This window comes from Pagrus major, chromosome 7, assembly GCF_040436345.1.
Source record: "Pagrus major chromosome 7, Pma_NU_1.0".
In the NCBI taxonomy this organism is placed as follows: Eukaryota; Metazoa; Chordata; class Actinopteri; order Spariformes; family Sparidae; genus Pagrus; species Pagrus major.
In genome coordinates this window covers 31,950,699-32,022,787 of record NC_133221.1, presented here as the reverse complement: position 1 = coordinate 32,022,787, position 72,089 = coordinate 31,950,699, and the positions used below count along the sequence as shown (strand labels likewise).

General features: G+C 41.0%; 3 protein-coding genes across 3 annotated transcripts; all 3 read right to left on the bottom strand.

Moving 5' to 3' along the window:
• Positions 1–390: 390 nt before the first annotated feature.
• mrpl49 (mitochondrial ribosomal protein L49) lies at positions 391–1,211 on the bottom strand. Its single transcript, XM_073470395.1, has one exon. It carries the CDS (start codon positions 1,209–1,211, stop codon positions 678–680), a length of 534 nt encoding a protein of 177 aa, XP_073326496.1. The 3' UTR covers positions 391–677.
• Positions 1,212–7,504: 6,293 nt separating this feature from the next.
• On the bottom strand, positions 7,505–11,758 carry tnnc1b (troponin C type 1b (slow)). Its single transcript, XM_073470580.1, has 6 exons — positions 11,735–11,758; positions 10,352–10,382; positions 8,738–8,884; positions 8,439–8,553; positions 8,009–8,145; positions 7,505–7,536 (listed from the first exon to the last, which is right to left on the bottom strand). Exons 1-6 carry the CDS (start codon positions 11,756–11,758, stop codon positions 7,505–7,507), a joined length of 486 nt encoding a protein of 161 aa, XP_073326681.1.
• Positions 11,759–19,864: 8,106 nt separating this feature from the next.
• On the bottom strand, positions 19,865–57,711 carry LOC140999728 (protein FAM107B). Its single transcript, XM_073470247.1, has 5 exons — positions 57,662–57,711; positions 56,960–57,030; positions 54,138–54,240; positions 45,243–45,384; positions 19,865–20,020 (listed from the first exon to the last, which is right to left on the bottom strand). The coding sequence occupies exons 1-5, from the start codon at positions 57,709–57,711 to the stop codon at positions 19,865–19,867; spliced, it is 522 nt and encodes a 173-aa protein (XP_073326348.1).
• Positions 57,712–72,089: the final 14,378 nt, after the last annotated feature.

Genomic DNA, 72,089 nt, shown 5'->3' with positions numbered 1-72,089 from the left:
ATTTTGATAAGCAATCGATTGTTTTAAGTAGTTATTCCCTAAGAGCAGCTTTGGACAAAATGGGAAAGAAAGGCTGTCTTGCAGACTGATCGTCAGTCAACTGACAGTCCAACAGTATATGGTATATATTGTCTGATACGTGCTGATATAAAAAGATTTTTTTTGATTATAATGCAGAAGATGCATGGGGTAATTTATTATTAATTAATTGATGTAATTATTAAAAATCATAGTGAGGTGCACTGGAGTCATGGCACAGGTGTTTGATGATATATCTATAGGAATCTTTTACTCCCTTCAGTTAGTATAGGTGTCATCCCCACAAGGCAACTATCAGTCGGGCTCGAGCATATAGCAGACATAATTTCCATATTTAACACACAACAGGCGGTGAGTTATGCTTTTTTTAATGTTGCATTCATAACATACAGTTGTGTACGTTGTTTGACAACCTGTGATCCCAATGCTTCAAGAGTTCTCTGGTATAAAACCTCAACATAATCTGCCTTTCCATATGGATTGACTAGGTTTTGAAGTATTGTAGGACAATATTTCAAGGTTTGGACATGCCAGCAGATCCCAGTGAGGGCTGACATGTAGTCCTCTCCGTGTCCATCTGTCCCCTGAGCAGAATGCTGTGACTGTCCTGGAAGCTCAGTCCCCCCTCATCACTTCAGTCAGAAGCCTTTGCTGACCAGCCATTCCTTCAGCTCGGCATCGAAATGACCTTTGACCCTCAGGGTCATGGTGACCTCATTGACCTGTGTGGGTAACTCTTTCCCCGTCACCTCCTTCAGGTACTGTTTCACGTCCTTCTCCAAAGCCCAAATGTCCCCCTCCACTTTCCGTACGAGCGTTGTCCTTTTGCTGCCGTTGGTCAGCTCGGTGTAAACCGGGATGTTGTGCATGCGGGAACGTCGGATCATGTACGGAAGAGGCGGCGGTGAATCTGTCGGAGGAGTCCAGCCAGACGGGGTTGGACCGGCGTGTTTAGGCGGAAAGGGGACCCGCGTCGGTGGAATGAGCCGCTCTACGAACTTGTATTCCTCCGCTGACTCTAATATCGCCGTCTTTTTTTCTCCTGGAGCAGCGTGATGAAGACATCTGAACCCGACAGCAGCGGCAGGAGGTCCCGGTGTCCGGCTGGGCAGGCTGAGGGCTAGCAGCGCCCTGCGGACTGCAGAGGACTGAAGTACGAAACGGGCCGCCATGTTGGTCAGTAATGTAAGCAGCTGACCCGGAAATAGTCAAGAACTTCCTGTAGACTGATGAAGTCACGCCCCTTCCGTTGAACCTCATTGCGACCCTATTTCAGAATAAATGTGTCTGGTAGTGAATGGAGAGAGACAAGTCATTTATTGACCCCGCTTGAATTGCGTCATAAATCACACATATGATGTTTGTGAATTTAGAAGATCATTTTTCATCATCAGAAAGTCTCAATTTGTCATCAAACCAATGAAATATCCGACTGTGAAAATACATCATTATAAAGACTACACAGCCAACAGTGGCGTTAGTGACGTCTGGATGAACACTCACCAAAACCCCTAATTTAAACATTGCAGAGCTGCTCCTGTATATTAGCAGCTCACAGAAGTAACAAACTACCCTTTCACATACAGTACCTGCAGTTGTCAATATGGTGAGATTTATTCTGATTTTCACCTTTGTTGATACTTTTTCTGTGTCGAGTTGGTGGCCATGTTGGTGTTGATGATCAGTGTTGAGTGAGACAATGTAGTTCACTCAGCGGTTTAACACAAACTAGATGATATTTTACATTATTTACGAATAAATGCAACTTTATTTTTTTTCGAATTAAGGACCCACGGGCATGACTTCAGCTCTCTATTTCATCGCCCTGGTTCCCTGGTCAAAAAGCTTATGGGATCTGTCCACTGGATTTATGAATATTGCCAAAAATAATCTCTGTGACAAACACAAGCTTATGATACCTACACGTTTGTAACTAAAGTGGGCCTGTAAACACGGACTAGTGAGTAGTTGAGTCTCTGTGTTTGCTGTGAGGACGTTTAATGTCCCTGACAACCTCTGTAGTCTCATTTAGACACTTGTTAGCAACCGCCATTTTTAACACACCGAAGAGCTTTATAATTAAATTGTGGGACATTTAATGATGTCTTTTATGTCTTGGAACAAAATGTGTAAATATCTTCAGCCTGTGGTAACCACACACCTTATTTCAGACATTTAACTGAAAATCTACCTAGTTTTTCATTTTTCAAGTCAAGTCAAAGTCACAGTTTCTCGTAAAGATAGTAAAATACCAACTAGTTTTGTTTTAAACCGCTCAGTGATCTACATTGTCTCACTCAATATAAGTCACCAATTCCAACATGGCTGCTGCCTCGGCAGACACGCCAGAGTGAAGCACATCATCACGTCAGAGAGGACGACAGGAGGGCAACCAGCAGTGTCCGAGGAAGTGGAGGGAGAGGCCGTGGACGTGGGAGGGCGACAGGTCAAGGAGCAGATGTTCATACGTTGAGTAGAAGATCTTCAGGCTCAAAGGACTGCACATGAGCAGGTCAGCGTCTTAAGTAGAACATTACTGGTGCTTTTTCCTGATAAACACCACCTACAACTTAACTATTTGTGTTTGTACAGTATATTGACCAGGCATGTGACTTGGACACACAAGTGCCCTAATCAGAATCACATTTTTTGCCAAGCAGTTTTTCAGCATTTGAATTTGTGTTTTGGTGTATAACAATAAACACAGTAAGAAGAAACATGTAAAGAAAGATAAAGGGCTGGTACTTCAAGTCAAAAGCATGAATAGATAAAATGAAAAAAATGTCATATAAACTGGGACATCTGTACAGTTTTGTCCAGGAATCATGTTGCTCATCTGTTGCTTTACAGACCAGAATTCAAGGACTACATTTGGAGCAATCTCATCAAGTGCTGAACTTTACCTGACACCTTATTATTTGTCACTCTGTATTTACTCCTTGTTTTGCATTATCTCTAACGTTTGAATAAAGTCTTTAAATATGATAAGTGCCTTTTCTTTACACTTCCAGCATAAACAACCATCCCATTACAGTTCTTACACTTTACATGATGCACTAATAATAACAACTGAATTAGGTAAGACTCTGGTTTATTCCATTTTTTGGAACACATGTAAATAAATAACACAACAAAAATAGTTGACCTTTTATCATTTAGACAATATACAGCACAATTAGCATTAACAACTATATACAGGAAGGACGTCCAGAAGTTTCTTGACTGATTATAAACACAGATCAGTGTTGGCCAACAGGTTAGGCTGTTGATGTCGGTGCGGTCTCAATCCTGTACGGTTTTGGCAGTGATTGTCCTGTAGAAAGAATAACACAATTAACCTTAACCCTAGGGGGGGAGTTATTTACATGGTTTCACGTTTTTATTATTTTTACTATGCATTTTGGCAGTAGTGTGTACAAGCTCTACTTACTACTCTAGCTCTGGACTTTTTGTTGTACCTGGCCTGAGAGAAGGGAGTTCCATCATCTCTGCAAAAATGATAATAATTACAGAAAACTAGATAAGGATGGAGAACTAAATGTATTCACAGGACATAAAGTTACATCTGAATGTGTTTATGGGGCATAAAAATATTGATTCTCTCAAAGACAACACAGGACTGTTGCTATGTAAAAAAAAAAAGTAACAATAGAAGTCTGTGGGTGATAGGAAGCTTATGTGATGGGTGGCAAGCGATTATTTATAGGGATTGTTAGGTGTATTGTGTGTTTCCCACACTCTACTGTGGTTGGCTGACGGTCAGATCATGAATTGAAATGCAAAGTCTATTTTGTTAAAAAAAAAATCTTACTAATATGTAATAATCTCAAGTGTTAGGCTAACATGTGACTGCTAGGACCAGTACTTGAAGCATTTTCCTGGTGCAGCTAATGAAATGATGCCGTTCCTTTTTGTATTGTATCCCTGCTAAGGAGCACATTCATGCACATAAAGCAAACCAGCTTGATGTCCGTAAACAATGAGCTCACTCTGCCACAGCTCCAGCAGTGCGCTGCGCAGACTCCGGTCAAGTGCAATGAGTGATGGGCGGAGTCAGCGCAGGGTGGGCAGGGAAGGTCAGATTGATGGACAGGTAGACTGTCCATACAATAGCTGTGTCCAAATTCAGGGGCTGCACCTTTTTTCAAAAATAATTAAGGGCCGGCATTCCGAAACATGAAAGTGAACGTTCGGAATGTCAGCCCTTCGGAATACCGCCCTGGACCCCGTTAAATTGGACGGTCTAGCCTTCGGAGTATTTCCTGGTTGCGTCACCAGATGTTCCCGCCCTTACCCTTACGTCACGATTTCTGCCACCCAGGACCACGAAAGAGAGTTGTAGTGATGGTATACTCGATTCCTTTTACTGACTTGAGTTTGTATGAGTCACTCACTAAAGTGAATCGGGTTTTCGAGTCACTTGAGTCACTTGAGTCAGTCACCCAGAGTGTGCGCCACGGAATGCGAGTTTCTCAGGTAAGGGAGGGGCTCTACGAGCTGGGAGGGAGAGCGAGTGAGCTGTGAGCTACGAGTTGCAGCTACCGAGTCCTGAACGGTGCGGAGCAACGAGTTTCACGGGTAAGGGAGGGGCTCCACGAGCTGGGAGGGAGAGCGAGTGAGCTGTGAGCTAGCTTGATACATTTACGCAATTGCAGTTAGAATAACAGTTGTGTGGCATGTCTCCTCTTTGCAGTTAGCTGGCGGTAGCAGCGGTGAGTCAGTGAACGAGTTAATGGAGACAATGACTCGTAACTCCCGAGTCAGTAAAAAGAATCTCAAGTTTTGAACGATTCGTTCATGACTCGCACATCACTAGAGAGTTGACTGAATGGATTTTATGGTTTTCTGAACGTCTAACATTTAAAGGCTTTTAAGGCTTTACTTCACCGGCATAATGCTAATTTATGCCGTATGCTAATGCACTACCAGCGTCACGTATTTTAACTGAAAGTTAAAATTTGGAGGTTTTAAGGTCCCCTGAAGTTTAACATATCTGGCGTTGGATGTTCAAATGAGTAAAAACCGAGTATAAACCCAATACTTACATTTAAATGTCAAGTCTGCGCCACTTGATGTCGCCATTTTTCTTGCTTTCCCTCTTCTTTTTCGGGACTGAGCAGCGGCTCGCAAAGAATCTTGGGATATGGGAGGCCACAAAGGATAGTAGCGGTGCGTCCTCCGAAAAGAGGGAAAAGAAGGCTGCATTTGTGGGCTGCATTTGAAGGAGCCTTCGAATTTGGACAGCCTTCACGCAGCGTTGTGACGTAATTGGCCTTCAAATGTGCCCTTCAAAGGATGCAGCCCTGAATTTGGACACAGCTAATATCTGTGGGCTGCTAAAATTGATTGGATGAAGTTATTACAACCCTGTCGCTGCCGCAGATCATGGATTTTTGTCCTTTTTTTCCCCAACGCATATATTATTTTGATTGTTGTTTGGATGTTAAAAGATATTATAAAAATATAATAAAAAATGCTTCTGAACAGAACTACCAACCCCAGCTTTAGCTAATGTGCTGTCACAGGTTAGATTGTCAAAATTAGAAAAATAACTGCTTAAATCCCTGAAGAGCTACATTAACATTAGCGATGGTTGCGTCCACAAGTATGTAGTTACCTATAGTTCCCTCAAACAATGCAACGAAGATGTGCATCAGAGGGGGTTTAGAAGTGGGTATACACAATGCCGACTGTATATGGCGTGTACCTGCACCACTGGTTAAAGTTATATCACAAGTTAATCTGGGTATACCGCACTCAGGTATGCCACAGCTAATTAACAGCATCTCCACACTGCCTTCGAGCTGGCCGTAAACATATACCTTAGACTGTATGTTTCACTTATGCAAGTACAAACAGTAACTTAACGTTACACATCTTTAGTTTATTTAACTTAGTTCACAGAAGAGCTGTTAAAGTTAAACATCAGATGAAGCAGTCATGTTAACATAGCGTTAGACTACATACATTTCCTGTGGAGTCAACCAGTCGAAATACAGACAGTGCCACTCTGCCATTGCTGAGCACATTGTGGTCAAATAGGGTATAAAGTAAAATCCTGTCATCAGGATTTTACTGTCATCATCAGGATTCAAGCACTCTGCTGCCACCTGTGTCCCAGGGCTTCATGTCCCCAAGGTCTACAAATATTCCTGTTCTTGTAATTCAACAGGGTGCCCACATTGAGCAGAGACCAGCTCAGTTGATCTCGCTGTCTGTGTCTGGTTTGTCTCCCCCACTTCACTGCAAGTGGTGGAATCCCACCAATGTCCCCATCATCCTTGACAGCCTTGAGGATGTCCCTGGCTGTGAGGCAGAGGTGGCTCATCCTCCACTGGAGCTGGAGAAGGAAGAGGACTCTGCACAGCCTGGCAGAAGTAGTGGCACCACCACACAGGTGCCTGTCCTCCAACCAAAAGACGCAGAGCCTCCAGGGGGCAATAATAGCCTTCTTCAAGGGGTAGGCCGAAAAGGATACTGATATTAAAGAAATACTGATGCTTTGGGGTGGTGACTGTCCTGACCTACCATCCCAAAGCATTGTGACGAGTTTGGAAACCCAAAGCATCAGCATTTGACAAATTCGAAATGAACAAGGACCTTTAATGCCTATGTATATATATATATATATATATATATACATATATATATATACATAGGCATATATATATATATATATATATATATGTATATTTCCTCAGGTTCTTATACCATCTGCTGGTGGGTGCATTCAACTACATGTACAGTACCACCAACAGGCCAAAACTCCACTGTGCATGAAGATAATTCATGCAGTCTGCAGTTTGTCTTATTTGAAAGGCTCTGTTCAGAAAACCATTCATTCAGTACAGAGAACATAGATTATTTATCTCTTTCTCAATCCTGAGTATTTCATAATCCAGTGCTTCTCAGCTGGTGGGTATTCCCCAAATGGACCACTTTGAGATGATAGCAAAACAAGTGAGACAAGTGAGACTGGATGATATTCTAATCCTAGCATATCATTCTTATTAAAAATCATATTTTGGCAAATGTTTCACTTTAGCAAAATCTGATGCATGTTACATCTATTTAACATCTGTGTAACACCTACTGGAAAGTCTTCAGGTTTCTGTCTTACTTAAATTTAATTAGCTCATTACATCACATATTATGACAGACAAACGATGAAATTATGAAAATCTTTTTAATGAAAATAGTCATTTATATTTCACACTTTGATTTATCAGCACTATCAGAAACAAAGATTTTTGCAGTCAGTGAGATCTCTCAGTGAAGCTTTCAAGGCCTCAGTGGGGTTGTTTGAGAATTACTGACAGGACAGGAGCCTGTTGAGGACAGGTGTGTTGTTTGTATTGTTAAAAGCAGACATAGGTGGCAGCATGTCTTTGGGGGAGGGCTTTGGACGGTGATTCAGTCAATGGAAACTGAAGATGCTGCAGAGTGAGCCCTCCAGCTGAGTCCTTTATTCAACACCTTTCATGAACTCCAGGAACTCTGTCAGAGAGGGGAAACACAAAGTCAGTGTATGTAACTAATACAGCTCCTCCCCCGATTCTCAGTCTGTAGAAGGGCTGTTTGAGGGCCTTTGTGGACTGGATGAAATGTGAGTTTGGACAGCCTTCAAGACTCACGGACTTCCCGTCTGTGAGTGTGCAAGTGCGGTGAAGTCCAGACAATTGGATGCAGCCTTTGACTTGTCCAAGCAGAAAAAGCACAGGTGTGACCAATAACGTTAACAATGGCTGCATTTTATTAAGTCATGTCAGTGAGTCAGAATGCACAATACCAGAGCCCTAGAATTATCCCATCAAAATGGAATGCAGCCATGTGCTTTTCCTGCCTTGACAAGTCAAAAGTCTGCAGTGAAAAGGGTCTATTGTCTATATGTGAACAGTTTTTTGTTTGTAGGATATTCAGCATACAGTTGGTGTCTGTTGGTGTGCTACTAATGGGTTAGCTCACTTACCATCATAATCAATTTTTCCATCGTTGTTTTTGTCTCCATCCTTCATCAGCTCCTCAATGTCATCTTCTGTGATGGACTCTCCAGTGGAAATCAGCATGGCCTTTAGCTCTTCTAAGTCTATGTAGCCGTCTCCATTTCTTAAGCAAAGATAAAAGAATCAGTTCTCTCATCTGGGATTTCTGCTGAGTTGAAATCTAACACTACAGTCTGTGTGTGCTGTGCTGACTTCTCTCTCTCTCACTCTGTCACTGTAAGACGGTCCATTTCAGTGAAGTTTTGGGTATTGATCTTCTGCTTTGTTTGTCTTTCGTGATACTTCCAACATAAGTGTCAGTGGGAATCTGCACTGTGTTTCTGATATTAATTATGATATTAACTTTCTGATGCTCCTTCTGAAGGGGCACTGTGGCGTGTGTGAACAGAAACTTACTTGTCAAACATGCGAAACAGTTCAGCCAACTCCTCCTCTGATTTTCCTTTGCTCTCCTCCTTCATGCAGCGGACCATCATAACCAAGAACTCATCAAAATCTACTGTGCCACTGCCTGTGAACATACACCATAAAGACTCCATATATCTATATCATGTTTGCAGTTATTTTACCTCCAAAAACTCTCCTTACATTTACACTGAAGTTGCTTTCATGTCATTTTGTTTCACTCCATGAAACAAACATGCACTTGATGTCTACAGTACAGTTATGTGACTGGCTTAATGATGCTGACATACCATCCTCATCCACCTCATCAATCATCTCCTGTAACTCTTCAGGGGTGGGATTCTGTCCCAGCATCCTCATCACCTTTCCCAACTCTTTGGTGCTGATGCAGCCATCCTCTGCATCCTGGATGAAGATGTCAAATGCAGCCTTGAACTCTGAAAGGGACACGCAGCAGCTGTTACTATCTGACAACCAGATAGATGTTAAAGTTACTCGGAACTACAAACAGAGAAATCCATGTCAAAACACCAAGAAACATAAAAAACACGTATAAATGTTATATGACATAAAAACCATTACAAAACAATTCAAAGCAGAATCAGCCAAATCCTTCCAGGGCCCTGCAAAAACTGAATTAATTGGTCTGTAATTTCCTAATAATTTGGAAAGTTGTCGAAAGAATTGTATATATAATTTCATTCTCATTAGGGCTGTCATGATATCAAATTTTCACTGCATGATTATTGTGGCCAAACAAATTCACATGACAAACTGACATGATAATTAGTAGTACGTTAATATGTGATTCTGAACACAGCCTATGGCTCCGGGGACGAGATGACACAGCAGGTGAGGACGGGAGAGAGGGGATGTGGCACTTAGAGCTGAACATTTTTCACATTTACTCTGTGAATTGAGAATTTATTTTGACCAAACCAGAGGTGATGGTGGAAAGACAAACCAAGAATGTTTTGGTGAGTTTTATTTCAATTTGAATGAAGTGTGTTTCACAATTAGTTGACTAGGCATTTAAGCTTGTCTTAGTTCAGTAAAAGAGAGAAACTTGAAACTCACAAGGTGGGGAGTTGTATTTTTGTGTTTAGTAAGGAAAACAGGACATAAAGATGTTTTCTCTCTTGATTTTGAGTTTATTTTGTTTACTCATTAGACTCAATAGTGAGCTTGCTGCTTTTACATCTCCAAGCTGAAACTACAGGCTATCTCCTCTTGAGGTACAAAGCACTTTTACGAGGGCGGGCCAGGGCTAGCTGGTTACCATGCCACGTTCAATTGACATCTCTGCAACACAGTATAAAGACATCTCTGACACTAATGTCGAGCGGGGAACTGAGGGGAACTGAGATCTGATCAAAGGTGGTCTCTGGAGATGCTAGGTGTGAACTGATGGACACTACTTCCATTCCCCTGACAAATGTCATGAAGGGCCCACACACATTTTTACCAAAGAATATATTCATTATTAGAATTGCTATTTTCAGTATAAATACTCAGTTGCACACAAGAAAATATTAGTTAATGTTGTTAAAAAATGACACTAGCACACTAAAACAAAGTAGATTCAATATCAAGTTATATGGAAATGGCTAGTTTTCAATTTAAAAAATAGACAATGAGACTCTTAAACTTAAGTAGATCACATACTAAAAAAGAATTGTAGAAATGCTAAAATTAAGCTACCTTTACTTGGACATTATTTTTTTTACTTGACTTTACCTACCAAAAAATGGAGTAGGTTATACAGACTAGTCTTGTACCAGTGTTGATAGTAGTAGTATTCATACTCGTAATGTTAAGTACTATCAGTTGTAGAAGTAGAAATACATATAAACAAAAAAATACAGATGATGGTAGTAATAATAACTTTAAGTAGTTTTTCTCACCATTTTTCTGCTCCTCAGTCAAGTTCTCAACCTTAAGGGAAACAAAATCAGGATTAATATTGCATTTATATTGTGTTTGTATATATATATATACATACGTGTGTGTGTGTGTGTGTGCTTATTGATTGTTTTCTTCCCTATCACTGTACCAGCCCAGTGGCCAGGAGAAAATGTGTCATAGGCTGTGTACCATAATGGCATTTCTAAACTATGTCATATCATGTTCACATGTTTATGACCTGACTGTCAAATCAGGAGGTGCAGGGGATGGTGGTTGAGTCACAGACGAAGGCTGCCAAGCCAGGTCCTTACAAGACTGCGTTTCAACATTTGTAGCATGGCACCAGTTGACAAGACCTTGGGACAATTTCCAGCCATGCAACAGAAACCAGATATTTTGGACGAGAACTCAGGCCATCTCCAGCGGTGTTTGTGGCATCCAAAGCAGGTGTTTTACATCAAAATATGATCTTGTCCTAACCCTAACTAAGTGTTTTTGTGTCTATACCGAACCACACAATAAGTACAGCACTATTACACCATAAAATAGAAAATGAACTGAAAGAAACATGAAGTTGCAACATAAAGAAGTGTAAGGTTTAGTATATTTGTGGTTTGCAGAATCAAACAGTACATTGGCAACATTAATTCTGTGAATTGGGTTACTGTTAAGTCAGAGTAGGACTTCAGCTCAGCAACTACAGTGTACTGTTAATCTCTGCAATGACAGCAATGTCACACTGCCTTCTTCGCTTACTATTCTTGTTTTGTGGGTACAATAGGTGGGGTGGGGGTTTGTTTTAATAGCCATCAGCTGTCCCAGTGTCCCTGTCACTCTGTGCTCTGTCTGGCCTTAATGCTTCCATTGTTTCAGTGTCAGACATTTATTTATTCATTTACTTTTTATAAAAATGCTGTTTCATTGTATTTTCTTTAATGATGTTTCAAAGTTGTCTACACACTGATGATTTAACACTGTAATAGATAAATACTTAACAAATACTTTTTTTATCAACAATTTAACACCCCATTGTTTTAAAGCACTCATATCCACCACACAAAAAACAAAGGACATGACAAGACCACAAAATCATGTTGTATTGCATTTACTCCAGTGACTTTGGAATTCAGGAGCTGTTAACAGCGATCACACAGGCTTCTAAACTTTATCAAACACATGGGTGCCTACAGAGACCACCCTTATAATTTCATGCAACACAATGTGTTTGTTGAGTGTTTCTATCTTTTAATTGTTGTTGAAGCACAACAAACAGGGACATGATCTATTCCAGGATTTTCTATTACTTGCTTTACAAGTCAAAGTGAATTTCTTCAGACAGAGAAATACAACAGCATATCATATTTGGTCATATCTGTACTCACCGCGGCTTTATATACATCATCCATGGCTACTGTTCCTTCCCTTCCTCTGACACACCACTGCACTCACTGCTGCCCTCAGACACAGGACAAATACAGCCAGCAATGACTGCCTTGGTCTATATTGTTGGAGGAGTGTGATACTAAAAAAGTCTCTTGACCCATCCCCCAAAATACAGAGGAGATAGAAGGAGGAGTGACAGAGAGAGATCTCTATAAATAGGAAACAGCAGAAGCCATCCAACAATAGTGGATGACTGACAGCAGCACCCTAAGTGGAGATGCTCTCTTTAGGGCTACATGCTGTCTGTGATCAGCTCAGCTCATATTAATGAAACATATTTTATACTTTTATTGTCAGAATTCACCTCTACTGCCCTACACTCCCCAAACATAGTATTTACACATTTGGCCAAAAAACACAAATGTAATTTTGTGACATCTGTATCATCATATTTAGAATAATTATGGTTTATAGGTTTCCTGAAGAGCCAGAATGAAGCTCAATGTGGGTGGTACTGGCCTTCCCCATCTTGGCAGTACCTGACTCCACCTAACTCCAGGCTAATTAAAAAAAAGAGGTGGAGTGTGGGTGGAGCTGAAGCGAGCCTGCTTAGTTAAACAAGGCCGCCTAGCTTTAAGCTGCCAGGCTAACAAGCTATCTGTGTTCATATATAAAGAGAAGCGAATTGCACCTCACATCAATCACATAAGGTTTATTTGCCCCAAACAGACAGACTTACTGTACATTTGCCACAAGATAGCTAGCAACAACCGGCACCGAGGTTGTGTGTGTCTGTGTTTGTGTTCAGTTTTATGTCAACACTCACCAGATACTGTTTCTTATTGTTATCCTGCTGTCTTTTCTTTTCCCATCACCTCTCTGTATGTTCATAAAGTACATTTCCAATCAACTCAGCAGTCAAAATACAAACAAGTACAGCACACTGCAGTGGATTAGAGCATTTCTGGGGCTTGTTGCTGCAGACACATTGAAAAAAGAGAGTAAAGCTAAATCAACTTTTTATTCCCAAAAGTTTAAAAAAACAACCTCTGTTCTCGCCTCAACTCCGGGTGTTTATTTCTCCAGTAGCTCCTTGCTTTTCCCACAACCGTCTCCTCCAGAGCTCCCCAGCTCCAGCAGCTGTCTGCCAGATAACACTAAAAGGGTCACTCCCCAATCCATAACCCCACCTCTATCCCTCCGCTACAGTCTGTTAGTCCAATTACCTGCACAGCAAATCATATTTCTCTGATATTTGCATTCAAAATTATGCTAAAGTCATCAACACCACAAACATGGCCGAAAGGTGAATATCAGTGACTGGAATTTGCTGAGGTGAAGCCGAGCTTGTGACTAATGTCACACAAAGGAGCCACAGCCTTAATTATGCAAAACTTTAAGCCTTAATGTAATTTGAATGAGTGAGTTATAAATAAATTCAACCGCCCCTACAGTTGTCATAAGCAGTGAAATAAGCTATAGACACCAAACCGTTTTTGTACCAGGTTGTAAACATGTTTATTATGGCTGTAAAGTTTGGTGTTTTGACATGGGGTCCTACGTGGGATTTACTCACCTTTGGAACCAGCCTCAAGTGGCCATTTTAAGAACTGCAACATTATTACTGCAGCAAAGGAGGAAGTGAGGAGAAGAAGGGTAAAGAAAAACAAATGCTGCATATGAAGGAGGTAGGGGATGGATGGTTGGGTCAAACAAGCACAGGACCTTCACCCAGGAGACTGCTGTTTGGTTCCAGTGTGAAAGCAAAAGTCAACAGTGAGCTATTTTACCTTCATTACTTAGTTACCATATGTCACATAATGTAACTGAAGTTACAAACATTCCTTAAGTATGTTCGTAACTGAAGGCAGGTAGTTATTTTACTCTAAACCGTGATGTTTTCCTTAACCTAACCAAATAGTTCTGTTGTCTAAACTTAAGCAGCTGTCACTGGTATGCTGCAATGGTGTTGTTTTGGGAACTAATATACTGTATGTCTTTTTGAGAGTCACTGGCAATCAACTTATTCAGTCATTTAGGTATAAGGATGTGTTGGGTTATTGAAGCACATTTTCAGACAGTCTCTCCTGAAAACACTGGTAGTGTTAACCTCTTCGAAGTGCTGTCACTTACATCTGAAGGAGAAAAATCATTCCTTTGAGGACAACAGTGTAAACATCTTGGCCAGAGAAGACAGATGGTTTGAAAGAGGAGTAAAGGAATCCATCTATGTCAAACTGGAACGACTGTCTTTGAACAGAGGAGGTGGACTAAGGCATTACTTATCACCCACATACAATGCAGTACTGAGTTCCCTCCCAGACAGCTTAACAACCATTCACACCTGAGCTCACCTAACCCCAACAACCCACATGAAGGCTGGTTGGGTCAACGACCCACAAGTGGCCCTAACGACTCTGAAACTCAGAGCTCACACGTGTCCTTAACAACTCCTTAAGGACACTCCCACACAGAGTTTAAAAGCCTGCAACTCTCCTCCAGTTAGTTAGGGCGGCTATGGCTCAGGGGTAGAGCCAGCGTCTTGTTATTGGAAGGTTGCTGGTCCGATTCCCCTGGTCTGCATGCCGAAGTGTCCTTGGGCAAGATACTGAACCCCAAACTGCTCCTGATGTGCTGCTCGGCACCTTGCATGGCTGCCACTGCCATCAGTGTATGAATGTATGAATTACTGTAAGTTGCTTTGGACAAAAATGACTTACAGTAATTGTAAATGTAGTTAGGTTTCCGAAGCTATTTGACTATACTATATAGGCACCTCTACAGCATTCTCTGCCAACAGAGACCGCCAACTGTACAGCTAGAGCAAGACAGCATTGTGTGTTTAAATCTAGCAGGTATGATGGCCATAACTGGCCTTAGATACAACTGAACTTAAGTAGACATTTCCTTACCAGTCTCCTGTAATTGGAAACAAACAAACAAAAAAAAGATTTCATGAGACATTACAGTAGTTTGTTAAAGGCTACTACATAAGAAATGAAGCTGCAATATCCAGTATCATGAAATGTTTCTTCTTTGGCTACATTTAAATGACAAATTCAAGTTGAGTAGTTGAAATTGAGGAAGGAAAGGTTTATTTTAAAAAAGATTTTTGCAGACACTGAACTTCCCTGCACAATTTTGTACGACAAGTGGCACGTTTATCTACGTTTTTAGTCCTTATCTGTGACAACAATGTTTGGGATAAAATGTTTGGAATAAAATGATGGAATTAAAGGGATACAATTTTAAATTTAATAAAATGTATCTGTCTGTTACATAGTTGTACATACACATATATAGTAAATATATGTGGCAATATAATACAATATGTAGAATAAAAAAAAGTCAAAAGTGAACAAAACATGAAACAAAATAATAGTCAGTCTGAAACGTCACTTCTTTGATATTTGGGCCCTGCATTGTGTGACTGATTTTTAAGGCCAATACAAATGTCGCTATTTAGGGTTTAAAAATTGAAAGAAGAAAATATCTGCCATATTAGTTTTTTAAACATGAACAAATAAACACATTAAGAATATTGACACAGATACAGCACGTTCTGAGCATGACATTTACAGTGTAAAAATAACCTTACCACTGCTCCACTGACTACGTAATGGCAACACTCTCTTTATATTTTCTTCTGTCATAATCTGTCATCTTCTGTACTGACATTTATTTTTCACCTGATGACAGTCATATACTGAAACAAACATATCTGCAATATGCTAATATCAGCCTATGTCTATTCATCAGGAAGGCTAAGTGGTATTCACAGGGCAAAGTGAAGGATCTGTTGGAAATCCCTGCCAACAATTGGGATGGCATCACATTGCATGCTTGTTAGGTCACTCATATCAATTTCACCATAAACACGTGAGCTCTCCATATTTAAACATTTTGAAGGGCAGCAATTCTGGTGATATTGAAGGAAATTAAAGGTTTAGTTTTCATAACTACATATAATTGTCCTTATTTACCATGCCCCAAGTATAGAGTGGAGTCAGATGTCTACATGACAATACATACACGGATAGGGCTATTTTGATCGTGTGTCCTTGACTAGAAATAGTAGTCCTCTACCAGTGGGAAGGGTGACAGAGGGACTATAGTAATAAATCTGTTGTAAGGCTAACACTATGGAGGACAGACAGAAAGCACCTGCCACTGTGCAGCAGCTGTAGAGTTAACACAGAGGTCAGAGGTCAGGCCTCCTACTTTAGCACTGTCTCTATGAAGGGACAGTGATAATTTTACTAATCTATTGTCAAAATGTATTGACAAAAATGACAAGTAAGAAGGGAGCTACAAATAGCATCAATAAATACTAATAGATAAATGGCAATGTTGGTCTCACCACCATGAAGTTTACATTTTGTTTTAATCCTATTACTATTATTCCATTACCCCCCAAGTCTGCCAATATTTACGTTTGTTGTTAGGCAACAACGTCTAGTGGTTGTAATTAATAAGGCAGCAAAGAGGAAGTTGAAGATGAGGTAGTTAAAGAGTAAATATTCCACAAAGGTAAGGAGGATGGGGACTGATGGTTGGGTCAAACAAACAAAGGACTTTTACTCAGCAGGCCGCTATTTTGTGTCCAGTGTAACAGCAAAAGTCAACAGTGTGTTATTTTAACTTACATTACCTACATTTAATGTTCTGCACATTCACACAGATTAAAATGAACAAGTTAGAAGTTCAGTTAAGTTCACTTTTAAATGAGCTGCTCCGTGCTATTCTTTGTCATTAGAAACTCTTTCCCATCCATCCCCTGCCCCCAATAGTGTTGGCATTTTAACACATGCATTCCTGCGAAATTATTACTTTTGTAATATCAAAAAATGTTTTACCACCCGACCTCGTGGTCGACGTCATATAAAATATGTTATATATGGCATACTTGATATCTCTGGAAAGCTTTATCATGTGACAGACTTACTTTGTTGCCACACTGTTGGTCAAATAATGAAGCCTCTGGTGCAATCGTATCCCCTTCAGCAGCTTTGTAATCCAGCCTTGCAGCGTCTTCTTGGAGACTTCACTGTTCATTGTGTGCAAAATATGAGCATATTTTTCGCATGTTCATGCACAACACTGCCAACATAATGTAATGTGGGTGCATTAGTAGCTGAAGTTAAATAAGTAATGTAGTTATTTTAAGCCAAACTACAATATTATTCTAAATGTAATCAAGTAGTTTTAGGGCCTAAACCGAACCAACTGCGAGCATACAACTGAGGTCTGGTATACCACATACGCTGCAATAGTCATGTTGTTTTGAGAGAGGTGATACATGTTGTTTCGGGAGCCACTGGCAGTCAACCAATTCAGTCATTTGGATATCATGATGTGTTGGATAAACATTATAACTGCTTAGCATCAGCATATTTCTTCTTTGTGAGCATATTAAAGTGAAACTCTCGCCAAAATGCAACCTAGGCTTTTTTCATGAATGTACCCCAGTCAAACCTTCGTGTAAAAGCATAATTACAACGAAAAAGGCCCCTTTAAAAGATTTACCGTAGTTTCGTTTTCGGGTCAAAATCATTTTCATTTGCGTGCTAGGGGCAGCTGTATGGTAGCATCAAAATCGCTATTTTTAAAACACTAAGAAGACTCGACACAACATGAAACTTTGCTCGTAGTATCACCAGGGTCTCTACACATGAACACGAGCATTGAGAACATTGTTTGTGTACACAGAGTTTACTAAAAAGAAGGTTTTTGAACAACTCACGTTAGCAGTAGCAGTAGCCCTCCTGCCAGTCGAGATGCGTCGATCCCCGAGTGTGGCGTAACATAGAGGAGAAAGCTCCATGTTACGCCACACTCGGGGATCGACGCATCTCGACTGGCAAGACGGCTACTGCTACACTGTTACTGCAAGTAAACTCTGTGTACACATACAATGGTCTCAATGCTCGTGTTCATGTGTAGAGACCCTGGTGATACTACGAGCAAAGTTTCATGTTGTGTCGAGTCTTCTTAGTGTTTTTAAAATAGCGATTTTGATGCTACCATACAGTTGCCCCTAGCACGCAAATGAAAATGATTTTGACCCGAAAACTAAACTACGGTAAATCTTAAAAGTGGCTTTTTCGTCGTAATTATGCTTTTACACGAAGGTTTGACTGGGGTACATTCACGAAAAAAGCCTAGGTTGCATTTTGGCGAGAGTTACACTTTAACATGCAGATTCTTTCAATGTCTCATTCCGGCATTTACATAGAAAACTATCAGTAGTTTCATTTGCTGAAATCATCAAGAAATCTTTGACATGCATTTACAATAATAACAATGACAACACATTTGACAAGTCAAAGGAGATCATATAGTTTTTCTACAACATACTAATGATACATAGCTACTACAGTCGAGGTCAAAAGTTTCCATCCACTTGTAAAGAACATGTATATCAAGGCAGTCTTGAGTTCCAATGATTTCAACAGCTCTCATGTTTCTGTGATGAATGAGTGGAACACAAACTACTTTGTCACAAAAAGGTCTCCTGAAAATGTGACCAAAAATATAAAAAAATTTTAGGTGATTATAGAAAGTTGTGTCAAATTGTCTTTGTAGCATGGCCTCTTAACTTCTTCTGAGTGATTATGATTGACATCTGATGATTTTTCTCCATTTAGATATTTTTCCACTTTAATAGGGCTTGTTTGATACACCCATTAGACTCAGCCACAAACACTACAATGGGAAAGTCTAAGGAGCTCAGCATTGATCTGACAGAGCACATTATTGATTTGAACAAGTCAGTAAAGTGACTTTGAGCCATTTCAAAGCAGTTACAGGTCCCAAGATCAACTGTACAAACAACAGTTTGTAAGTATAAAGTGCATGGCACAGTTGTGTCACTGCCACCATCAGGAAGAAAACACAAACTATCACCTGCTGCTGACAGAAAACTGGTCAGGATGGTCAAGAGTCAACCAAAAACCACCAAAAAGGAAGTCTGCAATGAATCAGAAGCTGCTGGAAGACAGGTGTCAGTGTCCACAGTCAAGTGTGTTTTACATCAACATGAGCTGAGAGGCTGCCATGTTAGAAAGAAGCCCTTGATCCAGACACAGCACCTTAAAGCTGGACTGAAGTTTGCTGCTGATCACATGGACAAAGAAAAAACCTTCTGGAGGAAAACTCTGTGGTCACATGAAACAAAAACTGAGTTGTTTGACCACAATGAGCAGCAATATGTCTGGAGGAGAGAAGGTGAGGCCTTTAACCCCAACAACACCAGACCTACTGTCAAGCATGGTGCTGGTAGTATTATGCTGTGGGGCTGTTTTGCTGCCAGTGGATCTGCTGCTCTAAAGAAAGTAAATGGAATAATGAAGAAGGAGGATTATTTCCAAATTCTTCAGGAAAACCTAAACTCATCAGCAGTAGATTGGCTCTTGGGTGCAGTCGGGTGTTCCAACAGGACAATGATCCCAAACACACATCAGAAGTGGTAAAGGAATGGATCAATCAGGCTAGAATTGAGGTTTAGGAATGGACTTGCCAAAGTCCTGACTTGAACCCATCAGAACATGTGGACTGTGCTGAAGAAACAAGTCTGTGCCAGGAAGCCAACAAATTTAGTTGAACTTTTAACAATTCTGTCAAGAGGAGTGGTTAAAATTCAGCCAGGGGACGACCAGAAGCTTGTGGATGGATATCAAAAGCATCTAACTGAGGTGAAATTGGCCAAGGGACATCTAACCCAATAACCATAATAAATTCATTACTGAACCAAACTGAACCAAACTGAAACAAACGTTTTTTGTAGTAGTTTGTGATCCACTCATTCCATCACAGAAAAATGAGAGCTGTAGAAATCATTGGAACTCAAGACTGCCATGATATACTGTACATGTTCATAACAAGTGTCTGTAAACTTTTGACCACAACTGTATATCAAGCTAAAATGCTTAGAAATATTTACCTTACAGAAAGTGGCAAATGGCATTTCATTACATATCTATAAAAGAAAACTGTGTCCATAATTATCTGCAATCTTTGTCGATCATCATCAAATTTGTATTAAATCTGTTTATACAGATTGTTCTTCAGCACCTTGTTGTTACTGCAGCTAACAGTAGGTGTTGAATAAAGTCAGATTAGAGCAGATTTCATTCCACATGTTGGGTGAATTCTTCTGGAGCACTTAAGGAGTATCCCGCCTTGTTCTGGATGGCAGAGTGGATCTTTCTCAGGTTCTGTCGGACTCTGACAAACTCCATCAACTGGGCTTCCTCTCGTACCTTCTCCTCGTGTTCCTTCTCCTTCTGACAAGAGAAAAGAGAAGCAGTCGTACTAGATATTAATGTAGGATGGAAAAACGTATTTCTACAAGACAAGGGCAAAACAGTTATGATTTGAGAGACATATAATGACCGCCAAATGATCTATTTAGAGTCACTCAAGCTTTTCATGCTTACACACTCTTTGTGTATTCTGTGTTTGCTTATATTTCCTGTATTGGTTTATGAATTTTTGTCATCTGTATTTATGTGTCCTGTATTTGGATTGCATTTGCCAACAGAGGATTAGAGACACTATGAAAAAAAATCTGACTTCTTTCTCAGAAGTCTGAACTCAAAAACATTTTTCACAGTGGCTCCTAATCGTTTTTCATATATTATATATATGAAATAGCTGTTTTTACAGCACTGACTTCTACATGGATGGCGTGGTATTGTTTTTACCTTGTGAGCCTCTCTCTCTCTCTCTCTCTCTCTCTGTGTGTGTGTGTGTGTGTGTCTATGTGTGTCATTATGGCAAAATGTGGTCCTAGAGACAATGATGTGATTTTTTTAGTACTCACAACCATGCAAGATGCAGTCACAAAAATGAAGGCCAAGTGTGGTCACTACTGAGTACTCATGTGATGTATTAAAGGAGCTATTTGTAATTGGCAGCCACTGGCATCAAACAAATAGGGGGCAGTATTTCCCCCTTTGTCAAGGTTTAGTTCAAACTATCTTATATATTTCATTTGTTTCTTTGCAAATTCATTATTGCAAGTTGTTAAATTTTTACAGACTGAAATAATAACTACTATGTGTGTATTAATGTACCCATATAATTACCCTTGCTCACTTGCATTCTTTTGTTACACAATAAGTGCTAAACAAAACTTTTGGAGGTATACATTGATACTAAAATCTGAGAAAAGCTCATTCTATTGGTGTACCAAACACAGACCAGGTTGGAATGTTTCATTTCAGTTATTGTCAACACAAAAATCCTTTCATTTTCTTCCCATTTATTACAAAGTTAACAAAATTTACAAAAATATCAGTGCAATAGTGGACACTAAAATGTCACTCCTATTTTAGAGGAAGGAATTTGGCTTGGTGTTTGGTGTATAAAAAATGAAGGTAATTACTGCAACAGTCAAGAAAAAATTCCAATAAAAATATAAGGAAACACTATAACAATTACTATAGCTAGTATATATTTTTAGACTCACAAAGCTGTACAGTTTTGTGCAAACCTCTTCATAATGGGATGTGCAAGAGTTCACAGTATATAGAGTATATGTCATGGCATGATGGTCAAAGATGTCAGCTGATGTAATGTATAGAGACAGACGTCCACTGGGGGGCTTTGTTGATGAGACCAGCTGCAGATGAGAATAAAGGGCAGGGTGTTAATTCATCACTGGGGGTGGCTGGACTGGAATTCTGCTCCTAAAAAGACAAAGGTTTGGCAGGGCAGTTAGTTTAGTTCAGACACATTGTTTTTATTAGAACATGTTAGGACTGTGTTTATCATACAGTGTGAACAGTGATGTGTACAGATAGATAGAGACTACTTTGTGTCTATTGGCAATTAACATGTAATGTTGAAAACTACAAACCAAGCCAGAAACCTCAGTGTAATCATGGACTCAGACCTGAACTTCAGCAGCCACACTAAGACAATTACAGAGTCAGCCTACTATCACCTTAAGACTATATCCGTATAAAAGGACTTATGTCTCTGCAGGATTTGGAAAAACTTGTCCATGCATTTATCTTCAGCAGACGTTGCTGCTCGAGTCCTAACAAGAACCAAAAAAGTAGATCACATCACTCCAGTTCTCAGATCTTTACACTGGCTTCCTGTCAGTCAAAGAATAGATTTCAAAATCCTGCTGTTGGTTTATAAAGCACTGAATGGTTTCTGATCTGCTGCTAAGTTATGAACCATCCAGACCTCTGAGGTCGTCAGGTACAAGTCTGCTTTCAGTCCCTAGAGTCAAAACTAGACGTGGAGAAGCAGCATTCAGTTATTATGAACCACATATCTGGAACAAACTCCCAGAAAACTGCAGGTCCACTCCAACTCTCAGCTCTTTTAAATCAAGGCTGAAGACCTTTCTGTTTGACACTGCTTTTCACTGAAGCAATGTCAAGGCTGTGAACTGCACTGTGACTTTTTTCTAGTCTTGTCTCTTTTAAACCTATTCTATTTGAGCCTACTTTCCTATTTCTTAACTTGTTTTAATGTTTTGTTTCTCGATGTCTTCCTACTTGTTTTTAATGTATTTTAAATGCAATTTTGAATTTCTTTTAATGTAATGTGTACAAGCTAAGATATATACAGTGTGAACAGTGAGTAGAGCAGTGCCCTCTTTCAGTAGGAAAGTAATGAACATTTGTGTACAAAACTAATGATTTTATATTGTCATATAGTGGAAACATGGACTGCAGAGAAAAACATGTTTGTCAGACAGCCACACAGTTAACAAAGTACAACTAACTGAGATCTTCAGCCACTTATGACTTACTTGTCACTGTCACTCTGTAAAATAATAAGGAAGATCTTCCAGCTCTGCAGACCTGGTCGTTTCCTCATGGGGGTAGAAGCCCGAAATGCTCCTTGTTTCCTTGAGCAAGAAGTTTATACATTACTAACTGTACACAACATCTAACAGTGTCATTACTGCAGTGAGACACACATAATAAACATTGTAATGTCCTCAAAAGTGTATAGCGTTAAAGTTACATAACAGTTGTTACAATATAATGAATTGAAGGGATGATAGTCTGTCTACTACTGGGTCCATACAATTGCAATTTACAGTCAGCTGTTACAAATGAAGGGAACTAATAAGTGACAGAAGAGCAGCTGGTCAAAATAAAACTGCTATCTTATGATCTTCACATGTACCTCACTTAGCTCACTTTAGCAACACCACAGTACCTAGAAAACAGTCACATCACGCTAACTGTTACAGTTTGTGTTGTCATAAGTTAACTATTGATATGTTTCAGTAGACAGACAACGTTAGATGTTACTTACCGGCCTAAAGAAATGTTGTGAGTTCATCTTTTAACTCGTCCACAGCGGTCTCCAGTGTTAGAAAGCCCCGACAAAATGTACTCCTGTTTAGCTTGATTTTACGTCACTTCTTTTATTTGCCACGGATGCAGTGTCTTTTCAGGAGCTGTTGTTTGAGATGATGATAAAAGTCATTTGTGCATCTTTGTGTTTGCTAAATAACTTACTGAGGCTGTTAATTTCTCTGAGGTAGTTCCTCTGGCTGGTGGGATTTCTTCATCATCTCCTGCAGCACCATAGAGACAACAGCTACTCACTATCGCCCCTCAGGCCAGGTGGACTTATTACAAGAAGAGACAGCCGTACCTGGCTGCTTAGCAGTTGATATCTCTGCAATACAGTACACTGGCATCTTGGACATAACGCCAGATGTGTTACTTCTTCACACTCTGTTGATAGGGTTATGATGATGTCTAGATCTTACAAAATGCACCTTTAATCCCTGCTGAGTTGTCATGATGGGTGGCTGGTGTGATCCCATTGCAAGATGGTCTCCAGTTTAGACTTCATGTTGTTCTTCCCAATTTGTAACACTTCAGTAGTGTACGGCATAGCAACTAATTTAATTTGGCTTTCTCAACTTGCAGGCAGTAAGTAATTTCTTAAAACATGATGATGGTAGCTAAATTCCACATGTTTGAGATGGAAACAGCAGTAAGTTAAAGCACACAGGCCTTTCTGAGGGCAGATCCAGGATGAGACCATATTACTGTTTGTTGAACAAAGAGAGGTTAGTGGTCATAATCAGAGATGAAAATACCAATGAGAAGCTCAAGTCACATCTTGTACAACAATATAAGGTCCCTACATGTAAGCAACAATAGATTTACTTTGCATTCTATTAGTATGGATGGGGTTAAAATGCTGAACCTCTGGCCAGTGCTACTTTGGGCATTGTGTATCTAAAATTTAAGACAATGTATTGCCCCATATCATGATAATATTATATTGATAAATTGCCCACTCCTAATTTAAAGGTCAGGAAATTTTAACTTTGCCTTGTATGTAAGTGAATGAAATGACAGTGTACATGACAATCTGAAAGCCAAAGACCAGTAATGGGTGTAAAGGTACTTTCGGTGTTTCAGCATTTCCAGCTTAGACTTTAGCATGGTGGAAATTCAACAGTCATACAGTTCATCATTCCCAGGATATGATTCTGTTATCTGGCTTCACTAACCCTAACAATCGCGATCACATGAAGCTGGTAAGAAACTCGATACGTCAACCCAGGTTTTCCACATATAGCCATGAGCACTTTCACATGAAAGGGCAGCTGACAAAAAAATCACTAACTATGTGAATGCGTAAATTAATAGACTTTTAACATCACTGCCCCATCATTAGGGCATGAGTAGATCCGATTAAATTTGTGTATTCCATTAAACTAATGTGTTACTTGCAAGATGCATTCTTATGGTGTGTGTGTGTGACAGTTTTAGCCTTATTCTTTCAGCTACAACCCCCACGGTGTCAAACAGACTTGGAAACAAATACTTTCATGTCTTAAAACAAATACAAATATGAGGAGTTCAAGTTTATAAAAAAGGCCACCCCTGTATTATTTATTTTATTTTAATTTAATATTTTATTTGATTTAATTTAATGTATTGCTATATCATTTAATTTCATTTGATAAATAATAATCACTCCAATTGCCTGCAAAGATATGTATAGTTGCTCTTTTATGCCAAAAGGGGGAGTACCGCCCCAAGTGAGCTCTTCTGCAGGGGTAAACCAAGTAAAGTGCATTCATTGTACCATAGTGCTAAGAAAGAATGTGCAAGCAAACAGAAGCATGTTGAAATGAGCTGCAAGGTCTTTGTACTTTGCAGACTGTCAGGTTATCAAGTAAAAGGAGAAAATCATAACACACTGGTTCAAGTGTGCAACAAAATTTGGTGTCAGAAGTGGGATCACCGCTAATTTAACCCAAGACGGTAACAAGTCCCCACAGAGGCAATAAGCAAGGCAATGGAGCTGAAGGAGAGATTCCTAGCGTCATTTAGGAAATCAGACACAGATGAACATTACAGTGCTGAAATGATACAGAGAAGGCTCTTCAGAGATGTGGGTACAGGATTAATCAAGGACAATGTGAAATATAAAATCAAGACTTGCCTGAATGATCCGGCAGTCACTGATGATGTGATTGCTAAAACCCCTCCCATCCCAGCAGCAAAAGGATGTTTATAGGCTCATCCCCAGTGTTGGGTAACGTAACTTTTAAAAGTAACTCATTACATTACAAGATTACTGCCATTAAAAAGTAACTTGTCGTTACTGTGTTATCTACTGAGAAAAGTAACGCAATAGAGTACTATATAGCTATCAGAAATTGCAGTAAAACCCCTTTGTGACTCGTTGTGCATGTCAGTTATATTGTCTAGACGGTGTTAAGCCAACTGTACATGTATCTTTGGATTTATTGACTCTACTGTCATTTTGTAGCCATCTTTAATGCCCATAATCGGTAACTCTGCAGCCCTAATAATAGGAATGATAGACACAGTATAACATTTACAGCTCTTAGTTTGCTAACAATCTGACAGTGAACTGGGCAGAGGCATACAGTATTAGGCACAGCTGTTTCAATGACAACAATACAACACGGGCTCTTGTAGCCTAGTATATGATGTTTAAAAATTTTACTAAAATGCACCTTTTTTCAAAACACATACCTACATACAAACAATTAAACTTGCATTTGACTGAGATGTTGTTCTTGTTCGTTCCACGAAGTCAATGCTGTCCTCTACAGTGCCCAGACGGTGACATGGATATGTTTTTTTGTTTTTTTAAAAACAAATTACTAACTCAAAAATCCATACATCTGTGAGAGTGGAAAGCTAAAACAGTTGCAGTAGGTTAAATATAGGCCTAGTATCATGGCTGGAGACCATTTAATTATTTGTTTCTTTAATTTAGGTATGAATCACAAAGAAATACTATGAAGCATAGCCTTACATGGTTTCATTTTAAACAGGAGGCATCTTATCAGAATCCTTTAAGCACATAGACTTTTTGTTGTCGACAATATTTGGACTTGCAGGAAGTAATAGATTTTATCAATGAGCAATTAAGAGGCCCTGGGAGACATCATGGTTAGAGGGGGACAGGTGTGAGCCGACTGATCGAGCCGGCGCGTGAGTGCATCGTGTGCATGTGTACACAAAACGTGTATGCGAATTAGCAAATCGCGTGCGTGTTTAAAAAAAACAAAAACATCCATGTCACCTCCAGTGCTCCGTAGTCCTCTCTGCCATCTCGCTACATTGAATAACTTAGCTACACATGCGCACTGACACAACTGTGGGTTTACCTCCTGCTGGCACACAGCCACCTGCTGAGCAGCAGGAGAGAAACAGAAACAGTGCAAATGCCACTTGGATTTTCTTTTTTTTGTGGCGACAAAAGGAAAGGGAAAGACAGCATTTTTTTCCCAAAAACGGATTACATTTTTGAAAAAATTACTAAATAATGGATTACTAGAAGAACTAATGCGTTACGTTACTCGTTACAACAAAAAAGTGATACTCTAAGGGATTACTTTGTAACAAGTTAACCCCAACACTGCTCATCACTGACAACATCTAACATTTTTAGGCAAAAGTGGCAGCTAACACACAAGACAAGGCACGCAAAGCAGCCAGTATCAATCTCCTCGCCCCAAGACAAAAAGCCCAGCTCTTTAATGGGTGAGAAACACTTAATTGTCTGCAGGCTGGATGGAGTGGAAGCAAAAGCATTGTGGGACACTTGATCTCAGGTTTGCCTCTTAAATGAGAACTGAAGACAACAGAACATTCCACATGCTTCAGTTAGGAGTCTAACTTAGATCCTTGGACCTGGTACACTAGATGGAAGGGCAGTGAATCAGACACCAATCCCCTTTAATGGGTGGGTTGAAATCAAGTTTGGGTTGCGTGCATCTGACGCCACACAGTTAGAGCTTCTAGTGCCAGTTTTGGTAACCCAGGAAGATGGAGTGGGAGAAGTTTTCAATGTGATTGAATATCTGTTAGAGAGGGGCATAGACCCACCACATGTTGTAAACAGAGGCTGTCAGCAAAGCATTCTCCTTTGACTGCAAGAAAGCTGAAGTGTTTTTGAAAGTAATGAAGAGTGAAGAGGATGCGCTAGGTGAAGGCACAGTGAAAACAGGGAGAGAACAAATAACCATTCCAGCTGGTCAGACAAATGCTATCAAGTCTAATGTGAGGGCAGGCCCACTTCCAGAACTCCAGACAGATGTCCTGTGTGAGCCAAGTTCACATCCACAGTCACCAGAAGGGTTAGGAACGTGTTGTGTGTTAGCAGCGAGGTACCTGGTCCCACTTCACCCTGCCAACCACAAATAGCACAGCTCATGAGGTTTTGCTGCCCCCAAGAACCGTACTTGGACAAACTCAGATAGTCAAAACTATATAAACAGCTAACATAACACCAGTGGAAATAAAGCAGACAGAAACAACAATGCCAACCACTGAACAAGTCTCCACACCAGCAACAGAAAAGCAGGAAGAAATCATAGAAAAAATAAACATAACAAACTTTGGCAGTGAAGGTCCCCCTTGATCATCTTTCCAGCACAGCAGCTGAGAGTGAGACAGCTACTGAGGGAGGAGCATCATGTGGGAACCATACCCTAACAGCAGCTCAAGATCTGCCTCAGTGACCCCGCACCTGTTAGAAGAATATATACATCAGCACCAAAGCCACTTCATAAAGACCGGGGGCTGGATAACTAAGTCCAACTCCTCTTATGACAGGAGTCTCTTCCTGTGCTGTGATTCCGGGGAGCTAAATAGGAAGTCAATCCCCGACCCCATCCAGTACTGTGCATAGAACATGTGCTTAACACTTTAAAGTGAAGATCCTGGCTTTCGGCACTTGACCAAGGAATGGCCTATCACCAGGGTTCCCTGGAGCAATCAAGTCACCTTCTCACTGCTTCTGTTACACCATGGGGATTGTATGAGTTGGTGAGAATCCCTTTTGGATTATCATCAGCTCCTGCGGAGTTTCAGAGGTCAATGGAGGAATGCTTGGGCTTGGCTTCGAGATGAAATATGCTTGCCTTACCTGGACAACAACCTGGCCCACTCCTAAACTTTTGAGGACCACTTGAATGACCTCAGGAGGGTTTGAGAAGCCATTCATCATACATGCACCTTACTTCATACGTGATGCATCCTAGGAGGGGCTTTGGGTAATGCTTTGACAGATGCAACGTGTCATAACTGCCCCTTAGAAAAAATACCACCTACACTCAGGAAAGTTGGCGTTTCTGACCCTGAAGTGGGACATATGTGAGAGGTTCAGGGACTATCTATACTATTCTCCACCATTCATAGTATACACCGACAATAACCCACTCACATATGTGCTCACCACTGCCAAGCTGAATGCATCCACCCACTGATGGGTAGCTGAACCAGCTGACTTCCAGTTCACTATTAAGCACCAACCTGGTAGGGCTAACTGGTATGCGGACAGCCCTTTCACGCATGCCCTTGGATAAGGAACAATACATGCAACCCTGCACACAAGTAGTGGCACCTGAGATCATAAACAGTGTGACTCAGGCTCTAGCTGTTCAGTTGAAGAAAGCGAACCCTGGCTGTGTCCTCTCACCATTTCAGAATTGTTAGCTGAGGAAAACAAGGAAGTGAGGATGTCAGTGGAGGAGATCTCCAAAACAATGTTGAGAGAGGCACACATAGAGGATCCTTTAATTGGGGAGGTGATGAAATATGTCATCTCAAACCACTGGCCAAAAGGTGGAAAACAGGCTCACGACAAAGATATGGCTTCTCTGGCACGAGAAAGACAGAAGCTGCACATTAGTGATGAGGGTCTACTGTACAGAAAGAGTCCTAACAAGGCAACCAGAGCTCCCCTCACAGCCATCATTACCAACTATGTTTTTGAGCTTGTTGCCATTGATTCTTACATTTAGAGAAATGTAATGGGGGGTATGAATATATTCTTGTTGTGATGGACCACTTCACACAGTTTGCTTAGGTCTTCCCCTTCAGAGATAAACAACTGCAAAGAAGATATATGAAGATTTTATATTGAGATTTGGCTTTCCCACTCAACTCCATCATGACCAGGGGAAGGAGTTTGAAAATAAACTCTTTGCTAAACTTGAAGAATACAGTGGAGTTAAGGGGTCTAAACCACATCATACTACCCACAGGGGAATTGCCAGGTGGAAAAGTTCAATAGGGCACTGCTGGCCATGCCCAGGTGCCTTCCCAAGACTGCTAAGACAGACGGGAAAGCTCCCCTTCAAAGAGAATATGCTGAGAAGTGGCAACTTTGAATGAATGATGCTTACAGGCTGTGCCTCAGAGACAACCTGCAAAGAAGGCAAATGAGGGAAAACTCTGAATGACAAGAATGACACAATGACCTATGGTGCAGATTTTTTACCCTGGATGCAGAGTGTTGGTCCTGGGCTTCCCTTTTCTCAGTGAAAAGGGAAGCCCAGGGGAACTGAGATTTTTTTGGGACGATCAAGTGTATGTGGTGACACAAAGGAAACACCAAGACAGTCCAGTATATGAGCTCAAATCAGAAAATAGAAAGGGGCGGGTTTGGGTCATCCATAGGAACCCGCTGCTGCCATGTGACTTCCTGCCAGTAGAGAAGGAAGGATGGGAAATGAAGAAAGACAACAAACAGGACATACGCAACAAGAACAAGCACACAGTTCAGAGGACGAGGAGGAATGGAGAGGAACCATTGGATTGAAAGCAGAAGACAGAGAACAGGGGGAGCAGCATCTGCAGAATGAGGAGCCAGATGCCTGTTAAGAAAACGGAACAGCCAACGTGGAGGATCTGAACAATGAAGATAATACAGAGCATCAGGTGGACCAACAGGGAGAGGACATAGGGACCCAGGAGAGAGACAGAGTGCTGAGGAAGATCACCAGTCCCCCAGATCTGCATGGAGCAACCAAAAGGATGCTGATGAGTACGGAGCCCCAGACATGACATGGTCAAAAAAAAAATTTAATTGTGGCCACAATATAGCTATAACGTGCGCACGAAATACTAATTCATGGCCACAAAATACTAATTCGTGGCCACAAAATACTAAATTGTGGCCACGAAATAAGTATAACGTGCGCACAAAATACTAATTTGTGGCCACGAAGTAGGTATAATGTGCGCACGAAATACTAATTAATAATATTAATATCATTCCTGGACGGCTGGGTAAGCAAATCGAGCGCACCTTCTCTAAGGTCTAAGGTAGAGGCAGTAGAGGGGCTACCCGTTGTAACAAAGTATCAAACATAGGCCTAATTAAATAACTGCCTAAATGCAGGATAACAAGATATTGACTAGAACAGAATAAGAAAAGACACTCACCTTAAGGACATCACGTAGGCTATTGCAGTTTCTAGAGAAGGTGCGCTCGATTTGCTTACCCAGCTGTCCAGGAATGATATTAATATTAATTAGTATTTTGTGCGCACTTTATACTTATTTCGTGGCCACAATTTAGTATTTTGTGGCCACAAATTAGTATTGTGTGGCCACGAATTAGCATTTCATGCGCATGTTATAGCTATATTGTGGCCACAATTTAATTTTTTTTTTGACCATGTCATGTCTGGGGCTCCGTAGATGAGTCACCTGTTAGGCAGAGCAAGTATCCTTTGAGATTGAGAAAAACAGAATTACTGTTACACTATTGAGGTGTCTGCTGTTCGATGCAGCATATTTATACAAATGGTATGTATTAGGAGAATATATTGGAATGTTAGTTGCTGTTTGGGCCTCTCTGACTTAGAGGTTGTTTGATCAGGGGTACCAGGATATTGACATGATGGTGTTGTTGTCAAAGTTAATACATATACCAGATGTGGATTAGCAGAGACATGGAGGCCCTAGGTCAGAGGTGGATGCACCCAAATTGAGGGGCCTCTCCTGTTTTTCTGTCTCTCTCTCATAACATGAACCATATGTTAAAAACAGGTTTTTGACCAAAACAAGCTCGGTATATAAGGAGCTGTCTGCATATTGTCGTCAGAGTTTCATTATTCGGCTGGAGACTCTCCAAGTAACGTGTTACTTGTTTTCGATACTGAACTTATTGTAATAAATTTGTTATACAACTAAGACAGTGTCGGCGGAGTTTTTCTTCAAACATCTTCGACTGCATCCCCACTGAAGATACGACAGAACTTGGCGTCACGAATTATCAGGACGTGTTTGTGGCCGCAGCGCAGCTGGACGCAGCCCTGCTTTCCTCCTCTCATCCAAGGTGAGCCTACACCGTTATGCTGTTTGGGGGGGATGAGGTCTGACTGGAGCTGTTCCTGTCTGTGTTGGTTTTTGGCCGCACCGAAATGATTCTGTGTGGGTGAATGCTGTGTTGGTGTTTGCGGGTGAAGTTCCGTTTAAATTTGTCTTACTCTCCATTGTTTTACTGCGTTGTGGCCACCGCAGTAAGGGGGGAGTGATGGTAGAGTAAGAGCTAAGAATAAAAGTAAAAGGGAAATGTTGTGTAAAGGGTAAAGGCAAGGAGCCTAACAATGAGTAACGTTAAGTGAGTTAAAAAACTATGCGGGGTTAATGAAGAAGAGAGCTCATAAGCTTCTTAAACCGTAAGACATGTGTAAATTAGCCGCTGCGTGAAAGTTGAATAAGTGGAAATTAAGGGAAAACCTGGTACCAGGTGTATAACCAGGAATAAGGATTAAAGGAAGCCGCAGATTTGGATAAAAGCCCTCTGGGAGGCGGTTTAGTACGGGCCAAAAACCTGAATATTACATTAGGTGAGTTCAGGTCGGTTATAAGCAAATAACTGGAAGTGTAGGGGAAAATATTTGTAGATAGATGCCCTCTCTGGCGCTGGCTGACGAGCCACGACTGATGCCGTTTTGTCAGATATTCTACACTTCAAAGGTAGCAAAAATTTAGATATAAGGAATAAAAAGGAATAAGGAAGCGGCAAAGCATGCTTAAATAGGACAGTATGAATGAGTCGTCTTTAGAATAGATTGTTGATTTTGATTTTGTCCTTGTTTTCGTTATATTGTGTGTTTTTGAGTAAAAAGTTAAGTGTATTGGCAGGTTGGAGAGGGATTCCCTCCTCCCTCTCCTTTCTCCCTCTCTCTGTCTCTCTGTCGAGAGAGACGTCAGCGCTGCAGGCTGAAATTGTGTGTCTCTATGAGTGTGTGTGCTTGGAGCACGAATACTTTGTTTTAGAAATGTGGCTACTATTCTAGTGTTGTGTTTAGATTATGCGTTAGGATTAAGTTTATGGTTTATAAACTTTTTCGGGGACGTTTTTAATCTGTTAAAATCCTATAAGCCTCATTGGAGGATATTAAAAATAAGAGTTAAAATTATGAGAGAGGAAAAGAAATAGAGAAGATTTCATAAGTTTGATTAAAGATTAATAGACTTTTTTGGAAGACGTTTGGTTTGATAAATACAATTTATGAGCCTTTTTAAAGACATTTCTATAAGATTTAAATAACTTGTCATGAGTTACTGAAAAAGACCTGTTTAAGATAAATAAGAAGAAGTGGAGAGATTAGTATATAACTCTGTGTAAAAGATAAATATGATTGAGAGGAATGAAGAGTGCTGAGTGAGTCATGATGGTGAAGGATTTGAGAGTGTGCAGTGCTGAGAGTTTTTATGGTGATGATGAATGATATGGAATAATGTTTGGTGTTTAAAAGTCCAAATATCTGTTATAAATAACCCAAAGTGCTGGCAGAAGAAAAAAGAAAGAGAGTTGCAAAATATATTGAACTAAATTGTGAAAAGAAAATCTGATCTTTGTTTTTTCCTTTGTTCCTTGCATCTGTGGGGGAGACACGGAGAGACGGGTGGAGCCTGGACAGTGTGTCACACGGACCAATTCGGTGACGTCAGACTCCTACCCAGACAAACCTCTGCACAAGGCCAGTACTGTTTTTTGTTCACGAACTCTTTCTATACCTGCTGTGTGAAAATATATTTGTATAAGCATTTAGGATCATTGGAAGTTGATATCTATTGCTTACATTTATGAGCTAATATTGGGGTATTTTTTCAATTTGAAATGGGAAACAGCACATTCTGTTTTTATGTGCTACCTCAAAAGAAGCTTGGCAACTGACTGACCAGTTAAGACATTTAATCAATTAGTGGAGTACAATTGGTGGGTTTAAAACTCTGTTGTGGATTGCAATTGTGGAGTTTGTTGTTTGTGTGTGGTTTGTTCTGAGCTGAACTGTGTTGTGGATTTAACTTGAGATTGGTTTGAGAATTTGAGGTGAATAGTTGTGAGTTTGGATGTTTGTCTTGTTGCAAATAATAGCAGCCAGTGATAGTTGACCCTTGGGGAAAGTGTTTGATTTTAGGGAATTCATATATGGTTGGGTTTTTGACATTCTGGGACATTGTAATCGTAATCTGATTGACCTTTGGGGGTTAGATTGACATTGTGTGGTTTGGTATTGTAATTTCTTATCATACTAATAGATCCTCTGGCGTCCTTTAGAGTTGGTAAATTAATTTCTTTGGTTTATTGACTGTGGCAAAAATAGTGATTAACAAATAAGCTGAATAAATTAAATACATTAATTAAATAAATAAATAATCTTAAGTGATTTTAGTTTAAGTGATTAAGCTCACTTGCATTAATTGATTGATTGATTGGTTAATTGATCTTTAATTGATTAATTGTTATTTGACTAGTTGCTTGATTAATTGCTTGATTAATTGCTTGATTGGTTAATTGATTAATTAATTGGTTGATTGATTGGTTAATTGGTTGGTTAATTAATTGGTTAATTATATGAAAAAGCAAAATAAAGCAGCTAAGATGTCGAAAAAGAATGATAAAGCTTCAAAAGTAATCACGCCTCTTGATGTCGTACAAAACAATAATCCATTAATAAAAGAGATCCCACGGATCTCAGCAAAATGGTACCACCGTTGGCCGGAGATTGATCAACCCTGGCCAGTGGAAGGGACCTTTAATCCTGATGTAATTAAAAAACTGCAGGTACTTGTATCTACATATAAAGCGGAACAAAAAAGAGGGAAAAAGGGAGAGAAACGTAAAGAAAAGAGACAAATAGAACTTGCGATGCTCCAGTTGTTTGAAAATGAAGGACAGAAGTGGACAAAGGCTGCGAAGGAGAAAAAAGAAGAAAGCATGGAAGAAATGGGAAAAATGGCCAGAGAAACAGAGAAACTAATGGCTGAAGTTAATTCACCTTTCTCACATACGGATTCAGTGAGGAAACCGCCACCTTACGAGAAGAAAGTGGGATTCCGGGAACCTTATCCTCAGCTCCCAGTGATTAGTCAAGAGGGTAACTATCGGATTGTGGATGAGGACGATTGGATAATTGAAACTGGACAAGCTGAAACTACAATAAAGATGTATCCAAGTTCAAAAAGTAAGAAGAAAACAACAAGACAGGAAACAAAAAGAGGATCAAGGATCAGGAAGAAGAGTTATGGAGACAAGACTGATCAGAGTGACTCGGAGGAAAACTTGGGCGGCTATGATCCTGCAGTCAGGCGGATACTGGCTAGAGCGGAAAAGAAAGGGGACAAGACATCGAGGAAAAAGGACTTAGGAGATTATAGCTCCAGTGAAAGTGAAGATGGAGACAGTGATGAAGACTGGGAAAGTAGAGGCGCTTCGGCTTCAAGAAGATTATATCTGGGGACATCCAGCACCATGGGTGAAGAGGACGAACAGAGAGCTGTAAGAGACATCGAAAGAAGCATAGAGGAATGTGTTTCATGTTTGGATAGAGCTCCCAGCCCTGAACGCCAAAGAGCGTTGGAAGAACGATTGGAGGAACTGTACATACAGAAAAAAGGGTTACAGAAGAAGAGCTCCTCCAAACCAACTATAAGATATGCACTACGCTCAAGAAAAAAGAAGGAGACTGGAAAAATCTGTCCAGTCATTATCCGAGGACAGAATTTGGAGTATAAACCCTGGCAGAGCACAGATATGTCAGATATACTTGAGAAGTTACCTGTTCTGCAGGATGGAGCATATCCTTGGATTTCAAAGCTGGAAGAAATCACAGTAGGAACACACATGGCCATGGGAGATGTCAAGAAACTGTTGGCTAGCCTTCTTGGGGTCACAGGTATGGATGAAATTCTACAGAAAGCAGGACTTGACCGATATGCAGGGACTGCAGTGAATGATTCAGAACTGTTTGCCGCACATAGAGGTCGAATGTGGAGAGCACTGAGAGAAACATTTCCGACAAATGTACATCCTGATAATATCTTTATTGAGCCACTAGGACAGGAGGAGAACCCGAGAGCCTATGTGTCAAGAGCTCATCAAACATGGAGAAATGTTACAGGAAATGACCCGGACTTGAATCAAATGGAGCAGTCAATTCTAAGAGCCAAAATACAGAAGGGACTGCCTCTGCCAGTGAGGAGCAAGTTGGCGGAGGTAGTTGGTCTAGGAAGTATGGCTAAAGGTGTTTATACAGATCATATAGCCCATCAAGTGGAGCTATACAGGAAAAAGGAACATGATCAGAAGGAGCAGGACCAAGAAACCCTCAGAAAACTCAATCAAATACAACTGGTGGATAATAAAAAGAAGGACAAGAAGCAGGCTGTAGTTATACAGAGTCAGCCTCAGTTAAATCAACCAATGCCACCAAACCAGGTTTCACCACAATTGCCTCAGCCACTTTCGGTGGTTCCTGTGGCTTCATACCCACAGCCAGTTTCTGGTCAGCCGCAGACCTGGAGAGGAAGAGGTCGAGGAAATTTTGGAAGAGGAAGAGGAGGAAGATTTGATCCATACTTTCAACAGACTTATGAAGTGTGTTATAATTGTGGACAGCCTGGCCATTTTGCCCGTGAGTGCAACAAAACAGGGGGAAATTTCAGAGGAAGTTTCAGAGGAGGATTTCGGGGCCAATCAAGACCACCCAGGGGACCGGTGAACCCATACAGGGGCCCGGAACCAGGATTCTAGAGGTGCCCGGAGAACTCGAAAGGGGGGTGTCAGCTGGTAGTATCAGGGCCGGAGAGAGATCCAACAATAGTGGTGAAAGTAAATGACCGACCATTGGAAGTAATGGCGGACTGCGGAGCTGCTTTCACCTGTATTCGGCCTGAAGATGCTATACATCTCCCCATGTCTGGTCAATTGATTCGGACAATCGGGTTTGAGGGAATAAAACAGCTGATTCCTCTAACGAAACCAATTGAGCTCTGCTATAAAAATTCAAAGACTACAATACCCATATTGGTATCAGAACACACACCTATTGCGCTTTTGGGAAGAGATGCTTTGTGTAGATTAAATTGTGTGATAAAATGCACGCCAGACGGCTGTCTGGTGGAAGTACCAAGTGATATGGTTTACCAAGCATTGGTAACAGTGGAGACTGAAGCTTCTTCAGTATTTTGGATTGGAAATCTCAGTGTAGATTTTTTGGAGCCAGCTAAGTTGTGGGAGAAGTTCATTGTTTCAAACATGCCTGATGCAAGAACACCGGAGTATCCATTGCATTGCACACTTAAATACTTCAAAGATGCTGCCCAATCAAACTCACAAGAATGGTTGAGTCGTCAACCAAAACAAGTTCAACTCAGCTCTTGCTGCATAATTTTGGGACCACAAGGAGCAGCTATGAAGATAAACAGAAATGAATATTTGGATGAAGAATTTGAAATTGAGAAGAGTGTGCCACATGTAACTCTGTTAGTTTCTGAGGAGTATGAACAGAAGCATATAGGAGACATGATGGCAGAAGCAGAAGGAGCTATTTTTGCTCCAATGAAAGAGAATCTTGCCATTTGGAGAAGTGAAGACCAACGGTTCATTAAAATTATGATTTCTGCCCAAGGAGAAGGACAGCCACAAACTGTGAGGATGACACATGAGTCAATTTGCGGTGCTAAGATGGAACCAGACTCTAAGGAAGAAGAGATGTTGCGACAGGTTCCAGAATGTTTGTGGTCTCAACATAGCACTGATATTGGACTGGTGAAGGCAGCCCAACCAGTGAAAGTTGACCTCAGACCAGGAATCAAACCTCCTTGGAAGAATCAGTATCCACTAAGAGAAGAAGCAATTCGAGGGATTGAACCACAAATTGAAGGACTTTTGAAAGCAGGTGTGTTGAGGATAACGCAAAATCCTCAGAGTAACACACCGCTGTTGCCTCTGAAGAAGCCAGATGACTCTTATCGCCTGGTACATGATTTGAGGGCAGTGAATGAAGTAGTAGCAGATTATCCAGCAGAAGTGCCAGATCCGCACACTTTGTTAGCCCAAGTTCCACCTGATGCGACATTTTTTACGGTGCTAGATCTATGTGGTGCATTTTTTAGTGTTCCGCTCAGCGTGGAAAGTCAGGGTTTGTTTGGGTTCACATACAATGGAAAATTCTATGAGTATGAGAGATTGCCACAAGGGTTCAAACATAGTCCGCACATTTTCAATAAAGTGTTGAAGGATGATTTGGCAGGAATGGACCAAATATTAACGAGCACTGTTATTCAATATGTGGATGACATTATCATTTGTTCACCAGATGAAGAAACATGTCATAAGGACTCAATTAAACTGTTACAGATACTGGCTGAAAAGGGGCACAAGGCTTCTCAGAAGAAGTTACAGTATTGTCGGGAGAAAGTAGTTTATTTGGGTCAAACAATAACACGGGGACACAGGAGCATTTCAGATAATCAGATTGATGCTATTCGTAAGGCTCCAAAGCCCAGAACTGTTAGGGAGATGATGACATTTCTTGGTATTGCTGGCTATTCTTCAGCATGGATAGAGGATTATGCTAGTTTAACAGGGCCTTTGAGAGCTATGATTAAAGATACAGGGAATGCTAAACTTCATTGTAATCTTTCTTGGACACAGGAAGGCCTTTTGGCTTTTGAAACAGTCAAGCAAAGGTTACAGGAAGCTCCAGCGTTAGCGCTTCCAGATTATTCTAAGAACTTTTTGTTGTATGTGTCCACCTCAGTGGGAGGTAAATATGCATGTGCAGTGCTTTGTCAGCCAACAGGTACAGGGACAAGTCCTCAGCCTGTTTCTTACTATTCTACTGCATATTCAGAAGTAGAAATGGGGTTGCCACTGTGCTATAGAGCAATGGTAGGAGTTTCTTTGATGTATGATAAGGCATCATCTGTCACAATGGGTTATCCGGTGACAATTCTTACTCATCATAGTCTCAGAAATCTTCTGAACTATGGTAAATATACCTTGACCATGCCGAGGCTAAGAGACTATCATAGGCTTCTAGAGCAAGAAGATGTCACCTTAGTGAGATGTGCTACAATAAATCCGGCTGAAAATTTGCCAATTCCAGAGGATGGTGAACCGCATGATTGTGTTCGAGAAGCAGAGAAATACTCAAGGCTTAGATCAGATTTGCAAGCCCTCCCATTGCGTGAGGCAGACTTGGAGTATTGGACGGATGGATCTTGTTATCGTGTGGGTGATAAGTTGAGTGCGGGATATGCTATTGTAAAAGCTCAAGCAAAGGGTTTTGTTGTGGAGAAGGCTGAAGTAATACCACAGCCTGCATCTGCACAACTTGCAGAACTTGTGGGGCTAACTGAAGCATGTTTGTTAGCAGAAGGTAAGCGAGTGACAATTTATACAGACTCTGCTTACGCTCACAATGTGTGTCATCTGTTTGGATCAGTGTGGAAGAGCCGAGGGTTTAAGAAAACTGATGGTTCTCCAATACAACATCATGCTCAAATAATGAAGTTGCTGCATGCTATGATGAAGCCTAAGGAGATAGCGATAGCTAAGTGTGCAGCACATAGAGCGGATATGTCGAGAGTCACACAAGGTAATAAAGCAGCTGACGAAGCAGCAAAAGCAGTCACAGGAGCAGATAGAGTGGGTAAAGTTTTGTTGGTTACTCATGAAGTGGATTTGGAGGATAGAATCACACTTAGGGATGTGATTTTAATGCAGGATGCTGCTCCTGAGATTGACAAACAGTTGTGGAAAGATAGAGGTGCCACCCAGGATTCTGCAGGTCTTTGGAGAAATCATGAGGGGCTGATAGTAGCTCCTCCAGACCTGTTAGGTCTAATGATTCAGGAGGCACATGGGTTAGCCCATGTTGCAAGGGGGGAAGTTAAGAGAAAGATCACGAAGGAGTATGGTTTTTGGGCACCGTGTCTGCTTCAACAGATTGACTATGTCATAGGCAGGTGTACAATCTGCCTGAAAAACAATGTTCGGAGGGGTGTGATAGTTCCACCTGGTCACATTCCGACTCCGAGGGGTCCTATGCGTGAGTTAGTTGTGGACTATGTTGACATGATCAGACCAGTTGAAGGAAAGAGGTACATGTTGGTTGTGGTAGATCGATTTTCACGATGGCCTGAAGCTTGTCCAACCAAGCGGAAGGACGCTCAGTCCGTTGCCAAGTTTTTGTGTAGAGAGGTCATAAGCAGGTGGGGACTTCCAGATCGGATATCCTCAGACAATGGGAAGGAGTTCGTTGACAAAACAGTGAAGTTGATTTTGCAAAAATTAGGAATCAAACAGCGTCTTGGTGCAGTCTATCATCCACAAAGCCAAGGAGTATGTGAAAAAATGAATGGAGTTTTGAAAAATCGTATTCTTAAAATTTGTCAGCACACAGGTTTAAATTGGGTAGCAGCACTTCCATTGGCTTTGATGATATGTCGTTCAAGTGAGTTGCGCGATTTGCATATGACACCGCATGAGTTGGCTACGGGAAGACGGATGCCAACACCTTGTTTGCGCACTAGTGGAAAGGGACCAAGTCTGGCCCTTTTGGAAGATGAAATGAGAGCATATGTTGCATATATGGCTAGTTTGCACAAAAGAATATCTACATATGTTTCTGACAGGCAAAGGAAAGAGGAGGTGCAGGAGAGACTTGATGAGCAAAAGAGGAGTACAGTGCAGCCTGGAGACAAGGTATTTGTGAAAGTCTTCCGGAGGAAGTGGTATAACGAACGACGAGAAGGACCATTTGAGGTTGTTCGCAGTACGGGAACTGCAGTTCAGGTTAAGGGGTCTCCAACTTGGTATCATTTATCGCACTGTGTTAAAGCACCTAGAGAAGAAGTGCAACGTTCACAGAGTCGAGATGACTCTGTGGAACAAAATGAAGGAGAACATGCAGCCGAAGGGCAGATGCATGAGGATCTCCAGAGACAAAATCCTGAAGGGGGGATTGTCCAGAGTGTGGAAAATGTTGACGATTCTGAGCATATTTTTGATGATGCCAGTGATGATAATGCTGATGATGGACAAGGGAAAGAATTTGGGGACATCAAATTCCAATATGTCCCAGAAACATCAGAGCATGTTTCAGTGGAGAGTGAAACACCAGAGAATGCAAAGAGATTTGACTCTGTTGCAAGAGAACTCAGAGGTTCAGTTGGACAAAGGAATCCCAGGCCAGTTCGGAGGAGGGTCAAACCTCTCCGCTATGAATCTTAAGATGGTAGAAAATGTGTCACAGCCAACAACAGAGGCACCTAATAAGATTCGTACGACGCCAAAACCTGAGGAGATAGTGCTTAGGTCCAAGCTTGGGAAAATGGTTGTTCTTCCTTGTAAATGTGGAATATGGAATAGTCATATTAACCATCTTCCCAAGTGGAAAAATAGTCGTGGAGAGGATGTGGAGTTGATACTTCCTGGAAACCATGGTTCGTCTATTAATCAAAGAAAGTACTTATTGTACAATGACATGAGGTATAAGAAAGTTGTGGGTGATTGTTCACTTGCTGTGCGCAACCTAGCATGGGAAGATGAAGGAGAGTATGTGTGTACTTATCAAGAGCCAGAGTTTAAATTTGTTCCATCTAGTCACTCTTGGATTGAAGGTTTTATAACTCATAAGGTGAGACTTATGATAACAAACCGGAGACCTGTTGAAGTAACCACTGCAAAGGTAAATGACACACAGATGGAGACTGCTATTTTAAATTTGGAACCAACAAAGAATGTTAATGTTTCAGATCAGAATACTACCTTGGCGCCAACATTGAGGCCTAAGAAATTGGTGAATATGACGCAGACATTTGATAAAGTATCCTTGAAAGTCAAGGAGATGGTAAATGAGAGCCGGAAGTCTATGTTAGAGATGGGGATTAGTGTAAATAGTAGTAAGGAGATTGAGGAAGAGAAGGTTGCAAATTCATCTGAGACTGTTCAGAGGAATATTGTAGATGCGGAAAAGGAGTTTGTTGATTCGGATCAGACATCGCAGGAGATGCTTGAGCAGAACCATGCATTGCAGAAGAGAGAAGCTAAATGGAAAGCATATGGATTTGATGCTTCAGCGTTGGGAATTGTAGACCCATGGGCAGGTAGAAATTTATGGTTTCAGCAGTTAACACACTCAGTGAGATCAATCAAGAAATTGAAGGGTCCATGTGTGTTGAAAGTACCATCACCAGGTACATGGCCTTCAATTTTGGAGGCGGTACCGGAACCATTAACTACTTCATGTCAATCTTCTGTACTGTCATGGCTTTTGTATCAACAGCAATCATCGGTGGATAAAGTGATGGCTTTATCAGTGAATCTTTTTAAGCCCAGATCTGATTGTTCGTGGTTAGCAGGATTACCGTATATGAACTTACTTGAACAACATGAAAATGTGATGACAGCGGTCCCTGATCCGATGGAAGTGAAAGCTGTGAGGGCAAAGTACTGTTTTTGCTCAAATGAGACTAATAAGGGGTCTGGAATGTTTATGGGAATATCAGAGTGTGATGGTTACATGATGGATTTAGGAAAGCGTGAGGATAAAGATGTGGATAAGTTGTATGAAGTGACTTTTCAAGTGTCAAAACGTAAGCCGAGTAGAACTGTGATGGTAGAACATCAAGTTTTGCCTGGTAATGTGACTATAGGCAATTTCAGGGATATTTGGTGGATTTGTGGTGAAAATGCTTATTTATTTCTACCATATGGGTGGACAGGATGTTGCTATATGGCAACACTGAAACTCCCATATGAGGTTTTTGCTGTCCAGAAGGAAGAAGCATCTGATGAGGTTCAATCTAATGTTACTTCTGGAAGTAGAAATAAAAGAGAATTGGCACAGTTTCATAATCTGGAGTCCTACCATTGGAGAATAAGTATAGGAGAAAAGTGGGGAATAGGATTGTTTCCATGGTATGGAGTGACATTTTTGGCAGACCATATTGATAACATTACCTACACCTTGCAGGGCTTTGCAAACGAAACTATAAGAGGTTTCGAAATGTTGTCAAACACCCAAAAGAGCCACAGATTGACATTGTTGAAACACGATATGGCTCTTGATTATATCTTAGCCAAACAAGGAGGCCTATGTGTTGCTTTAAATTTAACAGGAGATGCCTGTTACACTTTGATTCCTGATAATTCAGATAACATAACCAATGTCATAGATGCATTGAAGCACATAAGAGATGCATTTGGTCCATCGGAAGGAGCAGGTTGGTCTGCAAATAGTTGGTTGCAAGAGAAATTAGGGCCAGTAGGAGCAGTGCTAGTACAAATTTTGGTAGCAGTTCTTCTATCGTTATGTGTGATGTTTTGTTTTTGCACGTTGCTGTTGACTTTTGCGAAGGCTTTGATATTGAGATGGGTTGGTGTAGTGATGCCGGGAGATCAGGTTCAGATGCCATTATTGCAGAGAACTGATTCGGACGAGGATGAGGAAGTAATGATGGAAGGTGAACTGGTGGAGAAATATCCATTTTAACCACGTCAAACATACTTATAGTTTTAACATTTATTTTTAGAGTTATCTAGTTACATAGTGGGATTACTGTAGTAATTGGTGTTAAAAGGGGGAACTAGCCAATATAATTCATATGTTTACATGGAAATTATATTAATTATAGAATGTTGAATTGTATTTGATGATTTGAATATGTTATTTCTACAAAAGATACTGGTTGGTGTTTTCTTTTTCCCTTAGAACGACATTGGGGGAGGACTGCTATGAGGGCGGTTGATGATTCAAGGATCCCAAGCTGATAAAGGGATTCAGAAAGTACAATAAGGACAATCAAAATGGATGGAAGACTCTGAACAAGGACATTGTGAAAATGTTCAGAGTTGGGAATCGATGCTGCAGAGGAACTTTAAGCTGATAAGTTCCGGTGTTTAGAAAAATAAAGAATAACAAATGAAAAAATGAAATAACATATATATGTATTGCATGTATGAAATGTTATTTTTGCATGGTAATCTGTATAATTTATCATGTTTGATTCGATTCAGTATGGGACTAATATGTTGGGACCTCAGTTTTTTCTTTCTTTTTCGGTCCTTAGGGACATTGGGGATAGGCAGGGACAGGTCCATTGGAAGGTACGATGGGTCGACCAGCCTAAAGGTGGACATTGTTTTTACTTTATTTGCTGAGGTTTCCATATGTATTTGTCTAATATTATATTATTATATAGATTGAGTAAGATTCCTCTTTTAATTGGGTTGGAGTACTATATGTGGCCGCCTGGGCAGAGGGGCCGTGAGAGAATTTTCCTGTCTAGATTGTATGAGGGTTACTTCAGGAAAGATAGCTGCCAGACAGGTTTTTCGCTTTCACACTCCATTAAAATTGTTGTATTGTTAAGATCATGTTTGGAGGAATTATCATTCTTGACACCAAAGTACACATGTTTGTTCATATTCTGTTTATCGGGACTCTGACTAGTCCCGAAGGGGGGAATATGAGGTGTCTGCTGTTCGATGCAGCATATTTATACAAATGGTATGTATTAGGAGAATATATTGGAATGTTAGTTGCTGTTTGGGCCTCTCTGACTTAGAGGTTGTTTGATCAGGGGTACCAGGATATTGACATGATGGTGTTGTTGTCAAAGTTAATACATATACCAGATGTGGATTAGCAGAGACATGGAGGCCCTAGGTCAGAGGTGGATGCACCCAAATTGAGGGGCCTCTCCTGTTTTTCTGTCTCTCTCTCATAACATGAACCATATGTTAAAAACAGGTTTTTGACCAAAACAAGCTCGGTATATAAGGAGCTGTCTGCATATTGTCGTCAGAGTTTCATTATTCGGCTGGAGACTCTCCAAGTAACGTGTTACTTGTTTTCGATACTGAACTTATTGTAATAAATTTGTTATACAACTAAGACAGTGTCGGCGGAGTTTTTCTTCAAACATCTTCGACTGCATCCCCACTGAAGATACGACACTATGTCAAATGAATAAGTCATTTTGCTAGACGTATAGTGAGTAAGTGAAAAACCTGGGTGAAGTCACTATAAAGTCAGAATGACTGAGATATCTGTTACTGTTCTGATAAAAACTGTGAAGTTATTATGAAAAGTAAAGTTATTATGCAGTTCTGAAGGGAAAATAGGACTAAGAATGTGTTTGTTGTTAAAAGTACCATGAGGTAACCCATTATATCTACTGCCCAACTATGAACTTATTGCTACGTTAAGATACCTTCTTCAGAAAAGATGCAGATACCCTTGCTATGGAAGTGGCAGTGGATTGTTATCCTGCACAATAACATCTGTCGCAAACTTATGGCATTAATGGGAGATATATGTTGTATGGTTTAATGAAAGAAGTAATGCATCTTAACGTACGTGGAATTCTTACTCCTACTTTCTTACCTTGAATTGACTGGTCAGAATGCAGTGCTTTTATATGGGTTGATCTTTTATCTCGGACATACCCTGCTTTGGCGCGGGTTGGTGTGCAGTCTAAGTTGTCATGGCGACGTACCCTGGTTAGAAGTGAACCAGCTTCATAACACTAAAAACCCAGTGTCAACCCTGAAGTTACCTTGCTAACCACAAATCCTGATTCACAGTACAGGCCTCAGATTGAAGAACAGTCAACCAGTGAACAGTGGAGATCTCATGCTACCTTACACTGGTGAAGTATACCTCTGTTACTTTGCTTCTTCACTCTGCTCTGAAACCTGCCCTGCTGTGAGCGCAGCTAATACTGCTGGTTTTGTGTAGAGGCCCAAACTGTACTATGTACCATTTGAACAGCTACTGTCAGCTTTATTATTCATTTATTTAATTGATCCCGTGGATCAAAGGCCGTTCACTTGATAGTTTCAGTAAGTGTCCATTTGCATGAAAAGATTAAATCAAGCATTTTCTGCCATTGCTGAAACCCTAAATTCACGGTGTATTACCTCAAGTTGTTTCTGCTGACGTCTGAGGAGCACGTCCTCCAGAGGAGTCCTGCTCTGTCCCTCGTCTTCCTGGTCACTCTGCACCCTCTTCCTCCTCTCCAGCACCTGCTGGAGTTCTGACCTGCTGCTCAGTGCCAGACCCCTTAGTCCATAGATTAAGAGACAGAGCTTGAGTTAGATATGGTGGAAAACTCAAAAGACAGGTTGACAATTATAAATACAATATGAATGTAAATGATTTTTTTTCACCCACACTCACCAGTTCAGTCACACTTATTTAGTTGCATTGCAGACTGTATATAGTGCCTCTTTGTCTCTACTTCTTGAATAACTGCACACTTCTGCAGAAGGCGATATTATCCATATGTTTCCATATCCTGTTTATTTCTGTCACAGTAATAATAAATATAAAGGGACATTCCATTTTTACTCTAGCCATATCATTCTAGTTAAGGGAATGCCATTGCTATGAGGGGTTTTACTTGGTCTGAAGTAGATTTAGGTGGGTGGTTTGTGTCAAGGAAACTAAAAAAGAAGTAAGACTCATTACTAGGGATTTCATGATTTGATGTTTTTTGATTTTAAGGTTACATTTCAATTTGATTTTTTCCATTTGAAATTTTTTTGTCAGCACTGATGAGTATGCCATTGTTGGACTATTGAGTCTTGATTTGTAATATCAACAGGTTATTGGTTTCATGGTGAATGGGCAGACCACTCCATCTCTCCCCTCTAGTTTCACAGGTTATCAATCTCAGTGATGGTGGCGTCTGTATTTTGGTGTGTTATTGTTTGGCTAATGCTTCATGTGTAATCAAGGTACATTTCATTAGGGCAGGAGCACAGATACGGTGCGATGACCCTCTTGAAATGCAAGGAATTATTGTTAGGGCCCGAGCACTGAAACAGTGCAGTGGTAACTCCACTGTACATGATTGAATCTGCACCAAACTTTACACATTTGATAAGAGTCCCATTCTGAACACACTTACATGCCAATATTTGCTTAAAGTCACAGTGTCCCCTAGTAACAGAAGGAAGTATTTTTTTAAACAATGACCTCCTGCTTGCTAGCACCCTAAGCCTGTTTGACCTACATACATGAAAATTGGTAGGTACATATATCATACCCATACCGTACAAAAAAGCCTCTTGGAGGTTATTTTGCCTGTAAAAGGAGAGGGTGTAACAGAATTGTTAAAAGTCACTGATACCCCTCCGTTCTTGTCTTCTAATTCGTTAAAAAATTAGTTTTACATAAACTGACGCTGATGGAATGCAAACTTCTCCTTGCAATGAGGAATGCATGGATGAGTAGAGTAAACTACCCAAGCTTTAAGGTAGCCAATAAGGAAGTCACTTTTTTATTTTTATTATGTATTTACTGTAGCTTGGGTCTATTTTTCTTCACTACCTTCTATGTTATATCCTAATCACATTCCTTGAGCCGGCAGTCAGGATGGGCCCCACTACTCTTCCACTCTGACACTCAGCACAGGGATCCCACAGGGGTGTGTGCTCAGTAAATAATCTGGCACTCAACACCAAACAAATACCAAAAGAACTGATTATTGACTTCAGGAAGAAACAGGGTGACCACAAACCACTGCACATAAATGGAGAGACAGGAGAGAGAGTTTCCAGCTTCAGGTTCCTGGGCACACACATCTCAGACGATCTCACATGCATGGTCAACTAACACACAATCTCTGGTTAAAAAGGCACAACATCGGCTCTACTTCCTCAGAACACTCAGGAAGGTTAACCAGCCACAACAGCTGCTGGTTTCTTTTTACCACTGCTCCATTGGAAACATACAGACTTATGGGATCCCGGTCGGTATGGCAGCAGCTTTGTGGCTGACAGGAAGGCTCTGCAGGAGGTTATAAACACAACCCAGATGATCACAAACACACGCCTGCCTGTCCTGGATGACATCTACTTCTCTAAAAGACGAGAGCTGGATACCAGCTAGTCTCACTAGGCAGGCGATGCCCCCTTGTGGCAAAATGGAGATACAACTCCCAACATAAAGGTCCATTCATTTGCTACTAAGGCTCTTCTACATAAGCACATGAAAACCATACATAGTATACAAAATTAAATTGCATAATGTGACCACACATTCCTGTATGTCACATACATACAGGACAGTAAGTCTTTTTTATGAGTAACCTGATTATATTTCATTTAAAGAAAAAAAGGTTTTCAACAATTTAAGAAAGAAAAGGGAGACATAATGTTAATCCAAGTGACTCACCTGATGCAAGAAGAACACAGAAAGCCAAGAAAAATAAGACAATGTACAAGTATTTTCATCCTGATTGAGCTCAGCAAGATGGGGTGTCGCTACAATCATAAAGGCCTATTGTCAGAGACAGCTAAAAGACCTTTAATGAACATTTACAATCCTCCAGACATTTGGCATGTATTCATGATTCAGTTGATAGAGGTAATAATTACACATGGGAAAAAACTAGTTATTATTGGTGGAGATTTTAATTTGCTCCTTAAGCCCAGTATGATCTTGACATCTGGAACGCATAAGGCAGAAAAAAATAGCAACGTTAATGACGAGAACATGTGCTGAAATAGGATTAATAGATGTATGGTGAACATTACACCATACAATTAAAGATTACACTTATTACTCTGGTAGACACTCCACTTACAGTAAATTAGATTACTTCTTTATGTTTAAAAAAAGACATTTCATTTATTAGTCAATGCGCTACTGGAACAATGACTTTATCAGACCATGCAACTGTTAGCCTAAAGGTAAAGATAAATTCTATAAAAGGGAAACATCAATGGAGAATGAACAATTCCCTCTTGCAGGACTGATACTGGGGAAATCCATGAGATCATGTCATGGGAAGGAGCAGAAGTGGTTTTTAGAAATAATAGCTAATGCATCTGCCAAGAAAAGATGGAGAGAACAAGGTAAAGAGGAACTTGAACTGCAAATCAAACTCTTCGAAGATAAGCACTTAATTAATTAATTAATACAAATGCCACTACAACCAAACAACTAGAAAAGAACTGCTCAGAACTAGAGAAATTGATAAAGAAAATTCACTTGTATTTACAAAAGAGAAAAATTGTGATGGGGGACCAAACTCAATTAAAGTTCTAGATGAGGAGATAGCAGAGACATTCGCAAAATTTTATGAGAACTTGTATAAGGATAAATCAGAAAAAATGGATACAACAAAAATGGACACATACCTTGGAAAGCTTAAGCAAGTCTCTTCAGATCAGAGCACATATCTTATAAAAGCAATAACAATAGATGAAATATCAAGACAAATAAAGAAACTAAAAAAATGGTAAAACCTCAGGGGATGGTGGATACACAAATTTATTAAAAGAGTTTCGGACATCACTGACACCAATCTTACAGAGTCTATAATAATGCATTAGATGAAGGAACCTGAGCACCAACCTGGAACTCATCAGTGACTGTAGTCATCCCTAAAAAAGGCAAGTGTTCATCATATAGGCCAGTATCTCTTCTAAATACAGATCAAAGACTACAATCAACAATATGAGGTGCACTTTAAATATAATTGACCACTGTCAAAAGACAAAAAACTTGGCTAACAATTGATGCAGAAAAAGCATTTGATAGAGTACGCTGGTTGTATACATTTAACAGGTTGACAGGTTGGTTTTCATTCCAAATTTATCAAGTGGTTACAACTAATGTACAATAACCGTGTAATACAAGTCAAAGTCAATGGCACTCTATCAAGACGCCGGAAATACACAGGGGAACCAGACAGGGAGATCCACTGTCCAGTTTGATTTGCATTATGTGCATGGAACCCTTGGCTGAGGTAGTGAGAAAACAGAACCTCATCAAAGGGGTTCAAATTAGAGAAGAACAACACAAATTGACTATGTATGCTGATGATGTCATCATGTATTTATCATGACCTGAAGCCTTACTACCTGCTCTTAAGGAAACAATTAAAGAATATGGCAAATTTTCAGCAAATAAAATAAATGAAACTAAATGTGAAACAATAACTATTGACATGAGTTAACACAGATAGGTAGAACAGTGGAATTATTGGACTTTCGGTCAAAGGTGTTCTCACCTTTGGTCATGCAGTTAAACGCCAGAGGAGAGGAAGATGTGCTGGAATGCTTGTGCATCTCCGCAAGTGTGGGCACCAGACTTCACTACCTGGAATATTCCTATCCAACTTGAAAGACAATGGAGCAGACCTGACACAATCAACCATGACACAACCATGGAGCCCCAGCTTTTCCACCACTGCCCGCCTCAGCACCCCCCTCCCCCACTACCACAATGACACTTCTCTCCCCCTCTAAAACAGTCAGTAGCCCCATTCACACCCTGTCAGTGCAGGAATCATTTGCCGATACTCTGCCTCGCCGTCTGTGTGAAAGTTAAGGAGGCAGATGGGGGGATATCAGAGCAACAGCAGAGGCAAGACGGCGTCTGTGTGAATGGAAAAGCTGGGGCATGGAACAGGGGTGTGTGGGTCTGATGATGTTCACAGTGTGACAACTAAACAGATCCTTCACTCATCAAATAAAAGAGAAATGTCCCACACTTCAACCCACAAAGCAACGTTACAGGACCAAACAACAGTAATGTGGTAACTGGTAGTGTCTTTGGCAACTTATATGAGGAATAAAATACTACATCCATACGTGGAAAAGCCTCTGTCTTCTGTTTGGTAGTCTGTCCTACCGACTCTTCATCACATTTCTGCCTGAAAATCATTGGAACTCAAGATTGCAATGATATACATGTTCTTTAGGAGTGTATGTAAACCTTTGACCACAACAGTAATTTTATTTGAAACAATAAAAGGAAAAGAATAAGATAGAATAAATTAATCAAAGCAAAAGAATTGGGTAAATTAGCCGTCCTTAACTTGAAGAGGTTCTTTAACGCAACACAAATAAATACAGTTATGATACATTAAAAAAGCTGGGAAAAAATATGTAAAATTCACAAAATAGATAATGACTTGGTTGAATTGAGCAAAGAGGAATGGAAGCAAGTGTGCAGAGAAATTCATAGAACAGCCAATACTAAATATTGGAAAGAATTTGCCTGGAAATTTTGTATGAGATTTTTATTACTCCGAATGTACATTAAAAAAATGAACACATCAGTGAAATCACATTGCTGGAGAATTGCTGAGACAAAAGAAAACTATCCACAATTTTTTTCTTCTGTTCAGATTTAAAGTCATTTTGGCAGCCTGTTATAATGAGTATAAATCACGACATATTTAATATAAAAAATACATTTAACCTGCATACATCATTCTTGGAGAGTCACCCTCAGAGCTAATGCAGGAAACAGACCAGTACCTTTATAGAATTGCAGCTATGAAGCAAATAACCAGGAGCTGGCTAAAACCCACCAGTCCAGACCAGAAAATAACTATACAGGAAATATCGGAAATGGAGTTTATGAATGACCCAATGAACTTATAGAGTTAGAAACAAGGAGACAGAGTACAAAAGATGTTAAGTGGTTGAGTTACGAGACCATGAACTAATTAATGATAACACTGACACTCAAAAATGTATTTATTTAACCGTATACCTAAAAAAGAAGAAAAAAAAAAGATAGAGGCAGAATTTGGAGAAATGAATAATATAGATATACTCAGTTTGACTCTTACCAAACTTTACACATTTGGTAAGAGTCCTGCCCTGAATACATTAATATGCAAATATTGAGTTACAATCAAAGCACCCCCTAGTGGCAGCAGGAAATTACATATTTTAATCAGTGATGTCCTTCTCCAAGCCAGACAATCTGATCTGCATCAAACATGGTGAGTAAACACCTTGATGATGTTGTATTGTGACACATGTGAGCTTTTGTCAATGGCGTGAGCGTGGCAGTATGGTGGTGACCAATGTGTCACCAAGAAGCAGAAAGTTGCTTTAACTCCACTGTAAATGCTCGAATCTGCCCGAAACTTCACATTTGATATGAGCCCCAGCCTGAAGACATTAACATGCCAATATTCTGTAACGGTCGGCGCACCACCTAGTGGCAAAAGGAATTCGTTCCCTATGTTGTGGGAACATCTGAGAAACTCAGGAGGATCTTTAATAAACATCATATCCCGGTTCACTTCAAACTTATCAACACACTGAGGCAGAAACTTGTCCTTCCTGAGGACAAAACACCCAAACATAAACCGAGTAATGTAGTTTATGCTGTTCAATGCAACCCGGACTACACAGATTTATACATTGGGGAGACAAAACAACCTCTCCATAAACAAATGGCACAACACAGGAGGGCCAACTCCTCAGGTCAAGACTCTGCTGTCCACTTACATCCGAAGGAGAAAATTAATTCCTTTGAAGACAACAATGTAAACATCTTGGCTGGAGAAGATAGATGGTTTAAGAAGAGGAGTAAAGGAATCCATCTATGTCAAACTGGAGCGACCATCTTTGAACAGAGGAGGTGGCCTAAGACATTACTTATCACCCACCTACAATGCAGTACTGAGTTCCCACCCCAGACAGCTTAACAATCCTTCACACCTGGGCTCCCCTAGCCCTAACAACCCACATGAAGGCCGATTAAGTCAACAACCCACAAGTGGCCCTAATGACTCTGAAACTCAGAGCTCACATGTGTCCTTAACGACTCTGTAAGGACACTCCCACACAGATTTTAAAAGCCTGCAACTCCCCTCCAGTTAGTTAGAACTGAAGAAGCCTCTTGGGTGAGAAGTGAAATGTCTTTAAGAAACTGAAACAAGTCCAGTTGCCTGTGATACAGCATTTAGAAGTTGTATGCAGAGTCTCTCCAATCTCAGCTGCTGAAGCTTTTAACTCCTTCAGAGTAGTCATAGGTGTCTTGTTGGCCTCCCTCACAAGTCTCCTTCTTGTGTCACTCAGTTTGTGAGGACGGCCTGCTCTAGGCAGATTTACACATTTGCCATATTCCTTCCATTTCTTAATGATGGATTTAACTGAACTCAGGGGGATGTTCAGTAACTTGAAAATGTTTTTGTATCCATCCCCTGACTTATACTTTTCAATAACCTTTTCACAGAGTTGCTTGGAGTGTGTCTTCATAGTGTATTTTTTGCCAGAAATACTGATTATCCAGTGACTGGACCTTCCAGACACAGGTGTCCGCAAGTGTTATCTTTTCTTTACTACTCCAAGTTACGCTTGGAGGAGTTGGATATAGTGCAGTGTCTAGGATGTGCCCACCGGATAGGATTCGATAAAGCAGAGGGCAGCAGATTGGAAAAAGTCTGTGTTTGCTCTTTTGAAGAGCAGCAGTTCATCTATCCTGTTGGCCAGAGAGTGAACATTCACCAGATGAATCAACAGGATACGATTAGAAATCCCAGCTGTCTCAGTTTAATGAGTACTCAGATCTGCTGGTCCTCCAATTAGAGGCTCGGTAAAAGTGAGCTTGACGAGTGGATTGTCTGATGGTTAAAAGTTCCTTCCAATGTACAGATTTACTGATGTACTGAGACCATCATCTTCAGCGCCACTTTGAATGGTAATGGTACCACATTTGGCTGTCTTGTGATTTTACTTACACATAAAGCCATGATAACCCAAGGCAACAATGAATTTGCTATCCATACACAATGCAACCGGGCAAATCAGTAATGAATGAATCACCTTGGCTTAAACCAATTTCTGAAAATGGTTCAGTTGTGAAATGCATCATCAACACAAATTGGGTCAAAATCCAAATCACTGTCTGAGATACGTTCATGTCTCCTGCTACTGTTTGCATGGAACCAAAATACTCATGGTAGATTGTTTTTAAAGCCATTTTAGGATCATGATAAATTTGAGATGTTCAAATAAATCTGTGTTTACGTTCTGCTTAGAAGTTTTTTGGTCGGATGTATGTGAACTGTGAGGTAAGAGTAACAGGCAACAACAAAAAGTTCCACTGCTTTCACTGGCACAGTGTGTGCTATCAGACCAGCTGATTGTGGAGCCAGGTCAGTCCTCCTATGAACATATCACTTTACACTGCTTCATGCTCCTAGTGGTCTAAAGGGCTGCAGCAGCATGGAGAGAAGGTGTATAATTCCAAGTTTGTGAGAGAGAGAAAGAGACTCTCATGCATTCTTAATGACAGCTGCTTTAGAGAAGAATTATTGAGGATAGAGCATGAAATGCATTTTGATGATGGACACAAAAGCACATAAGTTCTAACAAAATGTTGAGATAAGATTGAATTTAATGGCCCTTTGTTCATGTTTTCATGTACAAAAGAATAATGCTTCTTTGTAATGAAATGAAATGAAGCCCTAAATGGCCATGGGCCAAATATATTATTTCCTCCAGTTTCCCATGATAGCGAGTTAATTTTGTCAAGATCTCCAGATAATGAACATTGTTTTCTGAAGATCATGAGTTACTTATGTCATTATCATCGAATGACAAAGGGTGTTTTCCCGAGATTGCGAGATAATTTTCTCAAGATCTTGAGAAGACAAGCTTTGTTATCCCGAGATAAATTAAGCAGTTATCATGGGAAAATAATACTTAAAGCCTAATGTTTAAGAGAACAGCAGTGCCATGCCACCAATACAACATGGCGTCTTGAAAAGTGTAGAAACTGATTTAAGCTGAAAATGTCAGTTCAAGGGGTATCTATTTTTTATCAATGCATCAGACTGAACATTAATCTTATATGTACTTTATTAGACACACCATTCAAACATGCACCGATGTGGGTACTTTCTTTTCAATAAGCCAACAAGAGGTGGTAGCCTACTGGACAGTAACACATCTGCTTTGAGTTGATCACTATATATTGTTTCATTGTGCCCTGTTGCTACACAGAATGGACAATTAAATCTGACCATTTTGTTGCTCCTGTATGGAACCTACCTCTTGTGGGCCAGTAGCAGTTCCTTGTGAAGCTCGTTGTGAGTCCTGGAAGCCTTCATGGGGTGTGACTGACCTGAAGAGGCCTCGGCTTTGACTCCATTATCTGACAGAGAAATTACATCAAAAACATGTCAAACACATCAAAACAGAGCGGAATCCCTGAACAGATAAAGATTAATTTTACCTTACTGTATAGCATATGGTAGAATCAGTATTTACAGGCTGTTATGAGTTATGAGTTATGAGTAAATTTGAACTGAGAACTGAGAATAATGTCCCTTTAGTAATTCCCGATGACATCACACCCCAGACCACTGAATGTGCATCCTATGTATTGAGCAGCTTTGGCTAGGATTTCATGAATTTCTGTCAGCTTGGCAGATGATAACCTGACACATCTAGGAGGTAGGGCTGGGCGATAAAACGATCTCGATCATTTTCATGATAAAATTCTCCACGATAACGATGATAAATTTATGACATTTATTTTCGATACAGTCATTTTTGAGTCCGTTTTCCTTTACCTAGAAAACACTAAACCAACAGCCAATCGCACAGCAGAGAAACAGATGCATGTGGTTGATGCATGTTTCCAGCCCTTCCAACTCACAACAACTCAGAATGACAGTGACCACCTGTGTGTCCACTCGAAACCGAGTGCGAGGAAACTGCGAAAGACGAAGAAATTGTACCGAAGAAAAGTCATACCACTTCGGTTATTTGGAAATAGTTTGGCTACCTGAAGTCTGACAAAGGACAGACCACTGTTAGGTGCAAAATGTGTTGGCGACCAGTCCCCAGCAGAACTGGAAACACCACCAACCTCTTCCATCATCTCGAAAGGTACCGTCCCAAACAGTACTCCGAAAGTATGCGTTAGCGCTATCATGCTAGCGTCAGCCTCCCCTCAAGTAGCCAACAGCCCAGCCCCACTGCTGCTACTAGTCAAACTTCAGTTCGACAGCCAACAGGTGCCGCTGCATTTTCAGCCATTACCCCATATGAGAAGAAACTGAAGCGACACAAAGACACCAGCACAGTTACGTACTGTATCGCTAAAGATATGATGCCTATAAGCACGGTTAAAAATCAGCCCCACGCAGAGTGAAGGGTAAAGTTAGAGGAGCAGCTCAGAGATGTCACTGCTGATATGTGATCTGCTCGCACGTCCGAACCACATCAGGTCTTACAGAACAGGAGGCATTAAAGTGTATTAAACTGTCAATTCAACATTATTATTATTGTTAAATACACTGTATATCGTGATAATTATCGACATCGATCAATATAAAAAAACATATCGTGATAACAGTTTTGGCCATATTGCCCAGCCCTACTAGGAGGTCAAAATTCCTTAAATATTCTCTAAAAAACAATTGTTTCCTTTGTGTCTGAGAGTTATATAATACGATCAGTATCAGTCTTGTGTCCATGTTATAGAGTCACAGGCGCAGAATATAACTTTTAGCTTGTGAAATAAATTTTTTCCAGACTGCTCTGATGGTGCTCAGGATTCATCAGAAAGATGGTGGCCTTACTCCCAACAATAAGGAATGTGTGTGTGTGTGTGTGTGTGTGTGTGTGTGTGTGTGTGTGTGTGTGTGTGTGTGTATGTGAACTTTTGGATGTGTAAAAGAACACAGAGCATTAATTAACATTAGATCCTGACTGATGCGCCTCTGCACTAGCTGCTGTGCCTCCTGGGTAAATGTGCACAGCATTGGGGGAAGCTCTTATCATTCATGCTGCTGGAGGATGATTTCTTTTGCAATTATCCTTATGCCTCTGCATCATTTAACCTAGGCTTACTCTGACATTTTATAACCAATAAAGTCTTCTTTTTCTTTTTTTTTTTCTTTCTTTTTTTTTTTACCAGTTTAATGACCTTTTAAGCAACGTTTTTGTTGGAGACTCATCTCTGGAGAAACTCTGATAGCTGGCATCTTTGTCTCTTACTGTTGGGTTTATTTTCTGTTGGCAAGTCATGCAATAGTCCATCAGTCATTGGATGAATTTAGTGCAAGAGAAGCATTAGAATTACATTTCCTCTTGATTTTTTTAATTTTTGGGAACCCCTGACCTTAAAGTTCAGACTGTGCCCATGTATGGAGATGGAGTCACTGCATGGTTGGCCTTGCATAGCTCAAAGCGAAACACTTCTAAAGCTTACTAATTAATACATTAAGTATAGAAATAAAAATGGGGTACAAACAAATGTTACATGCTGTAGATCCAGCATGTAAATCCCCCTAAAACCACCAACTTTCAAAATTTCCGGTCATGTACAGGTTAAACCAACAAGACAAGCATTTTTTAACAGAGTTACGCTAGCTGTTTTCCCCTGCTTCCAATCTTTATGCTAAGCTAGACTAGCCATAGCCACCGGATCTTGAAATACATGTAAATTAGAAAACACTTGTTTTTTGTTCTGTCATTATTGGGGGGCATGACATATCTGTCATGTGTTTCAAGGCTGGAGAAGGCTCTACTCTAAAAGTGGGCCAGGTAAGGTGTTCAACATAAAAGACATTCTCTAATCCTATTGTGGGAAGGGGTTAAAGATGTCACATGCTATCCCAGATAGCAGTTTTGTTACTACACCACAGAGAACTGTACAGGTTAAACTGACCTCTTCTGTGATTGTTGCACTGTGTGTTGTTTATCATCCTGCTTCTGGAGGCCGTCTGGATCTCCATATTTGTGTTGTTATTGTTGTTAGGAACTGAACCATTGAGGGACATGGTGGCTTGTGAGGTGTGGGGTGTATTCAGTTGGAGTAAGAGGCTTCTCAATGTATAAAATAGCTGAATGGAGGGCAGCACCTGAGGACCTGGTGTGGAGCCCCAGCTCCTGCTGCATGCTGGTTAGCTGATGGGGGAAGAGGGAGCAGATGCTGGTGACAAGAGTCAGTATCACAGGAGGACAGATTGAATTCAGAAAGTAGAGCAGACAGACACACAGTAGTGTGGAAACAGATAGCTTACGTTGAGATGCATAATTTAACCTCAGTGAGCAGGTTTGTATGTAAATGACATATCACAGAGCACATAAGCAATGCTACATTGAAAGAGATTCAATGCCAAAGCTGCCATCTAGCTCAATTAACTAGAAAAGGGGAGATAGGTTGGTAGGCAAAAAAAAATGGTGTAGGATTACAGAAGGAGAAAATGTAGAAACTGATGAAAGAGTCATTATTTTACAAATTCAATACTAAGAAAATGAGATGTGAACACACAGTACATATAGCACACAACTGAAGTTGCTCTCTTTTGTTTTTTTAACTTGAAAAAGAGAATTACAGTCATAACACTTTTTGTTGAGATGGAGAAATATTCTGGAGTATATAGATACAGTATAATGCAATGCATAGTCCATAGAACACTACATTTAACATTTTAAGAATGACAGCAGAAATGAACAGCATATGACATGCAGTTGAAACAGTATCAGCCACATGTTACTCTATATACTTCATATAAGGCAGTAGAATCTAAAGGAAAAATGCATACAGGCTTGAGCCCTACCTGTCGTTCTGGTCCTCCATGAGAGGCTGCTGTTTGAGAACATTAGCCATCGTGTGGAGCTGACAGTGACACTATTGAGAGCAGTGTTACTTGAGAGCCCTGAATGTGGCACTCACTTACTGACGGCCCCTCGTGTTCACAGTCGACAGGGAGACAATGACAAGTGGGACTATGCACTGCAATATAATAGTGCTTTTAACCTGTTTCTATTTCATATATACATTCATGACATCATTGGTCAACCCCGCACAACACGCTGTACACGGCTGCTGCGGGGATTCTCATTTGTCCAATATCATGTGATGTTGTTTAACTATGAAATAATATTCATAATACTTTGTTCTCCAGTTTGAACAGTCATTTACAAACAGTTCGCCCCATTTAAATTTCTTCTACAAACTAGAATGGTAAATGGACTTGCATTTCTATTGCACTTTTCCAGTCTACTGACCGCTCAAAGTGCCTTGCAACACTTATTACATTCGCCTATTCACAGACCCATTCAAACACATCCAGCCAGCTAAATACCTTTTTTTTCACCAAGGAGAATTGTTCCCTGATAAATAATTTAGAAAAACTATCTGACAAAGTTAAAGAAAGTAAGAAAAAAATCACTGACTCCATCCTTTTATCTGGACCAGCATCAAAAGTTACTGGGGTCTATCCTGGGCTGAGACCCATCCTCCATCCAAGTCTGGTGGAGATCTCTTCAGCAGGTTTTGCGTAATCCTGCAGACAATCCAACAAACCAGCCCACAAACAAACAGGTAATAAATGTAGATAATATATTTCTGTATATACTTATATTTTTATTTTATCACTATTTTATTATCCTTCAACTCTGTTTGAGTATTAAAGGGGAATTCTGGTTATTTTACAAATACAGACAACTTAATTAGTCATGAGTAATATAAAGCCTGTGAAAACAGCTGTATAATGTCATCTGTGTCTTTGAGGGAGCTTTGTCAAGTCTGATGATGCCATCAGTGTTATCTCAGCAGGGTTGGAGGCTACATTATCTTAAAGTATGCATTGTATTGTAAAGTAAGGTTGTTGGGTTTAAAAGACATTGGTATTTGGCAGAGAGTGTCAACAACCTGCTATTGAGTTGCACTTTGGGAAGTTTAGAGGCCAATGGTTTTGGAGCTTGGTCCATACTACTGACAAAATGTCAGGACAAGGATATCCTGGCCTTTGCTGCATCCATGTTGACTACTGTATTGTTACTGTAATCTGTCTATTGTCTTCCTCTGGAAATGCAATACTGAATTACTCCTTTAATAAGATGCTGAATTCAAGGAATAATTTGACAGGGACATATTTAGTTACTTAATGAATCCAATTGACTTTATACTGTCTTTTTTCTATGGTTCAAATGCGTGGTGTGAATGTTTGAGAATTGTGTCATCACATGTGAAATTTTCCAGATAAGAAGTGTCACCTTTGTTGTGTTTCAGGTTATTAGCTCTCTGCTTATGCTTTTCTGACTTCGTCCGGTCTGTAAAATCAACCAAAACCGCAGGAAGGGGAGTCTGCTGCATATTGCTGTTACAGAATAGCCAGTGACAGCACAACACGATGGGGTCTATAACAGGCTGAGAAAAATCCCTTCCAGTTGCAAATGAGTAAAATGTTAAATAGAGTGCAACAGGAATGAGTCCTAAAACCCAGAAATAAGTCAGCATTTTTCCTTTATGGTTCCCTCTTTTCACAGTCAATGTTTTCAGTAGGACTATCAATATAACAAACTGGAAACTGGAACTCTATTTATTCACTGATTCACTCATCTACCAAAATACATTTGCATTGGAATTAGAGCTTTCAAGACTAAAAATGTATCTATTTAATAACAAGCTTTGTGTTGTGGCTTGATTTTTGATGTTATGTTTTGGTTTGTTTTAACATCTCTCTCTCTCTCTCTCTCATACAGAGTGTGCACCAAGGGGCGGGGCAATCTCCTGGAGCACAGAGCACCTGGCACACCTGCAGCTCATTCTGCCCTAATTGGTTGGCTTCTTAAGCCACTCTCCCTTTGTCTCCTGTGCCGGATGATTCATTTGCCTTGCAGTGTCAAGCCTGTGCATCGTGTGACTCCAGCTGATCGCCTCGCCTCGAGTTATTCCTTCTGTGTCCCTTTGTATCGTGAGTTTTGTGCCTCGACACCATTTCAGTTGTACTTTTGTTCCTGAGTCTTTTCCCATTTCTATGGAGATTTTTAGTTGCTACTTTTCCTAGAGAGCTTTTGCGTTGTTACTTTATTTTTTGAGTATTTTCCTGAGGAACTGTCCTCCCTCCTTTTGTTTAATAAACTCTTTTGTTGAACTCTGCAACTGGGTCCTGACTTCCCTGACTAGCCCTTAACAGAATCATCCGGCCGAGCATGGACCCAGCAGAGATGGACAACTACAAACGTGCACTCTCGTCGCAAGCCGCCAAAATAAACCAGAATGAGTCTTCTCTGGGGCGGGTGATGGAACACCTGCAGCAGCTCGGTGCCAGCGTCTCACAACTGGGCGGTCAGTTGGCCGCCCTGCAGGACCAGCTCGTCTCCTCTCCCGGAGCCGCCGCTCACCTCCCAGCCGACGATCCTCCTCCCAGCCCTGCCCCGCAAGCACGCGAGCCGTACATCCCCATACCAGTCAGGTATTCAGGAGATTTAGGTACTTGTTCACAATTTCTACACCAGTGTCAGCTAGTATTTAGCCAACAACCCCACACCTATGCTACGCCTCAAGCTAAGATAGCCTTCATAATGAGTTTGCTCACTGGACAGGCGGCAGCCTGGTCCTTAGCGATATCTTCACAACAACACGAGTTGGTTAATGATTTTCACCGATTCACTGACGAAATGAGACGAGTATTTGACCACCCGGTAAAGGGCAGACAGGCTACAAGCCAGTTACTCGATCTCAAACAGGGTAGCTCTTCGGTGTCAGAGTACGCCGTGAGTTTTCGCATTTTAGCGGCAGAGAGTGGGTGGAATGATTCGGCTCTTCAAGCCATATTTTTTAAGGGGTTGGCAGGGGAGTTAAAGGATGAGTTGGCGGTTCGGGAGGAATGTAACTCGTTCAACTCCCTCGTTGATTTAGCTATCCGCCTTGACAATAGGATAAGGGAAAGAGCTAGTGAACGGCAGAGGACGAGGAGCAGGCGGCTCGTCTCTGGCACTCAACCCAGCTCCCCAGACTCCACTCCGGGATTGCCCGACACCACCCACTACGCTCGAGAGCTACGACTGCCACCAGTTGACGAGCCTATGCAATTGGGTCGGGCCCGCCTCACCCCAGCCGAGAGACAACGCAGGATGCATGACAAGCTGTGCCTCTACTGTGGACAAGGTGGCCACTTCGTTTCCTGCTGCCCAGAGTTGCCAAAAGACCGGGCTCACCAGTACTAGAGAGGACTCTGGTGAGCCACATTTCTTCCTCTCACACGTCAAGAATTCAGGTTTCAGGTATGATTCACGGACCTGAACACTCGGTTCCAGTCCAGGTGCTGGTAGACTCCGGTGCCGATGACAACTTCATTGACAGAAATTTTGTGAAGAGTAACAACATTCCTATTTATGAACTGTCCTCTCCCAAAAAGGTACACGCCATAGACGGCAAGCTCATAGAACTGGTGACTCATAAAACTGAACCATTGAAATTGGTACTCTCCAGTAACCATCATGAACATTTAGAACTGTATGTAATCTCCTCACCTCTGAACTCTGTCATTCTGGGAATCCCTTGGTTAAAGCTTCACAATCCCCACGTTGATTGGTCCACCGCCACCGTTCGCAACTGGAGTCTCCACTGCCACGCCCACTGCCTCCGTTCCGCTCTGCCCGCCAGGCCTGCAGATCCAGCTCCAGCAGTCGAGGTAATCGAATTAATGTACCCCCTGACTACCATGACCTCAGCCAAGTTTTTAGCAAAACTTCTGCCACCTCACTGCCCCCACATAGACCCTACGACTGTGCTATTGACTTGTTGCCAGGGGCCCCTCTTCCCACTAAGAGGCTGTTCAATTTGTCCAAACCCGAGCGAGAGGCCATGGAAAAATACATCACAGAGTCCGTGGCAGCCGGCCTCATCCGCCCCTCCTCTTCTCCGGTGGGGGCGGGTTTTTTCTTCGTGGAGAAAAAAGATAAAACCCTGCGGCCTTGCATTGACTACACCGGGTTGAATGACATAACTGTAAAAAACAAGTACCCACTCCCCCTGATTGACTCCGCCTTCAGCCCCTTACATTCGGCCCGCGTCTTCTCCAAGCTAGACCTTAGGAACGCCTACCACCTCATCAGGATTAAGGAGGGGGATGAGTGGAAGACAGCATTCAACACCCACTTAGGTCACTTCGAGTACCTGGTTATGCCTTTTGGACTCACTAATGCCCCCGCTGTTTTCCAAAGCCTGGTGAACGATGTGTTAAGAGATCTGCTTAACAAAACTGTGTTTGTCTACCTTGACGATATTTTGATTTTCTCTAGCTCCATGGAAGAACACGTGACTCATGTTAGAGATGTGTTAAAAAGGCTGATGGAGAACAAATTGTATGTTAAAGCTGAAAAATGTGAATTTCATGTGTCTACTGTGAGTTTCCTGGGTTATGTGGTGGAGAAGGGGCGGCTGCGGGCGGATCCCTCCAAGGTGGAAGCAGTAAAAGAATGGCCCACTTCCACCACCCGCAAGCAGCTGCAGCGCTTCCTGGGGTTTGCCAACTTTTATCGTAGGTTCATAAAGAACTACAGCCGCCTGGCGGCCCCTCTTACTCGTCTCACTTCTTCGAAACTCAGTTTTACCTGGTCTCCTGTAGAACAATCTGCCTTTGTGAAATTAAAAGACATGTTTGTTAACGCCCCTGTTCTTGTGCACCCAGATCCTGAGCGGCAGTTCGTGGTCGAGGTTGACGCCTCGGATTCCGGGGTCGGGGCCGTCCTCTCCCAGCGCCAACTCACAGACAATAAGCTCCACCCCTGCGCCTTCTTCTCACGTCGACTCACCCCCGCCGAAAGCAATTACGATGTGGGGAACCGAGAGCTCTTGGCGGTGGTCCTGGCTTTGCAGGAGTGGAGACACTGGCTGGAGGGGGCAGCTCAGCCCTTCATCGTTTGGACAGATCACAAGAACCTCGCCTACCTCCGCACAGCTCGCCGCCTGAACACCCGCCAGGCCCGCTGGGCCCTGTTCCTGGGTCGCTTCCAGTTCACCCTCACCTACCGCCCCGGGTCTCGGAACATCAAGCCGGACGCACTCTCCCGTCAGTTCACCCTGGAGGGAGGGGAGCCCATTAAGGAGACCATCCTGGATCCCGAGTGTGTGCTGGGGGCGGTTCGCTGGCAGGTTGAACAGGAGGTTCAGGAAGCTCTGCAGGGCCAGACGGTTCCAGACGGTTGCCCGCCGGGTCGGTTGTTCGTGCCACCGTCTGCCAGGTCATCAGTGCTCACCTGGGGGCATACGTCGAGGATAGCCTGCCACCCAGGGGTCCACCGCACGCTGGCTCTCGTCCAGCAGCGTTTCTGGTGGCCATCCATGGCTTCTGACATTCGGGTCTTCATCGCTGCATGCACAGAGTGCGCCCGCAACAAGTCTTCCCACCGACCCCCGGCAGGGCTCCTACAACCTCTGCCCATTCCTCCACGTCCCTGGTCACACATAGCAGTGGATTTTGTTACCGGACTGCCCCCCTCCGAAGGTAACGACACCATACTCACGGTGGTTGACCGTTTCTCCAAGGCGGTTCATTTTGTCCCCCTCCCTAAACTCCCCACCGCCTTGGAGACTGCTAATCTACTAGTGACACATGTCTTCAGGTTGCACGGGATTCCACAGGACATTGTGTCGGACCGCGGACCTCAGTTCACCTCGCGGGTATGGAAGGCTTTCTGCCGGGCCCTGGGAACCACCTCCAGCCTCACCTCCGGCTATCATCCCCAGTCTAACGGGCAAACTGAACGGGCCAACCAAAGCCTAGAGTCCTCTCTACGCTGCGTCGCCTCCCGCCTCCCATCATCCTGGGCTACACACCTGCCCTGGGTGGAATATGCCCACAACTCCCTCATCAGCTCAGCCACCGGGTTCTCGCCATTTATGATCAACACCGGTTACCAGCCCCCCTTATTCCCTAACCAAGAGTCCGACGCAGCAGTCCCCTCTGTCCATGCTCAGTTCCGCCGGGTCAGACGCGTGTGGCGAGAGACCCGTGCAGCATTAGGCAGAACGGCTGAGCGCAACCGACGTCTGGCGGACCGACTTCGGGTTCCCTCACCCGACTACCAGGTGGGTCAGCAAGTGTGGCTCTCCTCCCGAGACCTCCCCCTCCAGACCGACTCCCGAAAACTCTCCCCCAGGTACATTGGGCCTTATCCTGTGGAGAAGATAATAAACCCCAGTGCTGTCCGCCTCCGCCTCCCAGCCTCCTTAAACGTCCACCCTGTGTTCCACGTCTCCCTCCTCAAGCCAGTCACCGAAAGCCCTCTCCAGCCTCCTGCACCTCCACCGCCTCCCCCACTTCTCGTCGACGGCCACCCAGCCTACACGGTCAACCAGATTCTGAACGTGCGCAGACGGGGTAGGGGCTACCAGTATCTGGTCGACTGGGAGGGATACGGCCCCGAGGAGCGCTCCTGGGTCAGCCGCTCCCTCATCCTCGACCCGCAACTGCTGCGGGATTTTTACATCAGGTTTCCAGGTAAACCAGGTAGGACGCCAGGTGGCGCCCCTTGAGGGGAGGGTACTGTTGTGGCTTGATTTTTGATGTTATGTTTTGGTTTGTTTTAACATCTCTCTCTCTCTCTCTCTCTCTCTCTCATACAGAGTGTGCACCAAGGGGCGGGGCAATCTCCTGGAGCACAGAGCACCTGGCACACCTGCAGCTCATTCTGCCCTAATTGGTTGGCTTCTTAAGCCACTCTCCCTTTGTCTCCTGTGCCGGATGATTCATTTGCCTTGCAGTGTCAAGCCTGTGCATCGTGTGACTCCAGCTGATCGCCTCGCCTCGAGTTATTCCTTCTGTGTCCCTTTGTATCGTGAGTTTTGTGCCTCGACACCATTTCAGTTGTACTTTTGTTCCTGAGTCTTTTCCCATTTCTATGGAGATTTTTAGTTGCTACTTTTCCTAGAGAGCTTTTGCGTTGTTACTTTATTTTTTGAGTATTTTCCTGAGGAACTGTCCTCCCTCCTTGTTTAATAAACTCTTTTGTTGAACTCTGCAACTGGGTCCTGACTTCCCTGACTAGCCCTTAACACTTTGTGATTAATTAATCACAATTTATTGCATATGACAATATTTAGATATACTAGTTTATAGTTTAGAATGTCCATTTATTAAATTATTCATTCATCTACCACACATTTACACATCTACACATTTGCATTAAAATATTTTTTCAATGATTATGGCAAATATTGGCATATGTGATTTATAACTACTAAAAATTAGTCACAAAGCTTGTAATTAATTAGATACATTTTTTTCTCACTTGAAAGCCCTAATCAATGCAAATGTATTTTGGTAGATGCGTGAATCAATGAATGAATGGACATTCTAAACTTTCAAAGAAAGTGACATTTCAAGCTTGAAGTACTCCAATGGTATGAAAATTCCTTGCTGCATAAAATGCATAAAACGATGCATCAACACTTTCACATAAAAAAGTTCTACAGTGAAAATAACCCCAAAAGTGGGTTTTTCAGCTCTGAAGCAGCATCTCTGGCACTAAGTTTTTTATGCAACTTCTAGATGTGATAGATTACTGTAACCATTCAGCAACAACTATTTAAATGAATGAATATTGGCAAGTTTCCTTAGGTTCTGTTAGATGTTCAGGACAGATTTCAACCCAAACCAGTGAAAAATAAGTGATTGTTGAGGTTTAGAATACACATGCAAGAAATCACCAAAATGCTGAAATTTAGTTTAAAATTATTTTAAAACATTCATAACTTAAAAAGTATTGAGTACAGCTATAGGGTTGTGTAAGGTCCCATGAATTTAATAGAAGTTTCAACATTATTTTTTTCAGGAAAATCCATGACATGAACTGGGAAAAGTTCTGGATTTTGGGTGAGTTGGCATGGAATGACTATAATGGTGGTGACGAAGTCATGCAACCACGATGTAGTTGGTTTGTAGCCCTACGCTAGCTTTTTATTTCTGGCAGTTGCATTTACGCTTCAAAAATCATAAAAGTAGTGTTCATCTGTGATCATCATCTTTCTGAACAAAACGTGTAAGTATAATAAACTTGTATTTGAGTTTATTTTCTGCAATAATCCTAAATCCAATTGAAAAATTCCATAGGCTTTTTGTCGAGGGAACCAGGGTGATGTCTTGTATATTCCAGGTTAGCCTACAAATACACGTCATCCCTACAGTACTCTAAGCAGCATCATTTCAAACTTTTTGGAGTATAGTTTTCCTGTTAGGCATTTTCTGTCAACCACCAGCATTTCCTGTCCCCTTTCTTTAGGCCACACCACCACCACCATCATCATAATCATTATCATCGACATCAACACGGGTATGGTCTATTACTTGACTGAGGCTATAACAACTGGTGGAGGCATAATGACAAACTGCTGTAGGCACAGACTGAGCGGATGGCGAAATATTACACATCCCTCACAAACGATTTTGACATGAAGTCAGGTCATTATTGTGCGACAAGACTGAACAGGATTATCTATTCTGAAACAGCTTTGAATGCGAGAACATTTTAAGTTAACCTGATTTGACACTGACAAAAATAACTTAATTGAATTAATCTACTGAAACTGTTCAGTGTAGAGGAGCATGGTATAAAGTCAAGATAGAATTTTAAAAAATGTTTTTTCTACAGTTCTCAACTAAATGGGAAAAGTTACCAAATCTTTCTCACTCTAAAGAATCACAGCTAATGCTTCTGACAAATCATAATTCTTATTTATGCCAAAACTATATAAATAAGTGTTTTACAGTGTACCAGCAGTGGACAAGCACAAATCATTTGTGCTTGTCCACTGCTGTCCAGCCATTTGTGACAAATGGCTGGGTCTCAGGTGACTTTCTCTTAACAGAAATATAGCACACACTGTAGACAATTAATTGCAACTTAAGGATGCATGTTATTGAAAATCAAAACAACAAGACAGCACAGTTCGTACAATACAAGGAAGGAAAGACAACAGGAAAACCAGCATCATGTTACCCTCAATTATTGAAATTTAGCCAAGAGATATCCAAATCAAAGGTACCTCCAAAACAATAAGGGGCAGCATTATCACTGCTCACTGGATTATTTGCTGTAGCTATTTTTGGCTGAAGCAATTAGCAAGTAGTTCAGTTAGCCAGGGAGCTAAGTGGCACAATTAGCTGACAGGAGTCTGCATGCACCGCAGCCTCAGATGATCAGTCACCATGGTCAACATGACACAGCACAGCAGCCTCCCAGTGAACACAGCTTGACACCAGTCTAGGACAGAACACAGCCTCTGAGGCCCTGTCCACACATTTACTGGTACACTCTAAGAAATGATTCATGGGGTTAGTAAGTATAGCTCAAAATCAAGAGCTTATCCTGCATAAAAAATAAGTTTGTTATGTGTATACATTATAATGAGTTTATAACTTAAAGTGAAACACTCGCCAAAATGCAACCTAGGCTTTTTTTGTGAATGTGTTTGAGTCAAACCTTCATGTAAAAGCATAATTACAACGAAAACGCCACTTTTAAGATTCACCGTAGTTTCGTTTCCGGGTCAAACTCACTTTCAATGGTGTGCAGGGGCAACTTTACGGTAGCATTAAAATCGCTATTTTTAAAACACAAAGAAGACTCGACACAACATGAAACTTTGCTCGTAGTATCACCAGGGTCTCTACACATGAACACGAGCATTGAGAACATCGTTTGTGTACACAGAGTTTACTAAAAAGAAGGTTTTTGAACAACTCACGTTCGTCGTAATTATGCTTTTACATGAAGGTTTGACTCAAACCCATTCACAAAAAAAGCCTAGGTTGCATTTTGGCGAGAGTTTCACTTTAATTTAATAGGTTGGTCTAAATGAAAATAAATAAAATAGTCTTAACTCAATAATACATGCATTTTCAACAGATATTTCTGCCCTAACTTAACATAGAGGTGTATTCAGTTAGCACAACTTAAAAATCCTTGTCCGTGTTTGTTAAAAGCTGAGTACAAGGCTGACCTGCTCGGACATGTTTAGCGTGAACAGACCATGTGTCATGCCTGTTGGAAGCATAAGGTTGGAAGACAACTGAGCAGAGCACAGAGTTGGAGAAATGCGGTTTGCAAACTTTACGGCTTGGTGAGTACAATTTTGACTCGTTTTATTCATAACAGCTAATAACTGCATCAGCAGACAGTACAAGAAATCATTTTACACAACACTAGATGCTTTTTCTCAGTCAGCAGTGGTAATGTGTAAGCTAGCAGTAATGGTAGTAATTCGGTCTAACATTAGTGTTTGTTAAGTTTTGTTTTACAGTGGCAGGTGTTAATTGGCACTAGTTTTCAGTAGTTTTAACTTTGTTTCTTTCAAATGTATTTAAAATTTGTAGTAGTGTTGAAGGTTTGAGCAGCAATAGCTTCATGGCTAGGCCGTTGTAGGTGACTGAGCACACATTCGGTTTGTTAGTCAGCCATTGCAGCAGCAAGTGCAGTCTAAAAACCGCGTTGACAAAGCGAATATTGTTGAGACGCCACAGGAGTGGTCATACCATTATTAAGCTAGTTGTTATAACAGCACGAGTGTGCAATTGCCCACTGCCCATTTCTTTGCAGTAGTTTGCGTGCATTTTCTCTTGTTTTTCATCTTGAATAGTCAAAAACAGTTAAATAAAATTTACTGTACTTAAGTTGCACAAGTTGTAGGCACCACAGCCTTCTGAATGACCTAAATTCAAGTAATTTAAACAGAACCGCTAGTTTTTAAAATGAAGTGGGCCTGTAAAATTTGCAAATTTGAAACACCAAGAAAGACAGATCTGTTAAAGCATTATAGACTTAGACATGGTCATGGTGGAGAATCTCTCCCTTGTCTTTATTGGGAGTGCTATTGCTCATTTAAAACATGGGGCAGCCTGCGAACCCACCTGTCAAGAAGTCACTCCACCCGTGAGACAGTGACATTGTCCACTGTACTGTCATTTAAATGTCCATGTTGCCCCTTAAACACTATCTCCACAGAAAGAGAATACTTTGAGCATATTGGCCGTCATTTAAAGAAACAGGAAACTGTGTGTTGTGTTTTTGAAAATTGTCCTTTCAAAACAAACATTTATGGAACATTTGCTTCTCATAGGAGCCGGAAACACACTCCTCACGCTATTGATGACTTCAAGCCTGAGCTTTTGAAGAGGTATGTCAATCCCCTAAATGCAGGGGACAATCCTGTGGATGAGGGTGATACTGAGGGTGCAGTGAGTGAAGATGCTGAAGATAATGAAATGAGAGAATTGCCTAATTTAATAGAAAAACATGTAGCCCACCTGCTGCTTAAATTGGGCTATTTTATGTTGTAATTTTCCTGATTTATTTTATGAAGGCTACATTTTTGTGTACTATTAAAATGGCAATATACTGTACTGTTACTGTAAGTGAGATGCTGACTGGTGTTTGAATAAACAGTTAGATCATAAAACTGGAATTTCAATGTGTGATTTATTCTGACTTAGATAAATAAGTTCTTATACTAAAGAAAATTAAGGTAACAATTTGCATGGACATTTCTGAGTAGAATGAAAGGAAAAGAAATAAGTTAGAATAACTAAAAGGAGTAATTTTAGCACAATTAAAATGAAGTTGGTTCAACTTAAATAAGCTTGTAGAGGACAAGGCAAATCATGTTGCTTGTACTAAAGTAATTGAGTTGGCCTAACTAGAGAAGTCTTGTGGCATGAACTCAATACTAGCAAAGTTGAAATAACTTAAAAATATCCATGCAAATTGTGACATCAATTTTTTACGTTGAGCCAGCACATCATTTGTTAGAGTGTATTCTATGCATTTTGGCATTCCGTACACGTGTAAATGGACATTGAAAACTGAGCTTTTGGAAAACGCCAGGGTAAGGATATTTAGAAACTCAGTTTTCAGTGTTTACACCTGGACGGGCAGAAACAGTCATTTTTGGAAACGATGACGTAGGTACACGTTTATCATGGTTTGTATCATCACTAGCAAATGTGAATATATGTTATATTGTTTAACATTATATTTAGAAAGACACAAATTGACATTGATAATGCAATGATGGAGAAGAGAGACAAAAACAAGTGCTTACAACATTTTGCTGTTATTTATTGGATTTGTTTATTATTAGATGTAGTACATCTCCCAGCTGAAACTACAGGGCTATCAGACTATCACTTCTTGAGCTACAAAGTGGTATTATGAAACAGGATGGACCAGGACTAACATGCTAACTTCAGTAGACACCTCTGAAACACATTACATAGATGTTTTAGACATAACATCAACACTGTTGTTCTTCACACTATGTTGATGGAGTTACTTCAAGATTCTGGCCATATCTTACATATTGTAAATGAATTGATGCTTTTGTTGGGGCGGCTGTAGCTCAGGAGGTAGAGCGGGTCGTCTAGTAATCGGAAGGTTACCCCTCCACTGCATAACACATTGTTGGTATAATTCTGGACAAGATCAATAAAGAACAACCAACAAGAAACAACAATAAAATAATTGCATATATAATTAAGAATCATTATTTTTCCTGTTTTATTTTTTTTAAGAACAAAAAGAAAGATGGTGTTTCTTTTAAATACTTCTGGAAAATCAGTACCAACAGAAACCCACATATCAGCACAAAAATCTAAATATTATAGCGACCAGTGTCTTATTAAAGGAAACAACCCACCAGTTTTTAGCTGTCTGGGGACAGATGTCTGTTAAAACTGAAAAATAAAACAAAATGAGTCGTACTGTGTATTTAAAGCAACATTAGGTAGAAATTGGCATTTTGTGCAGTTTGGCGCCTGAGAGCAACACCACTGTTGAAAATACAAATCCATGGTCTGTAATAATTTGTCAGACATACTGTAGGTGCTAACTACACACAAAACTAATTATGTCATGATAAAGTTGTCTTGTTTCTGCACTATATAACTTCAGTGAAAAGGATAGGATCACAGAGTTACATACATGTTTACTTCAACACACAACTGATGGGGGCAGAGGGGCTGTAACAGAGACACCGTTCACCCTATTACAAGACACTGTACCATCAAAATGATTTCGAAGCTATTATTTTAAGTTAAAAAGGTTACATAATGCTGCTTTAAAACACATCAGAAAATCATGATAGATCTGACAAAACCCAAAATGACAACTAGTCACCCCCCACCCTTCACTTTACACAAGAAAACAACCTGTTTAACAACTTTGAAATCCAAATGTCCTCCCAGCTCCTAGATGAAGTTGTAAAACCCAAATCTGAGTTGGGTTGAGTCATCAACAATGGACTGGGAGGACATTTCAAAGAAACTGTCCTTCTTACCCTCACCCTTTTCTTTTTATTATTCAGTCAAAATGCTGGCATGCATCAACAGCCAACAGTATGACAGCTTGCATATTAGGTTAAACAGAACTAACCAAAGTTTCTCACTCATACATTTACATAATGGCTCCAAAGCAAACACAGGATATAAGGATAACAAATCTGTCTTTAAAAATGATAATAATAATAATAAAAAGTGATAATCCTGAAGATCATATAGAGAAAGGTGTCATTTGACTGGTGTGTTTGAAAAAGTCCTTCAATATGCACATCTTATACGGCTAGGCCATATGGTTATGACATCATTTATATTATTATTTTTATGATACATAAGATAACTACAATATGACAGTGTGAGGCGAAGTGTTTCACTGTCACACAGTATATTACATCCAGTAGGCAATTTAAGGGGGGGGGGGGACACCTTCCACCTTGCTAGTAAAATTACCAAAATGCCCCCTTGTTAACCCAACCCCCCATATTATTAACACAATATAGTTAATAAATGTTCATATAGTAATTGCCCAGTGCTACACATACAGTATGCAGTTTTTTTCCACTGCTGGTCCACTATTGACAGGAATGATACATGTATGAATCGCATATGCAGAAGAGTCGTTGTAGCACGGCCTCTTAACTTCTTCTGAGTGATTCTGATTGATAACAGCTGGTGACTTTTCTGAACCCACTTTAATAGGGCTTGTTTGATACACCCATTAGACTCAGCCACAATGGGAAAGAGCTCAGCATTGATCTGAAAGAGCACATTATTGATTTGAACAAGTCAGTAAAGTCACTTGGAGCCTTTTCAAAGCAGTTACAGGTCCCAAGATCAACTGTACAAACAACAGTTTGTAAGTATAAAGTGCATGGCACAGTTGTGTCACTGCCACCATCAGGAAAAAAACACAAACTATCCCCTG

Excerpts from the sequence above, each read along its gene's own strand:
- mrpl49 (XM_073470395.1), bottom strand. The coding sequence starts at position 1,211 with ATGGCGGCCCGTTTCGTACTTCAGTCCTCTGCAGTCCGCAGGGCGCTG.
- tnnc1b (XM_073470580.1), bottom strand. The coding sequence starts at position 11,758 with ATGGATGATGTATATAAAGCCGCG. Across the intron at positions 8,146-8,438 it reads CTGTTTCGCATGTTTGACAA|AAATGGAGACGGCTACATAG; the intron begins GTAAGTTTCTGT and ends TCTTTGCTTAAG. Across the intron at positions 7,537-8,008 it reads TGGAAAAATTGATTATGATG|AGTTCCTGGAGTTCATGAAA; the intron begins GTAAGTGAGCTA and ends CCTCTCTGACAG.
- LOC140999728 (XM_073470247.1), bottom strand. The coding sequence starts at position 57,711 with ATGGCTAATGTTCTCAAACAGCAGCCTCTCATGGAGGACCAGAACGAC. Across the intron at positions 57,031-57,661 it reads ATGGAGGACCAGAACGACAG|CATCTGCTCCCTCTTCCCCC; the intron begins GTAGGGCTCAAG and ends TCTTGTCACCAG. Across the intron at positions 45,385-54,137 it reads CTGCTACTGGCCCACAAGAG|GGGTCTGGCACTGAGCAGCA; the intron begins GTAGGTTCCATA and ends CTATGGACTAAG.